This window comes from Pseudorasbora parva, chromosome 14 (assembly GCF_024679245.1).
Source record: "Pseudorasbora parva isolate DD20220531a chromosome 14, ASM2467924v1, whole genome shotgun sequence".
Lineage (NCBI taxonomy): Eukaryota > Metazoa > Chordata > Actinopteri > Cypriniformes > Gobionidae > Pseudorasbora > Pseudorasbora parva.
The window spans coordinates 15,174,327-15,246,415 of record NC_090185.1 but is presented as its reverse complement, the minus strand read 5'-3'; the positions used below and the strand labels follow the sequence as shown (position 1 = coordinate 15,246,415).

The 72,089-nt window shown below is 38.6% G+C and overlaps 2 protein-coding genes and 2 long non-coding RNA genes across 5 annotated transcripts in view; 1 reads left to right on the top strand and 3 right to left on the bottom strand.

Moving 5' to 3' along the window:
* Nucleotides 1-25,116: 25,116 nt before the first annotated feature.
* On the bottom strand, nt 25,117-37,549 carry LOC137040161 (CD48 antigen-like). Of its 2 annotated transcripts, XM_067415596.1 has the most exons (6): nt 37,112-37,549; nt 34,448-34,780; nt 33,572-33,874; nt 33,273-33,389; nt 33,083-33,150; nt 25,117-26,046 (listed from the first exon to the last, which is right to left on the bottom strand). In XM_067415596.1, exons 1-6 carry the CDS (start codon nt 37,158-37,160, stop codon nt 25,996-25,998), a joined length of 921 nt encoding a protein of 306 aa, XP_067271697.1. In that variant the 5' UTR covers nt 37,161-37,549; the 3' UTR covers nt 25,117-25,995. The 2 variants fall into 2 exon arrangements, with proteins under 2 accessions (XP_067271697.1, XP_067271696.1); XM_067415595.1 differs by lacking the exon at nt 25,117-26,046 and having other exon boundaries at nt 31,713-33,150.
* Nucleotides 37,550-37,574: 25 nt separating this feature from the next.
* LOC137040171 (uncharacterized) lies at nt 37,575-40,722 on the top strand. Its single transcript, XR_010897867.1, has 3 exons — nt 37,575-37,682; nt 38,651-38,797; nt 40,470-40,722. It is a non-coding gene; the product is annotated as an uncharacterized lncRNA (long non-coding RNA).
* A 115-nt stretch (nt 40,723-40,837) lies between these two features.
* LOC137040170 (uncharacterized) lies at nt 40,838-42,160 on the bottom strand. The gene is made up of 2 exons (XR_010897866.1): nt 41,352-42,160; nt 40,838-41,089 (listed from the first exon to the last, which is right to left on the bottom strand). It is a non-coding gene; the product is annotated as an uncharacterized lncRNA (long non-coding RNA).
* Nucleotides 42,161-58,485: 16,325 nt separating this feature from the next.
* The window catches only part of LOC137039746 (CD48 antigen-like), a 14,650-nt gene continuing 1,046 nt past the window's right edge, over nt 58,486-72,089 (bottom strand). Inside the window, exons 2-6 of the mRNA XM_067415022.1 lie at nt 71,747-72,079; nt 70,861-71,166; nt 70,562-70,678; nt 70,373-70,440; nt 58,486-58,684 (exon numbers count right to left, since the gene is read on the bottom strand). Of these exons, the coding sequence (XP_067271123.1) occupies nt 58,634-58,684; nt 70,373-70,440; nt 70,562-70,678; nt 70,861-71,166; nt 71,747-72,079 (875 nt within the window). The 3' untranslated portion in view covers nt 58,486-58,633. The remainder of the gene's footprint in view (nt 58,685-70,372; nt 70,441-70,561; nt 70,679-70,860; nt 71,167-71,746; nt 72,080-72,089) is intronic.

The window sequence follows — 72,089 nt, the reverse complement described above, 5'->3', positions numbered from 1 at the left end:
AAAGATTAACAAAATGATTGCACTAAATAATTAACACTATGGAAATGGTCTTCAAATAGCATATAGTGTTTGGAATTGTCCCATCACAAATAAACAAATAAAATAGAAACATGACAGTTTTTTATTTTAAAGGATGACGTACCACTGGATAGCAGTAAACACAGACAGAAGAAAGATGTCCGGTGATTCATTTTTATGAACTTCTTAACAACTCGACGATATACAGCCAAACATGACGAGAAACATCGAGTGTGCCAAAAACCATTTCAACGATCCGGTACTCCGCTTAGAAAAACAATATCCGTTCACAGGTGTAGTTCACGTCACATCTTCAATAACAAAATATATCCATACGAGAATTAAACACTTTGTCGTTTACATGCAAAAAATAACCAGGTTTACATATTTGAGTCCGTTCTGAAAAAGTAGACTCGCGCCTCTCTCTCTCTCTCTCTCTCTCTCTCTCTCTCTCTCTCTCTCTCTCTCTCTCTCTCTCTCTCGTTTTTATAGTGATCGTATATATCTAACAGTGTTTAGTTCTGATGAACTTTTTTCCCCTCAAGTTTATTGTGAATTCCTGTTCTTTCAGAGTAAAATATATATTTTTTATTTATTTATGATTAGATGTAATTTTGTAAAACAATTTTGCCAAGAGGTGAATTTATTTTAATAATTCACCGGTAAAGGCTTACTTGCTTTTGTATTAAATCAACATGGGTTTTCTCAATATGTCAAATGAAACTTTTTTTTTTTTTTTTTGCTTCACATTTGTAAATAAAATAACTGTTATCAAATAATTTCTATAGTGCTCTAATTCTTGACAGTATGCATTGGTCAAAGGTAGGTTTCCAAGAAGTGTTTTCATAATTTTGGTGCCAGTGAATGATGACATGTTTATGTAAAAAGGAGGAGACCATGAGAGGATCCAGGGTTTGTCTGGGAAGCTCTCCTCATGACACATCTTTAAACACATTTATACAAAGCATGCACACATAAAAGTTGTCTAATATTATATTGTTTTTTTTTAATAAAGAGCCCACAGCAGGATGAAACTTGAAGCAGCATGCAAATGTGGATAAAGATTGCCTTGTCTGTGCTCACATTTTCAGCAACACAGCCTTAGTGATGTTCCTTGCCATAATTCACTGAGAGATTCAAACAAACTGAAACGGTCATTTAAAGACAAATTCACACTGCACCAACGGACGCTGACCCTGTCTCTGACACAGACAGTCACCAGATTACAGTACATCACTTCTCAGACATCACAACACCCTATATTCAAAATATTCAATTGACAAAAACAAGTGCCGACCAACGGCAACAAAACCCAATGAATGTGACTCTCTCACCAACAGAACCACTGAGCCAGAGTTTACATCAGGATTATATCATTATAACATCAGGATGCTTCCAGCTATGGATACAGAAATGTACATTATGTCCACAGATAAATAGAGTAGAATGGCTGTAAGCTATTCAAAACAGTACCGATGTACGACCCCTAGACCACTGAGAAACCGAAACAACTTTGTTCTCATTGAACATCGAGAGGGTTTTTTTCATTTAAAACCTTTGGTTTCTGGTAGGCCACCATTTCCTTCACAGCTAAGACAACGTCTGTGTCAACTTTCTCACGATTGGACATGTCTGCAAAAAACAAGCGCCAACCCAACAGTGTGTCTATTTCTGTTGATCAGCACATGAGAAATGTGCATAAGACCTCTGTTCATTTTATAACATAAAACAAAACTGTAGTAGACTTATAATTCTGCTTACATTTACATATTTATACGTGGAAATGCAATTAGTGACCAAACTCTTAAATTCAGACTAGCACCACCATCAGGACAAAAATTTATGTCAAGCTACATTCAACATTTAAATCTTCACCAGTTATGGTTCACATGACCGTCCTGATCAAATTAGTGTATACAAAAACTAGCAATGGCTAGAATGATGATGCTGAAGGTTTATAAATACACCCTGAGCAGCTTTACGTGCATTTAATGTCTAAAACCTAAAGCAGATCTTTGTATCTCTGTTCACACCTGGTTCATAAACATAAAGGACCAAAAATGCGATCATTCAGCTGAGACTTTCAGTCCTTTTGTTCTGAAATAAAACTCGGTGTAAATAGAATCTAGATTCTATTTACACTCAGTGAATAATAATGAATAAATTATTAAATTACTAATAATTAAATAAAAATTATATATATATATATATATCTTTTTTTTTCTTCCACTGAGTGTAAATAGCCGCTATATATATATATATATATATATATATATATATATATATATATATATATATATATATATATATATATATATATATATATATATCATTTACACCATATAAAAGTAGCAGTTCTTTGCCAGATAAACAGTAATTACATTCTATTTGGACCTCAGTATTGTTGTACATTGACAGGATGCAATAATAACAGAGTAAATTATTATTTTTATTTAAATTATTAAATGGAATGCCTCCTTAAAGGGACAATAAAATCCTTCCTTACACCTATCCCTAACCCTACCCAATAAATGCTTTTATTATTAAACATTTTGTTTGGCACTTTATTTCCAAATTTAGAAAAATGTCTTAATTTTTATTGAAAATAAATGCCTTTCCGATGTGATTTTTGATGAGAAAATCGAGAAGAGCAAGATATGCAAAAGGCGGATTCGAACCCATGTTGATCTCAACAAAACATTGCTCTATTAGCCATGCATACTGATTGCGCCATGAGAATGTTGAGTGAAGGTTTTTTTTAAAAAAAAAACTTGTTTGGCACAACCAGGCATTGTCAGGCGGAGCTAGTGTGAATAGCACTTGATAACAAAGTATTTGGCAGGATTTGCGTTATCAAAACAAGCATAACTAAGAAATGTTCCATAATACTGTAAATGTCACTAAAATCTAACCTATTTTTAAAATAATTTTGTATATCTGTACTAAAGCATGCATTCTAGTTCCCACAGTGTTCTGACAACAGTTTCCAGTGAAGCTCAGAGGTCTGGTAAGGTGGTTTCATAAGCACTTTTGTGTAGAAGCAGCTCTTCACCCACTCGTACACCTTATACACACTAACACTCAAGTGCACTCTTGTGTGCCCAATAAAAGGTACACCAAAAATACCACCTGCTGCATTAAACCAACAACAAAAAACTCTTGATACCTTACACTGACCTAAATAGTTCTGACTTCTGACCACAGGTATCATTCTGACTCTTAAACTGAGCTGCTACTAAAGTCACACAGTAGCTCAAGTTCATTCTCCATTTAAAAAAGAGGCCTTCTGCACTATTGCTTCAATGCAAAAGCATCAATACAAAATATTTTTTTTGTGATAAGTATGACAAGTTTAATATTTTATACTAAATATTGTAATTAATAAACTGACAATGCTGCAATAACTATGCTCGGCACATGAGATGTGCACTTTTTAATGACTTGTTTGATTTTGTATAGGTGTGTGAATCCAGTGGTCCTAGAGATTTATGGACCATAGAAAAAGGCTGGTGGCAGCATCACGCTGTGGGGATGTTTTTCAGTGGCAGGAACAGGGATACTAGTCAGGATAGAGGGAAAGATAAATGCTGCTATGTACAGAGACATCATTGATGAAAACCTGCTCCAGAATGCTCTGGACCTCAGACTGGGGCGAAGGGTTATCTTCCAAAAGGGCAACGACCATAAGCATTACATTGTTACATATATGCGGTATTGTTTGTCGATTTTTTTAGGAGAATAATTAATTTAATCTATTTTGAAATAAGGCTCACAAAATAACAACAAAATGTGGAAAAAGTGAAGAACTGTGAATACATTATGGATGCACTGTAGCAATGTTTTCCATGGTTGTGGATTTATCTTGTGGGGTAAATATAGCAAACTGTGTGTTCAGCTCATGTCAATCTTGAGTACCTATAGAGTAGTATTGCATCCTTCATATCTCCGAAAAGTCTTTAGTTTTATCATATTTATAAAAGAAATATAGGCTGTACCGAGTCTTTCCGGAAAAAAACGAGCGCCTGGAGGCGTATCGTGTGGGCGGAGCTAAAGAATGACGAGCGCACAAAGCGGTGACGTCCTCAAGCGTGGAGAAACCCATGGCTATCTAAGCTAATACAGATAATGATCCACAATCAAATCTGAGGCAGAAATAAATTGAACAGGAGAAACAGCAACAGCAGGACGTCCGTCTCTGTGGTATGTACTGTATTTAGTGGCCTGTGTGTCAACATTTGTGTGTCTTCACTCGCAGTTTATGAGGACATGATTCGGTTTATGGACTATTGTATGCGACTAACGTTAGACCTTAGCAGTAGCAAGCAAAACGGTTTTGCACGTTACACGCTATTGTGTCGTTTACTGATGTTTACTCATGCGACGGTAGCCGTTTTACTCACCAGCTACTTCCAAAGCAGGACCGAACCTTTATCGCTGGGACCGCTCCGTCAAAAACACACTTCTTTGGCATGATTTGGTGAAGTCCTGTGACAGCAGTGGCGTGGAAATCCACTTTGAGATGCGACTGAAGCGATGTTGTGAAGCTTTCCGTCATTTCTGCGTTCAAATCGGTTCAAATGCAGCGCTGCCTTCCCAGAATGCTGTGCTGAAGCGTTGAAGTCGCTCGATGTCACCCATAGGACTAAAGTGAAGCGCGGCACGGACTATAACCGACATAAGTGTTCACGGACGACTGGATCAGCACCTAAGAGAGTGTTTACTCTCTCGCTCTAGTCACGCGCGCGCACCCTACCGGGAGAAGAGCCCGTACGGCCCATACAAGGACCTTCCGTTCTATTAACATCAAGTAGACCCATACTCAAAAAAAACTCTCCGAAACTTGTGAGAAACCGGAAGGAGTATTTTTGACACAGAAATACTCTATCAAACGTTCTGCATTAGTTTTTGAAACTTTGTCTATGTTTAGGATGGGAATCCAAGTCTTTAACAGTGTAAAAAGACACAGAAATACTCAATCAAACGTCCAACATTAGTTTTTGAAACTTTGTCTATGTTTAGGATGGGAATCCAAGTCTTTAACAGTGTAAAAAGCTCAGTATGCATGGAACAGCACCCCCCCCCCCCCCAATGCTTCTTGGGGAGTTAGTGCCAGAAAATCTGTGAGCCAATCACATGAGCCATAAATGACACCTGACCTGACTAATTCTGGAGCCGCATTTTACCAGACTGTACTCTTAAAAAGTCTTTTACATTTTTCTTTCTAAAAAAACCCAACTCCTGAAGTTCTGCAGGCTTGTGGAAACGCAGACACTAGTCTGATCACTGAAAACTGAGAAAAACATAGCATTGGATCACTGGATTTAGATTTTTTCCCCTCAGTATCACACACTCATCCTTCTCTGATCAGCAGTTATGAGTAAATAAAGCAATGTTTCCTTTGACATCAGAATGGGTTGTACTGCCATGTAGTGCCACATGATGGCAGACAATGTACAACTTTTGACGTTTAAATGACTTGGTATACTTTTTGTTTTCATATACAGTTTTAAAAATTAACAATTTAACTTGTACATAAACATGAATGTAAAATTAAAATTGCATTTAAAGGGATAGTTAACTTTAGCTGAACACAAGGGAAGATATTTTGAAGAATGTCAGTAACCAAACAGTTAACTGGAGCCATTGACTTCCATAATATTTTTTTCCTACTATGGAAGTCAATGGCTCCAGTTAACTGTTTGGTTACTGACATTCTTCAAAATATCTTCCCTTGTGTTCAGATGAAGAAAGTAATTAATACAGGTTTGAAACAACTTGACGGTGAGTAAAGGCGGGCGTACACGGTGCGATTTTTGCTGTCGTACGAACTCGCAGACGATTTTTTTTTCTCGGGAGAAATCGCGTGGACATCGTGGATGCTCGTATGGTCGCGGCTCGCACCGTGTGAGAGGAAATACGAGACGAGCCGAGCACGTTAAGAGCACCTCCCGACCTTACGATTACGATAATTTTTAAACATGTTTAAAAAGTTCGGGGAGTCGGCCCGATTTTTACCAGCTGTCCCCTATTGCCAAATCATGCACAAGCACGTCACATACGCTCAATCTATGACTACGTTTACATGGACAACAATACTCCGATATTAATCTGATTAAGACAATACTCTGATTAAGAGGCTATATGTAGACAGCGATTTCAAATTACCTTAATCTGATTAAAGTCATAATCTAACTAAACATAAATCGGATTAAGACATGTGGAGTATGCCTATTTTAGTCGCATTATCAGAGACACGTACACACCTTAATCTAACTATTAATGTCATGTCGGAGATTTCACCGCATTTTGTGACAGGACACATACCGTTACGCACAACAGGGGAGTGCAGAGGGGAGGCTTTGTGGGTTGGAGCCTCTGCCCTTTTTGAAAATTAATCAAAAGTGCCCCTTTCAACAATCATCGATAATATTGTGGCCAATAAAACATAATTGGAATTATACTTAATATAACAACGTGTACAAAACAGTAACAAATAGTGGAAAAGTCGCGTTTATCTTTTACGGATCTGTCAGTCTGAAAAGTCGTTGCCATAAACGTCGTTGCTATGGGCGGTGTGTGTTTTACTTGACTGTTCATTGTGAACACTGCGTCCTCTCTCTCTATTTTTATTTTTGTTGTAATTATTATGCTCATTGTAAAAGTAAAATACAATAAGTTTGTATCTGTAATCGCAAACCAGATGGGTCATTCAGTGAACGCCTGTGGCTCGACGGCAGGAAAAACAATCCAAAGAGTCATGATTTTTAAACCTTTTTCATAATTAATCAAAGCTATTATTCTAAATGTAGGCTGTCAATAAGGAGGAAAGAGGGGCAGTGTCTCTTCAAAAAAAAAGAAAAAAAAAGAGGCAATACATATTACAAAAATAAATCAACGTAAATGTAGATATAAAACATTATAAAAGCGCATGTTTTGTTATACTTCTTAATGTAAAGTAACACTGTCCAACAGCGACACCCGCAGGTGAAGTTAGCGGGTTTACTGAGCCCATAAAATTAACACACCTGCCAAAGTCACGCTATGATTGGATGTTGCAGAACATAGCGTGGCATGGGGACGTAATGACGTGCCATAATCGATCTATGTTCTAGCACATGTAAAACGGGAACATGAACGGAGTACTCTAAAAGCAACTCATGTAAACACCTTAATCAGAATATTGTCTTATTTAGAATAAGGTCAATAATTAGATTACTGCTGTCCATGTAAACGTAGTCTATATGACTAGCTCAGTGGCTGCCACATACTGCGTTCACACACACACACACACACACACACTTTCTCTCTCTCACGTGCACTCTTCTCTCTCCCTCTGGTTGTTTCGGTTAAAAGGAATGGCTGTTCTCTGCTTTTCAACAAATCATTTTCACACCTTTTTTCTTTATTTTTTGTATCTAAAGCTATAGCAGCAACATTGAAAGCTCCGGTGTCTGTGTTACATGAAAACTCGTGTGATCGCGGCCGGCTCGCGGTGCAAACAGTCGTGCCGTGTACCAGCTGATTTGATGCGATGATCAAATTAAATGACTCGTAGCGTCTGCAATATCTCACGACCCGAGTGTCCGAATTCGCACAGTGTACGCCCGCCTTAAAGGATGACAGAATTTTCATTTTAAAGTGAACTATCAGTTTAAAATTGACTACTTAATCATTGGTTTTAACATAAATCGGTGCACATCTATTGAAGACGTTATTTTGACACCAAAAAGTATCATTAAATGAATTAAGTACTTGCACTTACATATTTCACCAACACAACAGCTACAGCTATGAGCGGTATCAATACCCAGATAGCACACATACGTCTGGCCGACGTCGGCCCCAGAGCGGACGTCGGCCTCCAAATCATAACATCGAATAAGTATCGGCCAGGCATACGCGAATATCGCTTTATTTCCAGCTCGTCGGCTTTGGGTCGGCCCAATATACTGGAGGCCGATGCTGTGTTTATCTGTTGTTTGCTCATGATGCCCATTCATCTCTTTGCCACCAACCCGAGAGAAAGACGAAGCGACGCGACGCCATCTGTGGCTTTTAGGTAAATTTTCACTTGAGGAAATCAGAAAAAAAACAGGCAGTTTGTAATCGCAGTTTTCACTCCAAGAATATTCCTCACAGTTTTTAGTCAGAAATGGTGCATACTCTTGTGCCAAAGTTTTTTGAGTTGCCAAACTGTCTGAACATTTGTCATCATCTGATAAATAAACTGACTGTTCATTAAATTGGTAATGTACGTGTTTATTTACGTAATGCTGCTGCGTGACTTTGACGGGCGTGCGTTGAACAGTCAAACACTGGAAGTTACCATGGAAACGGGCCGGAGTAGTTTGCAGCAAGCCAGCAACAGCACAGTAACGGACACGCTCCTGTTATTTTCGCTGCTTTCAGGTAAGTTTAGTCCATAAACATTACACAAATAATATAAAACTGTTCCGTACACGTTTCTTACTGTAATTGACACGCTTCTGTCGAATATTTACTTTATTAAAATTGTTCAGTGTCTTTGAAAAAGTCCGTTAGCATCTCAACCGTTTTTTATTAGCAGTTTGCTAATATACTTTAGCTCTAATGAAAGTGAGTTTTTAATCACGTCTTTATGTGCAGAAGAGAGGCTTTGATAGTTTTTTTTAGGTTTGCTGGTAGTCTGTCAATGGGTTATTGGAAGTGAGCTAATTTATTTAACCTAACTTCACTATAAGTTAATGTTATTACAGGAAACGCCAAAATCAAATGAAATGATCTGTCACGGTAAAAAAACAACAACAACCTAAATTACATTTAATGTTTAATTATTTAATACCAATTACGTTCATTTTTTTCCCCCTGTGATTTCAGTAAAAAAAATAATAATACAACAACGGAGGCAAAGGATGGTCCCCATGGGCTGCTGACAGAAGGGTAAAATCTCATTAGATCTTTAGTATTTTTTCTACAAAAGGTAACACTTTAGTAAGGTGAACAATTCTTAGCTTGCACATTTGCTGTTTATTAGTATTATTAAGCACATATTAATGCATGACCTTATACTACAACATCCCTAAATTCTTCCTGGTATCTAACTAAACTTGCTACAACAACTACCTTACTATCTATTAAGCAGTAAATTATGAATTTGAGGCAAAAGTTAAGTGAATGTTTCCCTTATCAAAGTGTTACCATAATAAATATTTTACCTACATCACCATGCATGTTATTTTCTTTTGCAAAATTATTTTTTATTACAGTTTGCAAGGTTCTGACAACCACACGTAAGTAACACTGAGCAATGTAAAATGAAGTAAGCCTAAAACAAATTATGTTAAGAAATTATTGTATGTATACTCTGCATATTCTACTTTCTCTTATCTGCATTTCACCTCTGCTCTAGCTTGTTTCCTTCTAATAAGCCTGACATTATATAGGCTCTGTGATAAATTGTTTATGTTCCTAGATTCTTCCATGCTGATGGCCTGCACTCCTGTTGAAGAAAATCTCAGGCTAAAAACTAGATGACTGTTAAGCAAAACCTCAAAAATTATACTACTGTTCAAAAGTTGGGGGTCTGTACATTTTAAAAACATTAACTTAATGTTGTTACAGTAAGACCGCCTGAAAAGCCTTTAGGGTAAAATAATCAGCAAAATTAGACAAGGTGACAAATGTAATGTGTTATAGTTTGTATTTATGATTAACTATTATGATAACAGGATGTTATGGTCTTAAATACTTTTACTAAATACTTAAATACTTTAAATGCTGACTGTGGTTCAGGCGGTCAACAACTTTAGGCATAAGTTATTTTTCAGCGTACTCACTGCTCATACTATTAGCCTCTAAAATGTTTGAATTATATAACAATACAGTGTCAGAGGGTAAAGATATATCATTAGAGTTCTTACAGTTATTGCTGTGCTCTTTTTACCAGATCAGATATAAAGCCCAGCGTTTGGTGCTGAGATTCTTCAGGACAAGGCCTTGATGACATCTACCATTAGTACATGAAGATGGTGAGTTTCCCAATAGCTGCCACTATCCCACATCAAAAGACTGAAAACAACAGGCTTCAATCTGTATTAAAGGTATAGTTCACTCAAAAAATTAGACTGTGCTGTTTATCTGCTGGGCTTCCGAGATGTAGGTGTGTTTATTTCTTCAGTAGAACACAAATGAAGATTTTTAACTTAGCTGTTGCTCATATAATGCATGTCAATGGGGTGTATTTCTATGAGAGTAAAACACACACAGACATACGAATCCATATTAAACACAGCGGCTCGTGGCGACACATTGATGTCTTAAAACACAAAACGATCACTTTCTGTGAGAAGCACACCAGTATTTGTGTTATTTTTTACCTCATATCAGACGAATCTCATCTAGTGTTCCCAACGCCATTAGTTCCATCTAAGAAGGTCAAAACCCGGTGCGATCATAGATATATGCCTTATTAGTGCCTCGATGGATCGGTCGAATGAGGCATCTACGTTCGCGCCGGGATTTTGACCTACTCATCCTAAATGAGATTCGTCTTATATGAGGTAAAAAAATAACAAATACAGTTGTGTTTTTATCACAGAAACCGATCGTTTCGATGTGTAGCCACAAACCACAGGGTTTAATATGGATTAATATCGCTCATATAATGCATGTCAATACACCCTATTGACATGCATTATACGAGCAATGGTTGAGTTAAAAATCTTCATTTAAGTTCTACTGAAAAAACAAACACACCTACATCTCAGATGCCCTGCGGGTCAGTAGATTAACATCACATTTTCATTTTTGGGTGAACTATCCCTTTAATTTATTTTGATAGATTTAATGTTACATTGTTAGTCTGGAAAATACACTCAAAAACAAAGTTATTGAACGAACTTAAATTAAGGAAAACTTTTCCACAAAATTGAATTACATTTTTCAAAATCTAATGGAATTATCTGTTATAATCTTGTTATATGAATTTAATGGGTTAGTTCACCCAAAAATGAAAAATCTCACTACAGTGGTTCTACACTAATTTTATGAAGCGATGAGAATAGTTTTTGTCCGCCAAAAAAAGCAAAATAACGACTTATATAGTGATGGCTGATTTCAAAACACCGCTTCCTTAAGCTTCGAACCGTTATGAATCAGTATCGAATCATGATTCGGATCGTCAAAGTCACGTGATTTCAGCAGTTTGGCGGTTTGACACGCAATCCGAATCATGAATCGATATGCTCGGATGCTTCAGGAAGAAGTGTTTTAAAATCACCCATCACTATAGAAGTCATTATTTAGTAGGGATGCACCAAATTTTCGGCTTTCTGCCAAAAGACTTTCATCACCGAAATAATATGGCCGAACTATATAATATGGGTTATAACTTGAAAATTATGCTTTGTTTATTAAATTATCCTGTCGATGGATACACGTACTGGCTCCTCAGTTATACACTACAACAACAGTGATAATAAAAGAAAAACCAGTCATTTTCAAATTTAATTTGCCCGCAAGAGTCGTCTAGGAACTCTCAATACCATTCTGAGCTGTGCCGGGCCAATCACATCATGTATAGAGTCGGCGGGCGGGGCCATAATGACGACAGCCGAGTTGCGTTTGCTGCTTCTGGTAAACATAGAAACTGGCGGCGGTCTTTCAAATCAGCTTTGACCGCGACTCTTGAAGACTTGGAGTTAAGCTTTTCTCTGAGAAAATGACAAAGAACGGCACTGAAGTCATTCTTAAAAAGGGAAGAGTTTAGCCGACCGGATACGGCGAATGTTTAATCTGTCAACGATCTCTGCTTCACCTTCGTTGCTCTGGTTGGTGTAGCGCTATCCTATCGCGTGCAGAGGGAGTTTGAAAGACAACCGTTTATCCCGCCCCTCAGATTGAGCCCTGTCTATGGTGAGTTTCCAGACCAAACATCTTGATGTGGGTCTGGCTTGTCAGGCTAGATAAAGACAGGACTGGAGAGAGAAGCTGGAAAACATCTTATGTAGGCCTACATTGAGCAGTTTCTGATTAACAACATTAGTATTTACAATGTAGCAATTTATTGACATTCCTTATAACTACATTTTTTTGTCTTCTCCAAGTAGTTCAGCAAGAACTGCTCAACATACAGACTCTGTCTTTGTTTTACAATCACTTTTTGCTGTTAAACCATCATTGCTAAAACTTAAACGCTTTTGTTTTGCTTGTAAGCACTGGTATTTCCTCCAGGAAGTGCAAAAATATCACTAACAATTGATGTATAAACTGAGAGTAGAAAATAGATTTCGCTCTCACATTTTTCAGTTATTAAATAAATACTAATAAAAAACAGATTAATTAGGATACGTTTTATTTTTGAGTGTCGTCACAGTCATCATTTGACTCAATTACTCACAGTAACACTGAATCTGGTTTGAGTTTCCTCTGTTTCTGATGATCTCTAGTTTATAAAGACCAGCCTGTTCTGATGTTTCTGATGGTCAGAGATCCAGTTTGACCGTCCATCTGGAGCCTATCTCTGAATATCTCACTATTAAAATATTTGATCATCTGGTCATATGCAATTCCAGCTGTATGAGCCTCTTGAGGTCCAAACATCCACAGTATCTGAACATTTCTCTGTACTTTAGCATGATCAGAGTTTAAAGTGACAGAATCTCCCTCAGAAACAAACAAACAATCAAACTCATTTTACATGAATAAAAAAAACTGTTCAATATCTCTCTCTCTCTCTCTCTCTCTCTCTCTCTCTCTCTCTCTCTCTCTCTCTCTCTCTCACCATTTATAGTGATCAGATATTATGAACTTCCTCTCCATTATTCTGATCATTGCTGAATTGAATAATTTATAAAGGGCCCATCAATTCGATTCATTTTTATAGCACTCACTCTTGACATTATTGGTCCAACTTTTTCAAGAAGCGTGTTTTCATAAATTTGGTGCCAGTAAATGATGATATGTTTATGTAATGTAGATAAGGAGGAAACCTTGGGAGGATCCAGGGTTTGTCTGGAAAGCTCTCCTCATGACACATCTTTAAACACATTTATATGAAGCATACACACATAAAAATTGCCTATGATTATTTTGGATTATTTGTTGCGTATTCTATACTCTACCCTTAGGGTCAGACACAGCAGACACTGTGGGACGACACTCGATCAAACTCGGCTCTCTCTGAGTGACCGCTGCATAAATAGAGTAGAATGGTAGTGCTATTCAAAACTGTGCCAATGTACGACCCCTGCCTAGACCACCGAGAAACCATAACAGCCTTGTTCCTCTCAGTTCACATCTAGAGGTTTTTTATTTTGACACTTTGGGTTTTGGTTGGCCACCATTTCCCTTACAGCTAAGACACAACATCTGTGTTAACTTTCTCACAAATGAACCAATTCAATCTGCAAAAACAAGCTCCGATTCATGCCAACAGATGCAAAAAAAAATGGCGTTTGGGGGGTAAAATGTGTGTTATTTTGGCAAGGTTGCCTGCTAAAATTCGTATTCCTGGATCTATATATCACATAATTGAGGTCGCTTCAACTCGCGGACATAAAAAACAGAAACACATAAAACCACAAAGCCAAAACAAAATGATAGATGCTTTCCTTTTATAGGTCCTGTTCTTCGCGATTCCATCTTTCAAACTTTAGCTAGTGTGAAATGTTGCAATTGGAGCATAAATAATACCTGTAAACTGATAAAGCTCAAAGTTCAATGCCAAGCGAAATATTTTATTTAACAGAAGTTCCCTTTCAAAGCCTACAGCGGGCCGGTTTGGACTACACCCCTGCACTTCCTACAGGATTGACGTCACTAGAACCGTTTGTTGACGAACACTCCGCCCACAAGAACACGCAAAATAGGGGGCGTGGTCTTGTTGCTCTCCCACGTGGAAAAGAGTGCGCATTCAGCTTGCCGTTATGGTAAGAGGCGGGACCTGTCCAGGCAAAGTGCTAAGCTGCTGTCCAATCACAACACGGGAAGCTCTGGCCCAATCAGAACTCGTTACGTGTTTCTGAAGGAGGGACTTCATAGAACAGAAACATGAACTCATGTTATATTGCACACTGTAAACATAATCAAAGTTTCTAAAACACGCGAAGAACGGGACCTTTAATCATTTACATATTTATATGTGAAAACGCAATTAAAATAAATAATGCAAAACGTTTTTTGTTCATGATCTGCAAAGAGTCTCATAGTGACTCTCAAACTCCAACTAGTGCCACCAACAGTTTTTTTCCGGCAAGCACTCTAACGTGATTTTTTTTTGTTGGCTCCTACAGTGAGAACCATATTAATTGTTTAAAAATCGGAGACAGATTTTGATTTTTGTATCTGAGGGTATGTTTACACAAAAACGTTTTCTTTTGCTTTTCTGAGTACGTGTAATGTACATGTGCTCCTACTCGACCCACTCCGAGTGGGATTTGAACCAGGGTCTCCGGCATTGGAGGCATGCAGGCTCACTAACAATGATGCTAAAGAACAGTTTACAGTGTTTACTTTCTACTCAAGTACATTCATCAGTTTTTCTTTGGAAAACTTTTACTTTACTACATTCCAAAGCATAATTATATTATGTCATAATTTTTACCACACTACATTTCATAAATAAAAGTTATTGTTTTCTTACCTTTTAAAAATGTAGTACTTTCTTACTTGTACTCAAGTAAAACTTGAATTACTTTTACTTGAGTAAAAGTATAGTGTACTACATTTTTAAGAAGTATTAAATTATATTCAATATGAAATGTATTGCAATAAAAATGTTATATGTTGCAATACTATGTTATACATGAAAAATAAAATTACTAGAAAGTAAAAATGATTCAGTACTGTCCGCCTCTGCTACAGAACATAGCCTAGAATCAGTCAGGTTTACACCGTTACACAGGCAACAACAGCATTGTCAAAACGATCCCGGTTCACACGGATCCCTGAAAAAAAATAAAAAAGGAGGCTGCCAGGCCAATAGTTGACGACATAACGTTGTAAAGAAGCATAGATGCGCGTGACATAGCAGTTTATACAATTTTTATTTTTAAAGTTTACATGAAAATTACAAAATCGTTTTCAAAAACTGAAAAATTAACAGACAATGATTTTAATTTTTTGTTGAAAACAGTGTTGTCTAAATAGCCCCCGAGTTCACACCTGTTTACTGGGACTTATGTTATAGGGTCTCGATTCAGTCACTTAAGCACAAATCACAACAATCTATCTTCAAACTAATCTTTTACCTTTACTCAAGAATGCATTCTAGTTTCCAGTGAAGCGCAGAGGTCTGGTTAGGGAGTTTCACAAGCACTTTTGTGCAGAGGCAGCTCTTCACCCACTCGTACACCTTATACACACTAACACTCAAGTGCACTCATAATAGGTACATCAAAAATACAACCTGTTGCATTCAACCAACAACAACGAAATGCTCAACAGTGGCTTACATAGTTCTGACCACAGGTATCATTCTGACTTCGAAACTGAGCTGCTGATAAAGACACAATGCAGCTCTTGATCATTCTACATTTTAAAAAGAGGCCTTCTGCACAATTCTGCACATCAGACAGGCAACGTTTTTCCAGTCTTCTATGGCCTAATTTGAGTGAGGCCTGGTCTGATGAGTCTCCATTTCTGTTGAGACATTCAGATGGTAGAGTCAGAATTTGGCATAAACAGAATGAGAACATGGATCCATCACTGTGCAGGCCGGTGGTGGTGGTGTAATGGTGTGGGGGATGTTTTCTTGGCACACTTTAGGCCCCTTAGTGCCAATTGGGCATCGTTTAAATGCCACAGCCTACCTGATTCCAGATTTGTCAGCTAGATAGTGTGGTGAATATTTAGAACGCTATTATCATTTTGGCTTTAGCAATATTTTCCCAAAAAAATACTTTTTTGTTTTATTAACAAAGATCAGGAGGAGCATTTTCAGATAATTAACCTAATTAATACGAGAGGAGCATATTCAGTTAATCAAACCAATTAACAAGATAAGAGGTATATATACACAGCAGACTTACCTCTGTTTGTTGACAGATTACCTGCATCCCTCCATCTCCTCACTTCTAGTTCTATCCCTATCACAACTGGGGGAGTACTCTGGGTTCAGGCCAAATTGCGAGCTAGGAGCCCTCCCCCTGGACAGCACACCAAATACGCAAAATAAATTGTCAAAATAAATATGAAAATTCATACATTAGATAGGTGGATAGCACAAGTGCACAGTGAATGTTAATTGGTTTGCCCATACTTTCAAAATCTAATTTCAAACCAGACTTTTGAGTTATGTATTAATAAAATAATTATTGCATATAAGTCCATCATCTTCCGTTAGAATATGACGAGCTTTAGCCTACCTGTTTGAGCATAAGTCAGTAAAAGATTCAGTAATAATGTTGTGTTAATTTTTTATTGAAATCCATGTTCTGTGCAGCCTTAGATAACACAAAATTATATATATAAAAAATGCAAATGGGTTTGTTAAGAGTGACGTGTTACAGTCTTACAATCAGTTGGCATTATCATTCATCTTAATGGCAGTTTCTCAGGAACAGGATTGAGAAGAGTTGAAACCGGATGGTGTCTTGGCAGTGATTGGCTGATTGTGTTGATAAATTCAAACTGTTCACACAAATTTTGAGAAAAACAACCTTTTCAGCCGGTGTTTAGAAATGCTAGTCTTAATATAAAAGGCAGTGTAAATGGATATAAAAATGTTTAAAAAATCTGGTCCCATATAGATATATATTGCGTGTCTAGTAAATGTTTCTTAATGTAAGAATTGTTAGATCGCCTGGAAACAATTAAAAATACTAAGTATTTTTTTTGCAGAGTAATATGTTTAAAAAAAATACAGCAATACAGCATGTATTCTGCTCACAGTTAAAATCTCAAATAAGAGTGGAATGATTCCAGTAATGGAGCTGAGCTTGCATGAACATGTCTTTTCTAACAGGTAAACATCTAACCGCAGAACAAGTTAGAGCAGGAAGGAAGGTAATTGTAGGATTAAAATGAGTGACAAACACTGAACTGTGATTATTCAGAAACATCTTAATGACAATCCTCCAATCTGACTCAAGTATTCATGGAATGTTAGCGTAGTCTAGAGAAAATCCTGATACTGAAATAGTGCTAAAATACTGATTACACTGAAGCTGAAGTAACTATTCATCACTCTCTGCATAATATCTGCATTTGAGTCCACTAGTGACACCCTCACATTTTTGTTGAATTTTTTGAGCATGATACACTGAGTACGTCATGTTACATTAACAGCCGCGTATATGACGTAGTCTTCTCCGGGAGCTTTCTGAAAGAAACAAAACATGAATAACATGAATTAAAACTAAAACAGTGTGTGTGTGTGTGTGTGTTTGTGTGTGTGTGTGTGTGTATGTATATTTATATATACAGGTCCTTCTCCAAAAATTAGCATATTGTGATAGTCCATTATTTTCCATAATGTAATGATAAAAATTAAACTTTCATATATTTTAGATTCATTGCACACCAACTGAAATATTTCAGGTCTTTTATTATTTTAATACTGATGATTTTGGCATACAGCTCATGAAAACCCAAAATTCCTATCTCAAAAAATTAGCATATCATGAAAAGGTTCTCTAAACGAGCTATTAACCTAATCATCGGAATCAACGAATTAACTCTAAACACCAGCAAAAGATTCCTGAGGCTTTTAAAAGCTCCCAGCCTGGTTCATTACTCAAAACCGCAATCATGGGTAAGACTGATGACCTGACTGCTGTCCAGAAGGCCATCATTGACACCCTCAAGCGAGAGGGTAAGACACAGAAAGAAATTTCTGAACGAATAGGCTGTTCCCAGAGTGCTGTATCAAGGCACCTCAGTGGGAAGTCTGTGAGAAGGAAAAAGGGTGGCCAAAAAACGCTGCACACCAAGAAGAGGTGACCGGACCCTGAGGAAGATTGAGGAGAAGGACCGATTCCAGACCTTGGGGGACCTGCAGAAGCAGTGGACTGAGTCTGGAGTAGAAACAAGCAGAGCCACCGTGCACAGGCGTGTGCAGGAAATGGGCTACAGGTGCCGCATTCCCCAGGTCAAGCCACTTTTGGGCTACAGAGAAGCAGCACTGGACTGTTGCTCAGTGGTCCAAAGTAATTTTTTCGGATGAAAGCAAATTTTGCATGTCATTCAGAAATCAAGGTGCCAGAGTCTGGAGGAAGACTGGGGAGAAGGAAATGCCAAAATGCCTGAAGTCCAGTGTCAAGTACCCACAGTCAGTGATGGTCTGGGGTGCCATGTCAGCTGCTGGTGTTGGTCCACTGTGTTTTATCAAGGGCAGGGTCAATGCAGCTAGCTATCAGGAGATTTTGGCGCACTTCATGCTTCCATCTGCTGAAAAGCTTTATGGAGATGAAGATTTAGTTTATCAGCACGACCTGGCACCTGCTCACTTGGTTTACTGACCATGGTATTACTGTGCTCAATTGGCCTGCCAACTCTCCTGACCTGAACCCCATAGAGAATCTGTGGGATATTGTGAAGAGAAAGTTGAGAGACACAAGACCCAACCAGGGATGGAAATTAGCACCCGCCACCAGCCAAATGCGGGTGATTTTGCATTGTGGCGGGTAAACTCGCTTCACCTACCGGCCACCGTGGCGGGTAAATAAAAATAGCATACTGTTTCCCCTCTTTATAAACTGTGTTCAGTGAATGCGAGTGCGGCCGTATGTCCGAATATGACCAGTCGTTTTCGCCGTCATTACCCGGATGTAGTGCCAGAAGACGCGAATAATAACCATAATAACTCGCGCGCACTGAGAGAAGATCCGTCACTGTCATCCGGAAGCGCGCACCCGTCTCACAGCGCCCAAATATTGAGTTCTCTTTCAAGTCTTGTGCTTAAACGGACAAACTCACACAAAAAGTATGGCAACATGTTCATCTTGATGAGAATTCTAGCAGACATAGTCTGAATATGCCTTAAGTGAACTTTATACAGTCGTGAAAGATGACGCATATCCCTCTATTAGGTCTTAAAGGGGCAGTAGCTTTTACTGCTATGTTTAATGTCAAACAAACGATAAGGACATCACTCACTGCTCTTGATTGAATAGCTTTTGTAAGTTTAATAAGGAATAATCTTTCATTTAAACAGTTAAATATGCAGTTATTTTACATTTGATTACTTTATTACATTTCTGTAGGCTAGTAGACCTGTACATTATTATTTAATGTACACATGAGTGAGATCAAGTTAAACATTTTACTTTGAATTTTATTTTATACTGTGGGTTGTTGCAATGTGCTAAATAAATATTTGCATAATTTGTAATTGATTTATTATTTGAAACTTTAATATTAATTAATGCAATTGCAATGCCTTGATTTTTAGTAAAGTTACAGTCATAGCATTAGCCATAAATGCAATGGATAATTGGCATAATTTCTTTTAGTGCTTCGGTTTCAGCCAATAATTTTTATTTCGGTGCATCCCTACTGACAATGTTCTGCTCGGTATGTCGTCAACACGCTTCAGGAGATGCCAAAACTAGTAGTTTCATTGTTGGTACTAAAAACCTAAAACTGGAAGCCATAAAAGAATCATCCAAATGCCACATCCAGGTAAAAAAAAAAAAAAAAGAGAGAACATAGAGCCCTACTCATTTAATGAAATGTATATCAGTTCATGGTTTGTGTGTGTATAAGAGTGAAAAAATGTCAGTATTTCATTGAGATTTGAGATTAAATAAACAGCTTAAGTATTGTAGAGCTTGTAGTATTAATTTTCACGTGCAGTTACACATTGTCGGTTAAAAACAAGAAAGTGGCTGGTAAAAACATTGAGTGGCTGGTAGATTTTTTTTTTTTAAATTTTCATTTTAAAGTGAACTATCAGTTTAAAATTGACTACTTAATCATTGGTTTTAACATAAATGGGTGCACATCTATTGAAGACGTTATTTTGACACCAAAAAGTATCATATCATTAAATGAATTAAGTACTTGCACTTACATATTTCACCAACACAACAGCTACAGCTATGAGCGGTATCAATAAACGTGATGATAAACATTGTAAAGACTTGGTGATAAAGACTAGCCTAGAAATCTAGACGCACCCTAGCGGCAGCAAATTTAATTTGCCCGCAAGAGTCGTCTAGGAACTCTCAATACCATTCTGAGCTGTGCCGGGCCAATCACATCATGTATAGAGTCGGCGGGCGGGGCCATAATGACGACAGCCGAGTTGCGTTTGCTGCTTCTGGTAAACATAGAAACTGGCGGCGGTCTTTCAAATCAGCTTTGACCGCGACTCTGGAAGACTTGGAGTTAAGCTTTTCTCTGAGAAAATGACAAAGAACGGCACTGAAGTCATTCTTAAAAAGGGAAGAGTTTAGCCGACCGGATACGGCGAATGTTTAATCTGGCAGCGATCTCTGCTTCACCTTCGTTGCTCTGGTTGGTGTAGCGCTATCCTATCGCGTGCAGAGGGAGTTTGAAAGACAGCCGTTTATCCCGCCCCTCAGATTGAGCCCTGTCTATGGTGAGTTTCCAGACCAAACATCTTGATGTGGGTCTGGCTTGTCAGGCTAGATAAAGACAGGACTGGAGAGAGAAGCTGGAAAACATCTTATGTAGGCCTACATTGAGCAGTTTCTGATTAACAACATTAGTATTTACAATGTAGCAATTTATTGACATTCCTTATAACTACATTTTTTTTGTCTTCTCCAAGTAGTTCAGCAAGAACTGCTCAACATACAGACTCTGTCTTTGTTTTACAATCACTTTTTGCTGTTAAACCATCATTGCTAAAACTTCAACGCTTTTGTTTTGCTTGTAAGCACTGGTATTTCCTCCAGGAAGTGCAAAAATATCACTAACAATTGATGTATAAACTGAGAGTAGAAAATAGATTTCGCTCTCACATTTTTCAGTTATTAAATAAATACTAATAAAAAACAGATTAATTAGGATACGTTTTATTTTTGAGTGTCATCACAGTCATCATTTGACTCAATTACTCACAGTAACACTGAATCTGGTTTGAGTTTCCTCTGTTTCTGATGATCTCTAGTTTATAAAGACCAGCCTGTTCTGATGTTTCTGATGGTCAGAGATCCAGTTTGACCGTCCATTTGGAGCCTATCTCTGAATATCTCACTATTAAAATATTTGATCATCTGGTCATATGCAATTCCAGCTGTATGAGCCTCTTGAGGTCCAAACATCCACAGTATCTGAACATTCCTCTGTACTTTAACATGATCAGAGTTTAAAGTGACAGAATCTCCCTCAGAAACAAACAAACAATCAAGCTCATTTTACATGAATAAAAAAAAACTGTTCAATCTCTCTCTCTCTCTCTCTCTCTCTCTCTCTCTCTCTCTCTCTCTCTCTCTCTCTCTCTCTCTCTCTCTCTCTCTCTCACCATTTATAGTGATCAGATATTATGAACTTCCTCTCCATTATTCTGATCATTGCTGAGTTGAATCATTTATAAAGGGCCCATCAATTCCATTCTTTTTCTTAGCACTCACTCTTGACATTATTGGTCCAACTTTTTCAAGAAGCGTGTTTTCATAAATTTGGTGCCAGTAAATGATGATATGTTTATGTAATGTAGATAAGGAGGAAACCTTGGGAGGATCCAGGGTTTGTCTGGAAAGCTCTCCTCATGACACATCTTTAAACACATTTATATGACGCATGCACATAAAAATTGCCTTTGATTATATTGGATAATTTTTTGTGTATTCTAAACTCTACCCTTGTTAAAGAACCCTTAGGGTCAGACACAGCAGACACTGTGGGACGACACTCGATCAAACTCGGGTCTCTCTGAGTGACAGCTGCATAAATAGAGTAGAATGGTAGTGCTATTCAAAACTGTGCCAATGTACGACCCCTGCCTAGACCACCGAGAAACCATAACAGCCTTGTTCTTCTCAGTTCACATCTAGAGGTTTTTTTATTTTGACACTTTGGGTTTTGGTTGGCCACCATTTCCCTTACAGCTAAGACACAACATCTGTGTTAACTTTCTCACAAATGAACCAATTCAATCTGCAAAAACAAGCTCCGATTCATGCCAACAGATGCAAAAAAAAAAAGGCGTTTGGGGGGTAAAATGTGTGTTATTTTGGCAAGGTTGCCTGCTAAAATTCGTATTCCTGGATCTATATATCACATAATTGAGGTCGCTTCAACTCGCGGACATGGAAAACAGAAACACATAAAACCACATAAAGCAAAAACAAAATGATAGAAGCTTTACAATGCTTTCCTTTTAAAGGTCCTGTTCTTCGTGATTCCATCTTTCAAACTTTAGTTAGTGTGTAATGTTGCTGTTAGAGCATAAATAATACCTGTAAAATTATAAAGCTCAAAGTTCAATGCCAAGCGAGATATTTTATTTAACAAAAGTTCCCTTTCAAAGTCTACAGCGAACGGCCGGTTTGGACTAAACCCCTGCACTTCCTGCTGTAATGACGTCACTAGAACCGTTTGTTGACTAACCCTCCGCCCACAAGAACACGCAAAATAGGGGGCGTGGTCTTGTTGCTCTCTCACGTGGAGAAGAGTGTGCATTCAGCCCCCGCTGTCCAATCACAACACGGGAAGCTCTGGCCCAATCAGAACTCGTGTTTCTGAAGGAGGGACTTCATAGAACAAGGAAATCATCAGGCCGTTTTTAGGACAGAGGAAACAGCGCTGTACAGCTAAGTAAATTGTGTGAAAAAATACTGTTTTTTTTACACGCGAAACATGAACTCTGATGTTATATTGCACACTGTAAACATAATCAAAGCTTCGAAAACACGCGAAGAACGGGACCTTTAATCATTTACATATTTATATGTGAAAACGCAATTAAAATAAATAATGCAAAAAGTTTTCTGTTCATGATCTGCAAAGAGTCTCATAATGACTCTCAAACTCCAACTAGTGCCACCAAAAGTTTTTTCCCGGCAAGCACTCTCTAACGAATTTTTTTTTTTGGCTCCTACAGTGAGAACCATATTAATTGTTTAAAAATCGGAGACAGATTTTGATCTTTGTATCTGAGGGTATGTTTACACAAAAACGTTTTCTTTTGCTTTTCTGAGTACGTGTAACGTACATGTGCTCCTACTCGACCCACTCCGAGTGGGATTTGAACCAGGGTCTCCGGCATTGGAGGCATGCAGGCTCACTAAAAAGGATGCTAAAGAACAGTTTGCAGTATGTTTACTTTCTACTCAAGTACATTTATCAGTTTTTCTTTGGTAAACTTTTACTTTACTACATTCCAAAGCATAATTATATTATGTCATAATTTTTACCGCACTACATTTCATAAATAAAAGTTATTGTTTTCTTACCTTTTAAAAATGTAGTACTTTCTTACTTGTACTCAAGTAAAACTTGAATTACTTTTACTTGAGTAAAAGTATAGTGTACTACATTTTTAAGAAGTATTAAATTATATTCAATATGAAATGTATTGCAATAAAAATGTTATATGTTGCAATACTATGTTATACATGAAAAATAAAATTACTAGAAAGTAAAAATTATTCAGTACTGTCCGCCTCTGCTACAGAACATAGCCTAGAATCAGTCAGGTTTACACCGTTACACAGGCAACAACAGCATTGTCAAAACGATCCCGGTTCACACGGATCCCTGAAAAAAAATAAAAAAGGATGCTGCCAGGCCAATAGTTGACGACATAACGTTGTAAAGAAGCATAGATGCGCATGACATAGCAGTTTATACAATTTTTATTTTTAAAGTTTACATGAAAATTACAAAATCGTTTTCAAAAACTGAAAAATTAACAGACAATGATTTTAATTTTTTGTTGAAAACAGTGTTGTCTGAATAGCCCCCGAGTTCACACCTGTTTACTGGGATTTATGTTATAGGGTCTCGATTCAGTCACTTAAGCACAAATCACAACAATCTATCTTCAAACTAATCTTTTACCTTTACTCAAGAATGCATTCTAGTTTCCAGTGAAGCGCAGAGGTCTGGTTAGGGAGTTTCACAAGCACTTTTGTGCAGAGGCAGCTCTTCACCCACTCGTACACCTTATACACACTAACACTCAAGTGCACTCATAATAGGTACATCAAAAATACAACCTGTTGCATTCAACCAACAACAACGAAATGCTCAACAGTGGCTTACATAGTTCTGACCACAGGTATCATTCTGACTTCGAAACTGAGCTGCTGGTAAAGACACAATGCAGCTCTTGATCATTCTACATTTTAAAAAGAGGCCTTCTGCACAATTCTGCACATCAGACAGGCAACGTTTTTCCAGTCTTCTATGGCCTAATTTGAGTGAGGCCTGGTCTGATGAGTCTCGATTTCTGTTGAGACATTCAGATGGTAAAGTCAGAATTTGGCTTAAACAGAATGAGAACATGGATCCATCACTGTGCAGGCTGGTGGTGGTGGTGTAATGGTGTGGGGGATGTTTTCTTGGCACACTTTAGGCCCCTTAGTGCCAATTGGGCATCATTTAAATGCCACAGCCTACCTGATTCCAGATTTGTCAGCTAGATAGTGTGGTGAATATTCAGAACGCTATTATCATTTTGGCTTTAGCAATATTTTCCCAAAAAATACTTTTTTGTTTTCTTAAAGATCAGGAGGAGCATTTTCAGATAATTAACCTAATTAATGCGAGAGGAGCATATTCAGTTGATCAAACCAATTAACAAGATAAGAGGTATATATACACAGCAGACTTACCTCTGTTCGTTGACAGATTACCTGCATCCCTCCATCTCCTCACTTCTAGTTCTATCCCTATCACAACTGGGGGAGTACTCTGGGTTCGGGCCAAATTGCGAGCTAGGAGCCCTCCCCCTGGACAGCACACCAAATACGCAAAATAAATTGTCAAAATAAATATGAAAATTCATACATTAGATAGGTGGATAGCACAAGTGCACAGTGAATGTTAATTGGTTTGCCCATACTTTCAAAATCTATTTTCAAACCAGACTTTTGAGTTATGTATTAATAAAATAATTATTGCATATTAGTCCATCATCTTCCGTTAGAATATGACGAGCTTTAGCCTACCTGTTTGAGCATAAGTCAGTAAAAGATTCAGTAATAATGTTGTGTTAATTTTTTATTGAAATCCATGTTCTGTGCAGCCTTAGATAACACAAAATTATATATATAAAAAATGCAAATGGGTTTGTTAAGAGTGACGTGTTACAGTCTTACAATCAGTTGGCATTATCATTCATCTTAATGGCAGTTTCTCAGGAACAGGATTGAGAAGAGTTGAAACCGGATGGTGTCTTGGCAGTGATTGGCTGATTGTGTTGATAAATTCAAACTGTTCACACAAATTTTGAGGAAAAACAACATTTTCAGCCGGTGTTTAGAAATGCTAGTCTTAATATAAAAGGCAGTGTAAATGGATATAACATTTTTAAAAATATCTGGTCCCATATGAATATATATCGTGTGTCTAGTTTATGTTTCTTAATGTAAGAATTGTTTGATATATTGCCTGGAAACAATTAAAAATACTAAGTAATAAAAAAAAAATGCAGAGTAATATGTTTATAAAATACAGCAATACAGCATGTATTCTGCTCACAGTTTAAATCTCAAATAAGGGTGGAATGATTCCAGTAACGGAGCTGAGCTTGCATGAACATGTCTTTTCTAACAGGTAAACATCTAACCGCAGAACAAGTTAGAGCAGGAAGGAAGGTAATTGTAGGATTAAAATGAGTGACAAACACTGAACTGTGATTATTCAGAAACATCTTAATGACAATCCTCCAATCAGACTCAAGTATTCATGGAATGTTAGCGTAGTCTAGAGAAAATCCTGATACTGAAATAGTGCTGAAATACTGATTACACTGAAGCTAAAGTAACTATTCATCACTATCTGTATAATATCTGCATTTGAGTCCACTAGTGACACCCTCACATTTTTGTTGAATTTTTTGAGCATGGACATACACTGAGTACGTCATGTTACATTAACAGCCGCGTATATGACGTAGTCTTCTCCGGTAGCTTTCTGAAAGAAACAAAACATGAATAACATGAATTAAAACTAAAACTGTGTGTGTGTGTGTGTGTGTGTGTGTGTATGTATGTGTATGTGTATATGTATATTTATATATACAGGTCCTTCTCCAAAAATGAGCATATTGTGATAAAGTCCATTATTTTCCATAATGTAATGATAAAAAATAAACTTTCATATATTTTAGATTCATTGCACACCAACTGAAATATTTCAGGTCTTTTATTATTTTAATACTGATGATTTTGGCATATAGCTCATGAAAACCCAAAATTCCCAATCTCAAAAAATTAGCATATCATGAAAAGGTTCTCTAAACGAGCTATTAACCTAATCATCGGAATCAACGAATTAACTCTAAACACCTGCAAAAGATTCCTGAGGCTTTTAAAAGCTCCCAGCCTGGTTCATTACTCAAAACCACAATCATGGGTAAGACTGATGACCTGACTGCTGTCCAGAAGGCCATCATTGACACCCTCAAGCGAGAGGGTAAGACACAGAAAGAAATTTCTGAACGAATAGGCTGTTCCCAGAGTGCTGTATCAAGGCACCTCAGTGGGAAGTCAGTGGGAAGGAAAAAGGGTGGCCAAAAAACGCTGCACACCAAGAAGAGGTGACCGGACCCTGAGGAAGATTGAAGAGAAGGACCGATTCCAGACCTTGGGGGACCTGCAGAAGCAGTGGACTGAGTCTGGAGTAGAAACAAGCAGAGCCACCGTGCACAGGCGTGTGCAGGAAATGGGCTACAGGTGCCGCATTCCCCAGGTCAAGACACTTTTGGGCTACAGAGAAGCAGCACTAGACTGTTGCTCAGTGGTCCAAAGTAATTTTTTCGGGATGAAAGCAAATTTTGCATGTCATTCAGAAATCAAGGTGCCAGAGTCTGGAGGAAGACTGGGGAGAAGGAAATGCCAAAATGCCTGAAATCCAGTGTCAAGTACCCACAGTCAGTCATGGTCTGGGGTGCCATGTCAGCTGCTGGTGTTGGCCCACTGTGTTTTATCAAGGGCAGAGTCAATGCAGCTAGCTATCAGGAGATTTTGGAGCACTTCATGCTTCCATCTGCTGAAAAGCTTTATGGAGATGAAGATTTAGTTTTTCAGCACGACCTGGCACCTGGCTCACATGGTTTACTGACCATGGTATTACTGTGCTCAATTGGCCTGCCAACTCTCCTGACCTGAACCCCATAGAGAATCTGTGGGATATTGTGAAGAGAAAGTTGAGAGACACAAGACCCAACACTCTGGATGAGCTTAAGGCCGCTATCGAAGCATCCTGGGCCTCCATAACACCTCAGCAGTGCCACAGGCTGATCGCCTCCATGCCACACCGCACTGAAGCAGTCATTTCTGCAAAAGGATTCTCGACCAAGTATTGAGTGCATAACTGAACATAATTATTTGAAGGTTGACTTGTTTTGTATTAAAAACACTTTTCTTTTATTGGTCGGATGAAATATGCTAATTCTTTGAGATAGGAATTTTGGGTTTTCATGAGCTGTATGCCAAAATCATCAGTATTAAAACAATAAAAGACCTGAAATATTTCACTTGGTGTGCAATGAATTTAAAATATATGAAAGTTTAATTTGTATCATTACATTATGGAAAATAATGAACTTTATCACAATATGCTAATTTTTTGAGAAGGACTATATATATATATATATATAATTAAAAGGATTGCAAGAAAACTAACAGACTGCTGGTATATAGGGTACACTGGGGCTAAACAAACCTTAAAGGGGTACTTCACCACTGGAAAGATCAATGTGTAGGGTTTAAATTTAAATTGGGTCATTTATGTTGTAGAAATGTGAAATTATTTTAGAAATTGGTGCTGACTGAGAAAAGCTCCTACTTCAGACTCTAGTCTCGTCTATCCTCTGGCCAAAAAAATCCTCAGATGATGCTTTTTTTGTGTGTGTCATCTGATGTTTTTTCCCCAGATAAAAAAATATATATATATATATATATATATATATATATATATATATATATATATATATATATATATATATATATATATATATATATATATATCTCATCTCAGGGGGATATGAGGGAGGAAAGCACGATCATTCGAATATATTGCCGGGTTTCTACTGATGCGCTTATGCTAATCGGTAAAGTAACCCTTTAAGAAAAATGTGCTTTTCACTACACCCCTAGTGTATGATTGTAGTTTTTTTTATTTATTTATTATTGAATATTTATGGAGCAACAGATTTTGTGTGAACATAAATCAAAGGGGTTTATTTTGATTAAAATCTTATAAATGTGAGGTGGCAGGGTGGGCTTTTTGCCCCATACATGGTGTACACATTAATTATACAAAATAATGAAGCACTTTCAAAATCACTTGACCAAAGTTTGCACTATTTTCTGTTTATTTTGATAAATAAAAGGATTAAATATGTTAAATATGTGGCTTATTTAAGGAGACACCCCTCTGCAGCCTGTAGCATGATGACGTAGCTGGATCAGATCCAATACATACTGGATGGTGGATCGTTATGGCGACGTCATTCATACCGATCTCTGGGTTAACTTAATGCATGCGCTGGTCTTAAGTGACATGTATGATCAATATTGTAGATGATGTTCTAACCTGTGTAGTAGTACTGATAAATAGTAGGCTAACAAGTTATTATTGATGAATAAGTCATCTTTTCATAAATGTGATCCTAGTTTCTCTCTACATGCATGCAAAATATTTAAAATATTAATATATTCTGGTCATATTTGCTGTTAAGTGGAAGCAAAAATGAGTGAAGTAATTGTCTCTGTAATTTTCATCCTCAAGGTACAATGCAACACGATCTGTAAAGAACTTTAAAATACCAGTAGCCTATACATTCAAGGGAAAATGCAAAACGTGTGTCCCGGTGGCGTGAGCATGTTATTAATCGTTATTTTTGCGCGAGCGGTTTGAGCATTTATTTATCCAGTTCACCAAAACTCTCATCTGCGCATGTCCTCAGAACTCTACTGCGCATGCGAATATGACGTCATCAAATTGTGAATGAAACCACCGCGCATGCGCGTCCAGTACGTGTTGGATCTGATCCAGTACGTCATCGTGCTACAGGCTGCAGCGAGGACTTCTTGTATTTAAGGGCGAAAATTGTCCAGATACAGTTTTACAGGTCCATTTACAACCCTAGAAAATATCCCTAGGATGTAATGCTCTGTTTTTGCCTTATTTGGAAGAGTCATGAATATTAATATTGAGCTCTGCTTAGATCGGCTTATTTCAGCAGCTCACAGCTCACAGCAGTTCAGATGTGTAGCTAAGCGGCTCGTGAGTCCGGACCATAGACGAAGAAAAAAAAAATGGACTTAGTGTCCGTGACGTCGTCACCCATAGGATTCCAAATAAATCGTAGAGGCAAGCGGGTCCGTTGCCACGTCGTTATCGCGAGTCACATCCGGATAACAGAAAATGGGCAAAGAGGCGGGATGTGGGCGGAGCTTATGAGACGCAATGACGATAAATGGCTAACCACCTGTCACTCAAAGTAACCACGCCCTTAATTATGCAGAAATGTAAGGCTTCATATAATGTAAACGAATGAGTTCTAAATGAAAAATCCAACCCCTCACAGTTGTCTTCTGGAGCCTGTCCCTAGTGGCCAGTTTAGGAATTGCAGTTTACATTACTTCCGCATTGGCTTCAAGATAGATCTCGGGAGGTTGCCATTTGGTCCTGACCAAGCCTGCAGCACCCCTCTCAGAAACTGAAGCCTCCGCACCTCGATCGCCCCCAGGGGGCCGGTCCCAGTATAGTCGCCCCTCCGTGTTTTGTAATGCACACGAGGCAAACTAAACAATAAAATTACACTTCAAAAATGTTTTCCCCAAAGTTAGTTTATGTCATTGTAGGCAGTTATCGTCACGATGATTTCAATTCAAGTGTTCGTTTTTTAAATAAGTTCAGTTTTAGTTAGTTATTTGATGCTATAAATCGGGGATGGGGGGGTGTGACGTCATGATTGACAGCGGAGATCGACGTCTTCTCTGAGTGAAGTTGTCACTGAGGCACTAACAGACTTTTTTGGGGGATTTTTGAGAGCAGATTGGAGCTTTAGCTTTAATTTCTACATTTCCATAACTGTTTTTTTTCACACCAACATAATTAATTGTTCAGCATCTGTGAGAGTGTGGGCGGGCTTTTGATATCGCGGCTGTACTTCCCGCTCTACTTCCTGCTCTTTACTGCGCAACTCCTGTCTCGAAATCGCTACTGCGCAGTAGAGATGCAACTAACGATTATTTTTTCTGTCGACTAATCTAATGATTATTTTCCCGATTAGTCAACTAATCTAGCGATTATTTTTATTATAATAAATAATTAATCTAATGTTCTTTTTTTGTAATTAGCTCATGAATCCTTTGGATAGCTTTACAATATATATATATATATATATATATATATATATATACATATAAGTACAACTTCTAATATAATATATATTATTCATTTTCAACCAATGTGGTTGAAGTTTTTACAGTATAAAATAATAAAGAGGCAAAGAAAATTATTTTACTATGGTAAATATGAGTTAATGATAACGTTTATAATTAAACCACAGTAGCCATACATTTACAGTTGTCTGAGACGTCATTAAATTTTCTTTAGCATCACAAATCATAAAGTGTAGTCAGGGTTCTGCTATGGTTTAGCATGGTTTCCAGAGATCTGGAGCTGATTCGAGGTAGCTCGGTGGTTTTTTGACTGTTGTCTCGCGGCGCGCTGTCTTTTAAGGGGCCGTTCACATATTACGCATTTTGTGCGCTCAAGTTCATTATTCCAATGTAGGCGCGCGATAAGCGCGCTCATAATGGAAGCGACGCGCTTGTTTTTTCCAGGGGCGTCCGCACCACATCGAGTTAAAAACATCTCAACTTTTTAGAATGCCGCAAGCGCAAGAATATCAGACCTGAATCTGGAAGTTGGTCACCAGATCACACGGAAACCAGTTAAACCGTAACACCGGAGAGCGCAGAGATGTTTTCCTCTGAGGTGCTCGCGCATCGCAGTTGTGCTGCCGTGGTACACCATATCGGTTTTGCAAAGGGAACAAAGGGCCATTTTATTTGTCCTCTGTTTAAAGTCTTCCCATACTTTTGATAACAGTGGTCTCTGTTTTTGTGATAGAATGCAACTTTCTCCATTCCCTGTTTGCCATTACGTGAGATGTAAACAAACAGTGTGACGCGTCGACGCATTTCACGCACGTCAATTTATTTTTGTAGTCGACGTAATCGATGACGTCGACGCGCCGTTGCAGCACTACTGCGCAGACTCCGGTCCCAAGATATCAGCGCCATGCAGAGTGTCTGAAAGCTTCAAATCTAGTCAACGGAAACATATGAAGTCGCGTAATCCATATTTTTTTTACAGTCTATGGTCCTGAAAGAACAACTTAGTAGTTTTAGCTGTGGTATCAAATGGAATCAAGATTTGTTAAATCTCACTGGCATCTATACACTGTAAAAAAATATTTAAAAAATAAGTTACCTGGTTGCCTTAATTTTGAGTTCATTGAAATTAAAAAATTGAGTTAATACAATGAACATTTTTGAGAATCGACAAGATTTATTCAAATATTATAAAAAGATTTTGTACGCATATTGAATAATTGTGTGTTTTATTTGTGATGATGCAGTGAAACATGCCAAATAGTGTTATTTTCATGATTTATCAAATGTTTTATGTGATTCAGATACAATAATATTTTAGTCCCTATTTATTAAACTAATTTCCTTCATTGTATCAACTCAATTTTTTTATTTCAATAAACTCAAAATTTTAAGGCAACCAGGTTACTTTTTTAAGTTAAACTAACAATATTTTTTACAGTGTAGGGTGTCATAACCTTATTTATAAAAATGTAAGGATAGATGGGTCAAAAACAACAACTATTCTTTTTATTACTTTTTTGTGATGGGGCCAGTAGTTACCGAAATGTAATCATTGAATTCATCGAATCGGAAGAACTGAATTGATTCCCAGCCTTATGTAATATTAGATCAAATTAGCACAAACAATTTTGCGTTGCTGTTCATAATTATGTCAAGGGTCAGACAAATTTCCATGAGTATCTTGAAAAATGAATGTTTTGCCATGTGCTACTGCTATGGAAAGTTTTTGTTTTTGCCATCTAGTGTTTCAGAGGGAATAAAATAAGCAAAAATGATTTTATACACACACACACACCTCAGTCTGTTATATTTCTTATAATCCTTTTTTACTATAAACACACTGTAAATCAAAATATGGCTCAAAACAACAGTTTGAATAAAGAGACAGTTACAAGCACAGAGGACAAAGATAGCGGGAAAACATGACCTATTTGGTCAGATTGTTTAGAAAGACTTTCTAAAGTTACTTATAACTTCTACCAAAAGGGAGTGCCTTCAAGCACAGAATCATTTTTGCCTTTTGAAATAGTGTTTTGGGAATTTTGGGGAATTTTCAGCACTTTCATTTTTGTTTGTTCATTGTTAATGCCGATGGTGGTCCCAGCACTGATTTTCTTGCATTTGATTCAGCTGCCATTGAATCAGAGTTGATAACACATGCTTTGGTGACTTGATGACTTACACAATGCGTCACTGTCTGAGTCTCTGTTACGGTTGTCTGTTGCTTTGCTAATACTCAATCTTGGTAGACTGAAAACCTCAACCCTCCCTAAACCCTGCTTGGCCTAAGAAGTGAGAGCACATGTTTGTATGCTGAAGTTTCTAAAGTTGTCTGATATATACTGAGCCTTGGGGCTTACCATGTAATTTTGAAACCTAAGCATGAAAAGTGCAAGCAAAAACAGACATTAAGCAAAATAGAGCGCTTTAAAATGTTTAAAAATATCTTGCTTGTCTAAGGCCACATCATGCGCAAAGTACGAATGCTAACATCAGCACAGGATGACAGATGCTGCTTCATCACGTGTAAGCGAAAACAGCTCTTTTGCAAGAATGTGTGGTAAAAGCTGAGGTTTCCCGATACAGTATCTTACCGTACTGTGAACACTGCGTGCACGAAATGTTGTTTTGGAATACAGTACATCTTCCTCACAAGTCTGGACTGTTTTAATAATAATAATCACATTTTCACACTGATATTGTGGCACATCTTTTGAACACTTAATTTCACTTAATTTGAACCAAGAATGTTTATATAACTGGATGAAAAAATGATATACTTGCCCTGTTGTGTTGCTTGTTTAAGCTTCCTTCTGAAAAAGATTTTCACCACCACAGCTGATAGAACCAGTAGAATCACCAAACCAACCAATATTCCCACCCAATGTAATGGGCGCAGTTCTGTATTGAACAAGCATAAAATAATAATGAATAATTATCAATGAGTCCTGCAATGTTTGATTTTAACAAATACATTAACCAACTTATCACACTTAATGTTTTAAAAAAAAAAACCTACAGTAACTTTTTTTAAACGAAATTCACAATCTGTAATATTACCAATAATATCACTGCTGCCATACCTTCACATGTGTGACAGAGATCCGTGATGTTCAGGTGTGTGGTCTGGTTTCTGATGGGATTGTTGAGCACACAGCTGTAGGTGTTTTTATCCTGATATTCCACCTCCAGAGGTAGAGAGAGACTGATGCTGAGATCAGACACACTGATGCTGGACAATAAACTGTTTCCTTTGAACCAGGAGAGAGTCACATGACTCACATTCACAGCTGAACACACCAGTGAACATCTGGACTCTGATGATGATGATGATGATGGCGAACAGTCTAAAGAGTCTCTAGCGATGACAGGAGCAGGTAGAGGAGCTGGAAATATTAGATTAAAATAGTGAAATGATACTTAGAAAAGCAAGTTACAAAACAAGATATAGAAATATATTCTAATAATAAAAGACGTCAAGTTGTTGCGTTGTTCTCATTTTGTTCGTGTTTGTGTGTGTACACATGTTTTCTAGCCTTGTGGGGACTTCAACCTGCATACTCATGGGGACTCGTGTCACTTTGGGGACCTAAATTGAGGTCCCAATGGATACAAAAGCTTATAAATCATACAAAATTAGTTTTTTTGAAAATGTAAAAAATGCAGAATGTTTTGTGTGATGTGTAGGGTTAGTGTAGGGGGATAGAACATACGGTCTGTACAGTATAAAAACCATTACGTCTATGGTGAGTCCCCAGAAAGATAGCACACCAGACATGTGTGTGTGTGTGTGAGCGTGAGTGAGGGCACACCGTGTTTGGTCTTAATATTTCACTATTTAAAAAATATTAATGGAGTTAATTAACAAAAGTTCACTATGTTTATTTAATCCCACTAGCAAAAAAGCTGCTTACAGTTACTTTAATGACAGTGGTTCTGATTTCATTTGATTTACTCACCATATACAGTCACATTAAAACTCTTGTATGAGATCCGAGTGTTGCTGATGAACTGTAGTTTATAAAGTCCAGTGTGTTCAGATCTGATGTTTCTGATGGTCAGAGATCCAGTTTGACTGTCCATTTGGAGTCTGTCTCTGAATGTCTCATTACTGTTATACATATCAATGATCTGCTTATGGATTTCAGCGATACGAGTCTCTGAATTGCTAACTTTAAACACCCACAGTATTTGATAATCTCTCTGTACTTCAGTAACATCAGAGTTTAGAGTGACAGAATCTCCCTCAGTCACTGACACTGATTTCACTGCATCTGTATCTGCAAACACACCTGAAACAGAGAAGGAATATTGTTTGTCCCTTGTGGTGTTTTTTATTTATTTTATTTTTTTACAATTTTACATGGCAAACCCCAACAATTCCACATGAGTTAACGCTGTTAAAAATACTTATTACACGGCTCTGTGAAATACTTGATTCCGATTGGTCAATCGCGCATTCCAGCGGTATGTTATGTCCAGATAACACCCGCTCATACGGGCACTACGAGTTATCTTGACCGGTACTACTTCTATGCTTAACGCTGGCGCCATCTTGTGGCTGTTAAATACTTAAACGGCCATGGCTACAATGGAAGACTTCAAGGCAGGTTCCTTTATAAAGTTTTAAATATGGGTATTTTTCTTACACAAACGCATCAATTCGAATCAGAAGGCTCTGTTAACCCATCGGAGCCGTGTGGAGCACGTTATTTCGCGGACAGCTGCATTTTTTATGGACTTCAAAAACAGCTACAACAACTGCTTGGATTAACGTTAGCCTGGACTTTTTAAATATAACTCCGATTGTATTCGTCTGAAAGAAGAATGACATATACACCTATGATAACTTGAGGGTGAGTAAATCATAGGCTTGGTTTCATTTTTGGGTGAACTAACCCTTTCAGCATTCATTTTCAACATTTAGCAGCAATAGATAAAGGCTTAAAGCAGGTTGGAACTGTTTTTCTTCGCGGAAGCTTTGTGTAAGAGCTAATAAAATATTTAATCTCAAGACAATATTTTGTGTCTAATTTATTTGAGAGTATTAGCTGTGTAATAAGCGGGATAATGTACACCCAGGCGGTAGTTATCACATAATAAACCCCGACAGAGTGATCAGGACCCCGAAGCGAAGCAGAGAATTAAGTCTAATAAGTCGAAGCGGACAAGTCTAATAAAAACGTACTTGTTTGTTTGTCAATTTTTTCATGAACTGATCTGCAATCATTTCTTTCCTTTCACACATTCTCCAGATTCTGATCTCCAAGGCTAAATAACATATCGAACATGTCATTACCACACTGCCCTTCTGCCCTCACCGACTGAGGTGCCAGCTCTCTGTAACGCATTACAAACTACAATCCACATTACAGACAGTGGTTGATCCGCAGAGTTAGTCATTTGGTAGTTTGTTTTTGTATTTTTGTCAGTAATGTTTGTCTTCTGTAGTGCTAAAAACTTCGTAAAATTCACGTTCTTGAAGATAATTAATTGGCTAATCAAATTATTGTATGATCTGATCTAATATAAATAACACCACATTTTCTGTTGTTGGCACACTTTGTAGACAAAAAACAATACACAAAAAATACGGAGTGGGAAAGAGAAAAGGGAGCCTAATGACCGTTCAACATTGCAAATATGGATTTAAAGCTCCAGCATACCAGTGGGTAAATTATCATAATATTTTGCAGACAGTTTGTCACACTTTAACTCCTGTAAAGTATATTTCCCATTATAACCAAAAAGTAAACACTTGTTAAAAAAAAATCTCTTCAGCAAACTTTGTAGCTTATATTCTTTATTTGCTTTGATAAATAAAATAATTATTGTTCAATAAATATGCAAATAGATTCTGAAAGGATTAAATGAGATCCTATATTAATTTAATTAAGCTTTACAGTGGTAACAAATAAAAATATTAAATGATAATTTAATTCTACATCTTTTCCTCCCTTTGTCTCTCTATTAATTGGACACAGAGCCAGTCAACAGCCAGATTATTTTTCCCTCCTTGTGCAAGGTGTCAATGGTCATCTTTTGGACAACTGTCAAGTCAGCAGTCTTCCCCAGTATTGTGTAGCCTACAGAACAGACTGAGAGACCATTTAAAGATCTTTGCAGGTGTTTTGAGTAAATAAGCTGATAAGAGTGTGGCACCAGGTGTCTTCAGGATTGAACCTTTTCACAATATTCGAATTTTCCTTAGTTGTCAGTTATAATCATCAAAATTTAAATAAACAAACATTTGAAATATATCAGTCAGTGTGTGATGAATGCATATAATATACATGTTTTACTTTTTGAATGGAATTAGTGAGATAAATACATTTTTTGATGATATTCTAATTGTATGCCCAGCACTGTAATTACACCAAAAACTGAATAAGCACTAAACAATTGTATTTTCAATATGACTTTAAAAGGTTTGTTATTCAATCTTTACTGTCTACTCAATCACCATTTTTTTTGTTTGCCACGGCCCTGAACACATGCTTTTTTTCCCTTAAGACTAAGCAGACATTTCCTCCACCCATAGTCTACTAATGGCGAAATACAGAATGCATTGTGTGAAAATATAAAAATGGCTACATTTAATTAAAAAAAAAAAAAATACTTACCATGTGAGACCCAAATCCACAGGCAGAAGAAGAAATACTTATGAAACATATTCAGAATTTTCCAAATATCCGGAAAAAAACCTCCTCATGATTTAGTAGAGCGCGTTTTGCTTGATAAAATCCACTAAGACGAATTCCACGTAGTTATTAAAGTAAAACGTCTAAAACAAAAAAAAAACTAGATTTTGAAGAATTAAGTTAATAGAAGTAGCCTAGTACTTAAAGCTGTGAATTGTAACTATCGTTTCGCCAGATGGGATAAACAAAAGCCCGTTACAACGTGGTTAAGCTTCGGCTGGTAAATAAGATATAGCCTATGCCTATTCACGATTCATCCATCCATTAAAAAACGCACATAGTTTCGCGAAAATTTTGAAAAATATTTGAAGTTGAGCCCAAACCCCAGTTACAGACTTCCAGATTTCCAGATTTCAGTTAGGCTACTGCGCAGCTCCTCCCTCCAGCTTGAGTGAATGTTTTGTTCAGTTCCGTTCTGTTCTTGAGGCATCTTTACAGTAACGTGTATTAGAGGAAAATCAGCTCTTTCATCGACACAAACAGGATGAAAAAGGTGAGTTTTAACTGTTACAGTGCAGATTTTTGCATGATTATTTTGTCTTTGCTCTACTTGTGGTTTGTAGCTCTAAGCTTCCACTGCTTCCTGTCATTTTCCTCTCAGAAAAAAAACCTACATTTTTTCATAACACTCTATACCTATCAACTGAATGTATGTATGTTTTCCCCGCACGCGAGTTCCTAGACCTGAGTTATAATTCATTACAGGTTTTTGCTGAGCTAATAAATCACAGAATCGGTTGTTTTACAAGAACATGTTTGTATATTATTACAAAGAAATGGTGATTAACAGCCCAGTCAAACCAGTGCAAAAAAAATACATAAACTTATATATTGAACAGTTGATATCATTTCACTTCTATAGCCACAGGTTCACTCTGTTGACACTTTGGTTTTGGTTGCCCACTATTTCCTGTGCAGAAATCTTCAAGATAGGTGTGTATGGTAAATGTATGTGCATGAAGACGGACATAAATATTCCTGTGGCTAACAACTTTTTAGAAGATTTTTATTTAATACAATCAATAATATTCACAGACCTATTACCAGTCATTTCAAAAAGCATCTTCACAAATACACGGGGTATTGTGGGGATAATAATACAGCTGTTTTTCTTCAGTGTTTGTTCATTGTTTGGTCTCATCTCAGTCGACTCATTGTATTCTCACTGTAGGTAGTAACACAAGGTCATGGTCATCCACCATCATAAATGCAAGTTCATGTAAGAGTTTCATTCAGCTATAGGCTCAGTTTTCTCACTTCTAGATTCTTCTGCTTCTTTCAAGTCTCAACTTAGTTCTTTGCATCTTCCATATGTTTCTGTTCAAGTCTATATGCCAGTTATTTGTACAGCATCTATATACACTGTTTTCTGGTAAAAGTTAATCTTAACATCGTGTTCTGTTCTAATTTAAATACATATGATGTTGTTTTAAGATAATGCAACAGATGTATTTCTTTAAGTTGCAGGCCGTGGGTTCATCTGCAGCCTTTCACCCACATGCAAGCGTTTCCTCCGCATGTTCTGCACACCTCTGCATCTCCTATTTCCAATAATAGACATCCGTACCGCATCTGACCAAAGACCACAGCACATTTTGAGCGGAGCAGGTATATGTGTCAGTGCATGAAGCATCTTGCATTTAAACTGTTGCATCCGAAAGAAATATATATATATATATATATAAAATAAAAAAATAAAAATAAATCGTGCAACAAAATCCTTTAGATATTTATAGGAATACTTTTATTTTATTTTTATTGTTTTATACCGTTTCGTTTGCTTATTTTCTGCAAAACAAAAGACAAATCAACCTTGAACCAGCACACTGTATATCACTTAAAACTTTCTTCTAAGCCTAAAAAGTATGTTTATTTAATTTTACCAACCAAAATGGCTCAATTTCACGTCAAATCTGAATAAATCAATTCATGAAATGAACATATTTTTTACAGTAACTTACATTTAGTTTTAGTCTCTAAATGTGATTGATTTGTAGATTGTTTATATATATTATTCTAAAAAAAAACTAATGAAAGATTTTACCTAATTCATTATTTTTGGCTGATTCGGCGACTCACTGATGTTCTTCATCTCAACTAATGATGCTTTAAAGGGATAGTTCACCCAAAAAAACTCATCATTTAGTCACAGAGTTGTTTCAAACCTGTATGAATTTCTTCTGCTGAAGATATCAGGAAGATTTTTAGAAGAATGTTTGTAACCAAGCAGATCTCAGCAGCCATTGGGGGAACAAACACTATGGTAGTCAATGACTGTCGAGATCTACATCTTGAGTTCTGAAGTTCTTGAGTTCTCAAACATTCTTCCAAATATCTTTCTTTGTGTTCGGCAGAACAGAGACATTTATACATAACAGGTTCGGAACAATTTGAGGGCGAGTAAATGATGAGAGAATTTTCATTTCAGAGTGGACAATCCCTTTAAGCCTCTGGTGCTCTTCGTGTGTCGGTCAAAAATTACCAGATTTTTATTTTTATTTCAATAAAAAGTACTATATTTAAGTTTGATAGATCTTTTAATGTAAGATTTTGTGTTTTTAGGGGATTTGATGGTACTTAATTATATTTATGCTGTAGTTATTATGTGTTTATTCACTTTTTGAGCATAGACCTGAAAATGTAATTTCTAGCATAAACTCTCATAAATCTCGAATGCTTTAGAACATACTTTCATTTTTTTTTTTTTCAAATAAGACACCTGGCAGATTATATCTGAAGTGAAGACAATTTTTTATCAGGCTCTTATAACCTTATTGAGTAATCACATTCATTATGTTTTACGTGTTCACAAAGCAAGTGCCAAACCTTTTATAAAAGTTTTGCGGTATTGCAATAAAGTAAAAAATGATTTAAAACAAACCCAAAATGTAATATTTTAAGATTATGGGGTTACTGATTAATGGCACAATGAAATGCTTTGCTTCCTGTAAATAAACATTTAAAACAAGCTTTTTACATCGATGATTTTTGTCTTGAGTGTTAGTCTTGAATGTGAGCCGAGGTCATATGATTTATTCCTAGTGTTCAGATTTAACTGAAATGATAACTTTTTGATTTTTGTGTTTTATATGGGTACATATGACTAGTGAAAGACTAACTGGAATAAGCCACATCCTGTAAACACTCTCGAAGTGCATGTGACCAGAAGGGGTGTGTGACCAATATAAATCCACAAATCCTGTACTTCTGCTTCAGAGGTTTATGACTGCATGCATTAGATAGTCAGTCTGGGACACTGAATCCAAGTCTTTGTTTGCAGAACAAACAGCAGCCGAGTGGAAACTGACATCTGGTGTTTTGTTCAGTCTCTTAACGCCAAGCTGCAGTTTTAATACAGGTACAATGGTGACCCTGAATGACACCTGCATTAAATTATCTTACACAAAGAGATGTAGTGATGTGAAGAGTGTTATTCCCTGACAATTACACAAAACATCTGCTATATATAAAGTGAAACCATAATAAAGCAATGAAGGACAATATAACTTTTTTTGTGTTATCACTCATGACTATTAGGGGGTGTTCAGTTCACAGAAACTCTGTCCCTATGTGGGTAATACATTTTTTTAAAATCTTTTAGTAGCTCCCTCTGGTCGTGCTTGTTTAATAAAAAACTGTGAAAAAAGAGAATTTCATTTGTTTTAATTAGACATTAAAAAAAACAATAGATGGTGCAAATCTCTTCAGGCAACTGATACAAAATACACATAGTCATTTAATTAATACACACATTGGCAATATTAAATCTATAATACAAAAGAATATAATTCAGTGACAACTATGGATTGAAGTGACATTCTCTTGATATCTGCCTGTTGAGTTCTACTGTGTGTGATAGTTCACAGCCGTCTCTGTTCGGCCCACATCCAGCAATGCTTTCTGTTAGAGACGGAGAGAAACATTCATGTCACAAATCAATCACTTCTATAAATATGATCTATAACTACAATTCTGTTGAATAGGCTGTAAGTAGAACCAGATTCAGAAATGTTTCATGATGAACAAAATACCCAGGGGCCGAATGATGAGTGGTTTGATTCGTGGTTCCACGTTCATTTTTCCACCAATGCAGGCGAAAAACTGTATAAAAGTAGCCAACTCTGACAGAGACAATAAGCAAACAGATGAAGTGTTTACTGACCTGTAGCAGATCTCCCGTCTGAAGACAGTAGATGACCTGTGTGTATTCTGACTCTGTGATTATCAGATCTGCAAACATATACATATGTGGATCAGTGTGAGGAGAGTTTATGTATTTAAAGCAGCACTTGGCAACTTTTGCTCTCGAGGTCCCCCTACAGTTGGGAAAAAATAATGTCCTCAACTACTGTTGTAAGCTCTGTCATCCTACAACAGGGGATGCCATCGTGCGTGCATTTGTTGACATTACAACCCTGATAGCCCTGAACTAGTAATGCGTGGGTCGTCTCATAACCCACGGACCCCGTATGTCTATTTAACGGTCTCGGGTGCGGGGCGGGTTGTAAAAATATATACAGTGGTGTGGTGCGGGCCAAATAACTTCATAAAAGTGGCGCCGCAGGTTGGTGCAGCACTAATAGTTCCCCTGAACACTGCAGGAGGAGTTCACATGCAGGTATTCTTCTGGCGGCGCGTGTGAATTGTCTTTATCCCAGGTAGAGTCAGTGGCATATGTTTCAGCATGTCATGTGAATATAATTTCATGGGTTTTATTTTTTTCAAACGCCAAATAATCACGATGCTCATGTTTACAAGCCAGCGTCATTATAGTAGTCTATTGGTTACCGTTTTACAGAATCTATATGATACTTCAGTTCAATGTTTGAGTGGTAGGTAATCACCGTAACAAGCAGGACAGCATCGGTCGGGCACGCCTCCTTCAGCTCACGCCAAAGAGCAAACGCTGGTCCAATGTTGATCCTCGTCCTACTGATTTATAGGGATACTCCACCGCTTTTTGATCTTAAACTTAAATGTTATTCCCTTAACTAAGATGAATTGATACATACCTCTCTCATCTCAGTGCGTGCACTTAATTTCTCTGACGCGCGGTGACGATCTGATAGCATTTAGCTTAGCCCACTAAGCCCAGTTCATTCACTATGGAACCAAACAGAGATCAAGTTAGAAGCGACCAAACACCTCCACGTTTTCCCTATTTAAATACAGTTACACGAATAGTTAAATGACCTAGTATGGTGTCACAAAATATAAAACGTGGCGCTTTTCTAAGTGGATTAAAAAGGAGAACTATAATGTATGGTGGAATAGCACTTCTGAGAGTACTTCGACTCGGTGCAGTAAAAAGTCCCGTCAATAGGGGGGAGATGTGAGGGAGTATTTTTCACGCTTTTTATGCTTTATTTTGTGTCACCATACTTGATAGTTCAACTATTCGTGTAACTGTATTTAAATAGGGTAAACGTGGAGGTGTTTGGTCGCTTCTAACTTGATCTTTGTTTGGGACTATAGTGAATGAACTAAGCTTAGTGGGCTAAGCTAAATGCTATCAGATCGTCATCGCGTGTCAGACCGATTAAGAGCACGCACTCAGACGAGAGGTATGTATCAACTCGTCTTAGTTAAGGGAATAACATAGTTTAATAAGATAAAGCGGTAGAGTATTCCTTTAACAGTATAACACACTCATCCTGCTCTGATCAGCAGTTATGGGTTAGTAGAATAGAATGGGTTGTACTGCCATCTACTAAATATTTTTTCAGACAGGCAGTAATTTTCAGCCACAAATGCAGCCGAAATGGTCGCTATGTAGAGCCCTTTCACTGCACACATAATACAGTGTCTTACCGTACTGTGACCACTAAATGCACAAAATGTTGTTTCGGCATAAAGTACTTCTTCCTTACAAGTCTGGACTAGCCTGACAAGCCAGACCCACATCAAGATGTTTGGTCTGGAAACTCACCATTGGCAGGGCTCAATCCGAGGGGCGGGATAAACGGTTGTCTTTCAAACTCCCTCTGCACGGCGTGCACGCAATTGGATATCGCTACAACCAACCAGAGCAACGAAGGTGAAGCAGAGCTAGTTGATAGATTAAACTTTCACCGTATCGGGTCCTCAAAACTCTGAACAATTCTCCCGTTCTTAAGAATGACTTCAGTGCCGTTCTTTGTTCTTTTCTCTAATACCCCTTTTCCACCAAGGCAGTGCTGGTGCTAAATTGGAGCCAGAGCCTATCGTTCTTTGTGTTTCCACACCCAAAGCACCAGCTCTGAGACAGGAAAAGTGGTTCTTAAGTGGTTCTTGAGGAGTGCAACCATTCTACGTCATCAACCTAGAACGCAAACAAGATGGCGCCGCCCCTGGTCCAAATATAAAATCGATTTTTTAAAATAACGTAGATCTTTCATGGGTTTTCTTCTACATATTTCAGTAAGAGACATCGTTTATGTTATATTAAGCCATACAAGTCTCAACACCAGGTGATCCCTTTAAAGGCTCTCAAGTCGACCAACTTAGAACTGACACAAGCACTGGCTCTGAACTAGTACCTGGTTCATTCTGGTGGAAAAGGGGTAAGAGAAAATCTTAACTCCAAGTCTTCCAGATTCACAGTTAAAGCTGATTCGGAAGACCGCCGTTCGCCAGTTTCTGTGTTTACTAGAAGAAGCACGCAAGCGCAACTCGGCCGTCATTTTGTTAAGCCCCGCCCACCGACTCTATACACGATGTGATTGGCTCGACCAGAGTTAGGCGTTTACAGCTCAGAAGTGTATTGAGAGTTGCTAGACGACACTCGGGGCAGATTAGATTTGCTGCCACTGGGGTATGTCTAGATTTCTAGGCAAAGTCTGGACTGCTTTTATAATAATAATAATCATATTTTCAAACTATAAAACGCTTTATTTCTGTAAAGTTTGTTTAAACATATTGCAGCACATGTATTTAACACCTTATTTTGTCCCAGAAAGTTTCATATCATTGAACAAATAAAGTAATACTTGCCCTCTTCTGTTGCTTGTTTGCAGTTCCTGTGGCAAAAGAATATCATCCACACAGCTACAGCTATGAGCAGTATCAATAGACCAGCTGATATCAGTGCAATAAGATGTAATGGCTGAATGACATCTGTAATGAAGAGAAAACAAATGTAAAAGTAATTGAGACCTGCAGTGTCCAACTTTAATCAAGACATTATAGAGTGTTTTAGATCTCAATATAAATGATCAACATAAACTTAAGACATTTAATGTGATGGTAACAGAAAAGACAAAATACAAAACAAGCATACATCTGTTAATGAACAATGTGAACTACTTGAAGACACTTGAGACTAGATAAAATAAAAGCTTATGAGAGGGGTCATAACATGTATTTTTTATTATTATTTAATTATATTCCTTAAGGTTTACTTATGATGTTTGTTTTTTTCACACATACACAAAAGACTAAATACATATACAGAAAAAAATATTACATTTATTACATTTTAATTTATTTTATTATTAATATTATATTCAACATTCACTCTGACCCGCTGTCTGAAATATACATTTTTAAGAGGCAGCTCCTTTAAGGCTAGTCAGTAAATTATGTTTTATTAACAAAGTTTGGATTTGATATATCCAATAAGCACAAGAGGAGGCCTATAAATACATAGCCAACAAACATATGTTCCCTCCATCTGCCACCCTGACTCCTCATTATTGGCTGGTTACTATCTCAGCTAGGGATATGGGGGGAGTACTCTGGGTTCAGTCCAAGTCCAAGTTCAGAGCCCTCCTCATGGATAGCACGCCAAATATGCCAAATATTTTACCTTATCTGATTATTTGTGTTTGTATCAGGCACAACCCCAATTCTCTTGTATAACCCTCGCCTTACCGCCCTACCTCTTGAAACAGAATGGCAATCGATGGGGGTGAAAATATTCCCCTAAAAATGGGACCGCACTACTACTCAGTTCCAAGTCATAATACAACACCATCTAAATAAACCATCCAATTGTTTCCAACACAGGTTTCCTCTGAAGTCTGTACAGAGTTAGCCTGCAGCACTCCTCTCCGAAACTGAAGCCTCCGCACCTAGATCCAGAGAGCTTTGGCGAGTACTAAACACATATTTAATTACTACATAGTCATTTCTCGCTGTAAAATATTGGTTAAAAACATACATTTACACACAAACTGACCACAAAACGCAACTTTCGGACGCCATCTTATTTTTCAAGCTCAACTGTCACTGAATGGAAAGCACAGATACCAAAGGCAGCGAAGGATGCATGTATGCTGACTTCCAAAAACGATCAGATTACAGTATCTCAGGAGACAGGAAGTAAAGCAAATATTAGATTCGGACATTGCTTGATGCCTTCCTGCCTTGAAATGTGTCCTCCGAAGGCAGCATTTTCCAATGTTTCAGACGCAGCCGAAGTCGCGTCGTCGATATTTTTTTACGGTGTATGGTACAGAGACACAAACAAGCTGTTTAAATTGGACGCGTCAAAGTTAACGTTCTTTCAGGATTCCAGTTGTCCCGTTGTAGGTAGACTCAAGTGAAATATGTTAGAAACGTAACACTTTCATAACTAAATGAAAAAGCGCCTATGTAAACGAGTTTGTCATTGTGTTTTTCATTAAGAATAATAGGATAAAGAACCCACCATTCAATCAGTTCATCCCTGAATTGGCACTAATTTGAAAGTGAAAGTAAAATGAACACGCCTGCACAGGCATTCATAACGGTGTGTGTCCACTGGTGTGGAGCGAGCAGAGGGAGCCTCTTCAGTTCATTCTGATGGAAGCTCAACTTTCATTGGAATTGACTGAACATGCTCGTTCTGCTCCACACAGCCCTGAGTGCCCATGCGGACATGTGCATTTTACTTTCACTTTCAAATTAGCGATTTAAAAGCCCCTGCCTGTGATACCGGTAATATCTGTGTTGTCACACGTTGTTTAACCAGTGGGAAAATATCCTCACTTTTACGTGTGATGATCCATTTCAGGGACGCTCAAAATAACAACTTAAATTCAATCAGAGCTATATACATTTATCTTAATATGTAAGTCAAGAAGAACGATGCTTTCAATTACCTTTATATCCTGTGGTCATGCTGAAATAAGGTAAACATATTCCTCCAATCTTTTGTCAAAAAAGTATCGAAAAAAGAATGGCAACAAGTGAAGAATCGATTCTCGGAATGGTGTAAAATTTCGGAATTGAACAGGCCTACCATTAAAGGGGGGGTGAAATGCTGTTTCATGCATACTGATCTTTTTACACTGTTAAAGACTTGGAATCCCATACTAAACATGGACAAAGTTTCAAAAGTTAAGGTGGACGTTTGATGGGAGTATTTCTTTGTCAAAAATACTACTTCCGGTTAGTCATAAGTTTCGGCAAGTTTTTTGAGATCATGCGTCCCCTTTGACGTTAATGGGGGCGGAATTTCCTTGTATGGGCCGTACGGACAATTCTACCGGAAGCGCGTGAGAGAGAGAGAGGGAGAGAGCGAAAGTAACAGGCTACGCCCATCAAAGCGCTGGCTTGTAGGATGCTGGACAGGTGATGTGCACATAACAATGTCACCAAAAAAGTGCGTTTTTGGTTGCCAGACCAAGACAGTCCTGCACAGATTCACCAAAAACCCCGCGTTAAGGCAACAGTGGATGTAATTTGCTTTTCCGGATCAGCAACTGAGTTGCGCGAATGTTTATATCTGTTCGCTGCATTTCGGTGCCGACTGTTTCATAAACAAGGCCCAGCTCGACGCCAGATTTTCCCGATCGCCTAATGCTGAATGATGGAGCAGTCCCAACGTTAGAACCGCAGGCGGTGAGTTAGACTGCTTCAAATGTCTGTGTCTTTGTCTATGCTCATCGAGTAGCCCAAACATGATCACGTATAGTTAATTGATCAATGGAGCATGCGATGTGTAGTGCGTGTACATTTGTTTAGCTGGCCACTATATGTGTAACTTTATGTTTGTGTATTGTAAAAGCACTCCAAACAACAATACACAAAGAGTGGGGAAATATGTTGAACTAAATAAGCGCGCTTCTTCATTCAAATGCGCTACTATTCCGTGTCTTTCTATGTAAACACTAACTTAACCTGCCGTGCAAAACCAGTCCGCTTACTGTCTACACAAACCACGCGTAAACACACAAACACACGTGCACAACTGCACTTCCCACATGTTCACCTTCAAAGACAAAAATACGACGATATAATTCAAGTATAAATATGTAAATAACACAAGCCGCTAAGCATATTATATAGTTAGTGTATAACTTGTACCACATAGAGACGTCCTGCTCTAGTCGTTTTTGCTGCTGCTCCTGTTCAACTGCAGCCTCTGGGTCTGATTCCGGATCATAGATGTATGGCTGTATCTGATTAAAAGCCATATTTTTATTTTGAATAAAGTTTTTTTCCCGCTGTTAGGGATGACACAGCTTTACGACGCACTCGACTCAACACAATAGCAGCAGCGCGCACACGTCATTATTTAGCTCCGCTCACACGATACGCCCCCACCCGCTCGGCTTTTTTCGGAAAGACTCGGAACAGCGCATCTTACTTATATAATTATAAAAAAAATAAAGACTTTTCGGAGATATGCAGGATGCAATGCTACTCTATAGGTACTCAAGATTGACATGACACTGACTGAAACTGAGTGTTTCACCCCCCCTTTAAGAAACTGAATGACAGCGGGCGGGCCTATGGTACAATGATGTATAACTATTCATTGATGCCTTGCTCTGGAGGCAGTCATATGCAACAATTTTTGCCTGTATGATGTCACAGGTCACCCAATATTTAAACAAAAGGTTTTGATGTTAAGATATTTGAATGGTACAAACACCTCTTATGTGTCCAAAGATCAAGGCCAATTTGATTTCTTGTGTCAAGACCGTTTTAAGATAAACTAGCACAACAGTTGTGTTATCCTGCAGACAGTATTTACAATCATTAACATTTGGGGTGTAACGGTACACAAAATCTTCCTTTTCTCTTTGACTAGGAAGAGATGATTGTGTTCACTCAGTCTCTCAATGCTGCTTCAACTGACGTGCCTATACAGTGATCAGTCACATCACATTAAAGAGCATCGAAAATCCATTTATTGTTTGAATTTCGTGATTAAATGGACAGAATACATAATATATTTGTGTGGAAACTCGGATTCCGTGCATAAAACAATCCCACTGTTAACTCTTTAAGATTGCATTCAGTACCGTTTGGTACACACATGCACCGCACCGGGAGTCCTGTACCGAAACGGCTCGGTACTAATATGTGTACCATTACACCCCTAATTAAAATAAAACAAAACTTAAACAACTCTGACGTACCTTCACATGTGTGACAGAGTTCAGTGATGTTCTCCAGATGTGTGGTGTGGTTTCTGATGGGATTGTTGAGCACACAGCTGTAGGTGTTGTTATCCTGATATTCCACCTCCAGAGGTAGAGAGAGACTGATACTGAGATCAGACACACTGATGCTGGACAATAAACTGTTTCCTTTGAACCAGGAGAGAGTCACATGACTCACATTCACAGCTGAACACACCAGTGAACATCTGGACTCTGATGATGATGATGATGAACAGCTTGAAGAGTTACTAGTGATGACAGGATTGGGAAGAGGAACTGGAAATATATAAAACAATAAATGGAAATATAAATGTTCCTTAATTTATATCAAAATTAAGCAGTAGAATTTTGTGTAAAAAAAAAAAAAAAAAAGACATGAAAGGACCAGTGGAGTCAGTTTGTTTTGTCAGGACCTTCAAGCTAAAGGATCTCATTGAATCATTTGCTTAATACAATGTGTAAGACTGAAAAAACTAGTAGATGCCGAATTGTCTGAATGAGGAACAAGGACTCTCTGAGAAAATAACAGAGATTAACATCTGAACTGTCCTTCACGCACAACTGGAGACGCAAGTCTCACCTCACTATCAGCTAATCTACATCTTTCTCTTTTGACCCACTCTCCCCCAATTCCTTCCCTCTCTCATGCTGAGATCACTGAAAATACACACAGAATCTCTCTCTTACAATGTCAATCCACACGATACAGTATTATATGTGTTTGATATCATTTAAAATGTCTCATTGCGACTGGTACAAAGATCACATCCTCACAGAAGTTAACCAAAAGATAATCAATGTTTTAAGGTTTTAGAGATATCTTGTCTTAGTTTGGTGGGTGTGGCTTTCAGCCATTTGGCCTTTACATCAACACAAGTCTTGATCAATGCAAATTCCCATTGTGAACTCGTGTTTACACTTCAAAGAGTTTGTGCATTTGTTTCTGGGTATTTAAGGAAATGTTACAAAGAGCTCAGGGCTCGATACTGTACTCAGGTCAGCCCGTAATGCTGGACGTTTTAACCCATGCAGCATTATGTAACCTTGTCAGGTATACATCTCATTCTTTACTTTAGAGTATTTGATGTTATATATGGATTACCTTTGAATTGACTATGTAATTGGCTTTATACATTTACCTGACTGTAAATAAATTGTTGCACTTTGATTGATTCTGACTTGCTCTGGAATTATTCAGGTTGGGTATAATTTCAACAAAGGGTTAAACGGAATAATTAAATGTGTACTTAAACTATTAAATATAAATGACCAAATAACCAATTGGCATTCTAACCTAAATTCTAAATTATGATTAAATGGAGTCAGATTAACGAGGAATTGGAATAAAATTCCCATTTTCCCCGCTGAAAAGACGAACGCGCAGCGACCTTCACCCGCCGATCGTCAGCCTCCATTGTGACGATTTGGGCGGCCTTACAAATGTTTTAATGAACATTTGTCCTTAATAATTTTTAATACAGAGTACTGGTTTTAAAAAAGAACAATATGGCACTAGAGGCGTTGCTGTAGTGCAAATATAGCTGGGCATTTTTCCGTTTTGCCGCCATTTTATTCACTTTGATAATATGCACAATACGGCACAATGTCTCATACCTTACAAGAGCCATATAACAATTTGAAAATAATAATTCATATAAAACAAATGTTCAGGTGGAGCATGCTCTTTAATTCCACCAATTACAAAGCATAAACTTTTTTTCCCCATCACACTTATTTCTTGACATTAAACATGTAATAATATTACTCACCATATACAGTCACATTGAAACTCTTGTATGAGATCCGAGTGTTGCTGATGATCTGTAGTTTATAAAGTCCAGTGTGTTCAGATCTGATGTTTCTGATGGTCAGAGATCCAGTTTGACTGTCCATCTGGAGTCTGTCTCTGAATGTCTCATTACTGTTATACATATCAATGATCTGCATATAGATTTCAGCGATACGAGTCTCTGAATTGTCAACTTTAAACACCCACAGTATATGATAATCTCTCTTTACTTCAGTAACATCAGAGTTTAGAGTGACAGAATCTCCCTCAGTTACTGACACTGAGTTCACTGCATCTGTATCTGCAGGGGCGTGGGACTGGGGGGATAAAGGGTACTGAGTAACCAGGGCCCGAGGCAGGGGAGGGGCCTTAGAAGTCAGTTTTCTATACATACAGATACATGGTACGGGGGCCCAGCAAGATGGTTTGTACCCAGGGCCCAAAATTTGGTGCTACGCCCCTGTGTATCTGCAAACACACCTGAAACAGAGAAACAATATAGCATTTTTTTTCATTATTAATATTCGCCCATTTTCGAAATGTTAGAGAAAATTACATCACAAAAAACTGTTCAAACACCATAATAAAAAAAGTCCGTAATAGAAAAGTGTTTTTTAAATAGGCCACCCTTCATTAATTCAACAAGTGTCGGTGGTTTACTCTGCCGGACAGGATGTTTTCCAGATGTTGAGATCCGAGGCCCAACATATTCAGATATCAAAATCCGCATTTTCTTAAGCGGGCTTGATTAAAGTTACAACTATTCCACATGTATCACCCTGACTAATATTAGTCACCCTGACTTATAATGCTGAAAACAGAATGCATTTGTCTAAAAAGACAATATTGGCTGCTTTTTGGAGTTAATCCGCATTTAATAAAAAGGAAAAATAGCTAGACCTACTTACCACGGGAGAACCAAATCCAGAGACAGAAGGAAAAAAAACTATGATTCATATTCCCAATTCTATATGTCCGAAGACTCTTGATTTAGTAGAGCGCGTTCGTTTGATGAAATCCAAAAATACAAGACGTATTCGTTTAACTTTTCTCAAAATAACAAGTCTAAAACAACAATTTATCGTTTTAGCCTTTCAATGAGGGATGAGTAATGCGCATGAGCTTTGTCTGATAAGGCCTATATTCTTGATTCAGCCATCTATTTAAAAAAGCACGTTTTAATGATAAAAATAAATAAATAATAAAGAAAGGCTTCAGAACCCAAAACGCTAGATTGTTTGCTCAGTTTTTACACTTCTCAGAGTTCATGGAAAACATCGCCCAGGGTCCGTTGAGGCGTCTTCTCCTTCTTTTTGTTTAATGGAGATTAACCCCTAAGGAGCGTTTGTTGAGGCGTACGTCTTTACCGTCCGTATAGCTTCAGACACAAACGATGAAGACAGTGAGTCGGGGCTTTTATAGTGCAGATTTTTGCATGATTTTTTTTACTTTGTTCTACTTGTGGTTTGTAGCTCTAAGCTCTCCGAGTCCTTCCTGTCATTTTCCTCTCAGAAAAAAACCCCAATCCTTTCAGAGCAGATCGAGCTCTATAACGATCAACTAAATGCATGTTTCCCCCTCACGTGAGTTCCTAGATCTCTAATGTATCTCTAATCTCTAACCAAATAGGCTATGAAAATTATAACTTATTACAGCTTTATCAGATTTATTGCTAATAAATCTGAGTCTGTTATTTTCCAAGAACATGCTATTATTACAAAAAATATGGTGAATAACAGCTCAGTCAAATCAAGTTACATAAACTTATATATTGAACAATTTATGTCATATCACTTCTATAGCCACAAGTTCACTTTGTTTCGTAATTTGATGACACTTTGGGTTTTGGTTTGCCACTATTTCCTGTGCATAGACAGGTGTGTATAGTAAATGTATGTGCATGAATAACCGACAGCACTATTTACGTACATATGTCTAACATCTTTTTAAGGGAAAAACATACACATTACATTTTTTTATACAAACAATAATATATACAAACCTACTAACCATTACGATTTTAAAAAGCATGACACATACATGGTGTTTTGTGGGAATTAAAATACTATAATATAAATTATTATAATATATAATAATATAACATAAAACTGTTCTCTTCAGTGTTTGTTCATTGTATTTGGTCTCAGTCGTCTTATTGTTCTCACTGAAGGTAACACAGGGTCAAGTTCAGCCAACATCTTAAATGTAGACTTTGTTGGAAACTCAGAAGTGAAGACCAGGAGAGCTTGGGTATATCTTTCGGGCAGGCGTTCCTCTTTATTGAGAAACACACTGTTGCTGCAGTCATCCAAGTCTAATTCTAACAGTATACATTGTAATTTATCCACATTTCAGGGGGAGGGATTTACACAGTAGAGGAGGAGACAATCTAAACAAAGGAATGCACATGTTGTTCAGATTAAAAGGGACACACCTCATACATTTCCATGTCACCAGTCTTAATCCTATCAGCATAACAGTGCCAATCAGACCATCAATCCAAATCCTATCAGCATAACAGTACCAATCAGACGAATAGTTGCAAATGTGATCACTCTGACAATGTTGCTTATAGATCAGGAAGTGCATAAAGACAAAAGACTGATTAGCTTGATCTCCCTAGAATGTAGTCAGACTGTAACTCCAAACTGTAAAGAATTATGTACATATAAACTATTAGTATACTATTACATTGGAACCTTGATATAACAATTTATAAATTTGTAATCCCACAACTTTTATGATTTACAAGTTCATGTAAGAGTTTCCTTCAACTATAGGCTAAATATTCTCACTTTTACATTCTTCCGCTTCTTTCAATTCTCAACTTAGTTTGAGTTGAGACTTAGAGACTCAACGTAGAAGATTCTTTTGCATCTTCTATAATGTTGTATGTATCTGTTCAAGTCTATAGCCAGTAATTTTTACAGCATCTATACACATACAGTATATTCTACACATTCTAGTAAAAGTTAACCTTAGCATCATGTTCTGTTTAAATTTATACATATGATGTTGATTTAATGTAATGCAATGTATTACTTTAAGTTGCAGGCCATGGTTTATCTGAAGCATTGCACCCACATGCACCCACCGTTTCCTCAGCACGTTCTGCACACCTTCTGCATATCATATCTCCAATAATAGACACCCGTACCGCATCTGACCAAAGACCACAGCACATCTCATTCTGAGCGGAGCAGGTAAATGTGTCAGTGAAGCATCTCGCATTCGACTTGTTCAGGACTGCGAAACAGGAAAAACAAACAAAAATTATGCATTTTGTGGTAACAAAACTTGTAACGTTTCTCTATAAAGTGGCAGTGCTGAGAACATTTGAAATATTGATAAGAATACTTTTTTAATTTATTACTTTTTTAATACCATTTTGTTTGCTTATTTTCTGCAAAAAAAGTCAAATCAACCTTGAACAAGCCCACTGTATATCAATCAAAACTTCCCCTAAGCCTAAAGTCATTTTATTGAACCTAGCCTGCATAAATGGCTCAATTTGTGACGTCAGAAACCTAAATACATTAATACATGAAATAGACATTTGTCAGCAACTTTTTTTTATTTATTTTTAATCAATTTATTCACTTTTTGAGCACAATGTCTAGCTTTAAAGGGATAGTTCACTTTGAAATAAAATGTTGATATGTTTTAGCTTACCTCATGGGCATCCGAATTGTAGGAGTATTTGTTTCCCCAGCAGTTTCAATTTTAGGTCAAACCGTTCTTGTCTGTGCCTCACATAATGCAGGTCTATGGTCACCACCTCAGAGAGCATACACAGAGAAGTCCAAATTAAACAATCCCCCATCGTAAGTACACACTGATGGCCTAAGACACGAAACGAGCGGTTTGTGTGAGAAAAAGAACAGTATTTAAATCGTTTTTACCTCTTGTACATCACTACGTCCGACTGATCCGAGTGCGCGCGTGCGTGTTTCCTGATGTGACATTCGTGCGTTCTGGCTTTAGTCTGCGCAAGCGCGGAAAGCGCCGGAAGTGGATCTCTCGCGCGTGTCCGTCTCTCATTGTTTACACAGAAATTAAGGAAGTGTTACCTTTCACTGTGCAGATCTAAACATAGTTAGACGTACAGGACATCGCAATGGAAGAAGATTTCGATATATTAACAGACAACGTTGAATTTTTTTCACAACCATATTTATTTGAACCAGAATACACTGATCAAGAACTCAGAGCGATGGAGGAAGCATCCGCTGCATCAGCACGTCTTCAAGCCTCAGAGAGAGATCTCTTCAAAATGGGTGGTGTTCTTGTAGCAAGTGTTGTGAGATGCCAACAGAAGTGGAGAGCATATGTTGTCATGAATGGAACATAGCAATGCCACAACTACAAGACAAAAATATATTTTAAACTTTACCAGTATCGGTATTCTAGCTTGATAGTGAGTACTAAAAGACATTTTATTTGTTTATATTCATACTGATAAAGGTAGATGTTTTATTACATGTGATTCTGACATGATGTCACTACATGCACACTGCGCCTCTGAGGTAAATGTCTTCCAGCTGAGCGGTTGGTGAGGCGAGTTCATGTATTTTGGGGGCGTGGCTTTGGAAAGAGCCCAGAAGGGAGAAGGTGGAGTGAATGGAAATAATGAGCTGTCTTTAAAACAGTCGGGAGAGGTCTACAGACACTCAAATTTTATACTTTCTTTTTTAGAGTACTTACATTTTAATTATGTATTGATATATAAAGAAAGTTTAAACAAATTTGGAAAAAAAAGTTTTTTAACCAATTCCTATCTACCCTACCTTTAAAGGGGGGGGGGGGGGGGGGTGAAATGCTGTTTCATGCATACTGAGCTTTTTACACTGTTAAAGACTTGGATTCCCATCCTAAACATGGACAAAGTTTCAAAAACTAATGTTGGACGTTTGATGGAGTATTTCTGTGTCAAAAATACTCCTTCCGGTTTTCGGAGTTTCGGAGAGTTTTTTTCGAGTATGGCTCGGCTTGACGTCGATAGAGCGGAAGGTCCTTGTATGAGCCGTACGGGCTCTTCTCCCGGAAGGGTGCGCGCGTTCGTGACTAGAGCGAGAGAGGAAATGCACTGCGCCCATAAAGCATCGCTCAGCTGCAGATCCACTCGTCCGTGAACACTTCTGTCACGCCGCGTTCCACTTTATTCCAATGGGTGACGTCAGCGAGTAAACACACACAAATGTTGACTAAATACAGAACATACCACGGAGACGGACGTCCTGCTGTTGTTGCTTCTCCTGTTCAATTTATTTCAGCCTCCAGATCTGATTCTGGATCATATCTGTATTAGATGAATCTGATTGATAGCCACCATGGTTTATTTAGGGTTGTTTTTTTGACAAGCCAGACCCACATCAAGATGTTTGGTCTGGAAACTCACCATAGACAGGGCTCAATCTGAGGGGAGGGATAAACTTCAGTGCCGTTCTTTGTTCTTTTCTCAGAGAAAAGCTTAACTCCAAGTCTTCCAGAGTCGCGGTCAAAGCTGATTCGAAAGACCGCCGTTTGCCAGCTTCTGTGTTTACTAGAAGCAGCAAACGCAACTCGGCCGTCGTCATTATGGCCCCGCCCACCGACTCTATACACGATGTGATTGGCCCGGCAAGAGTTAGGGGAATACAGCTCAGAAGGGTATTGAGAGTTGCTAGATGACACTTGCGGGCAGATTAAATTTGCTGCCGCTAGAGTGCGTCTAGATTTCTAGGCTAGTTTTCTTCTCCGAGCTTGAGGACGTCACCGCTTTGTGCGCACTCGTCCTTCTTTAGCTCCGCCCACACGATACGCCTCCAGGCGCTCGTTTTTTTCCGGAAAGACTCTGTACAGCCTATATTTCTTTTATAAATATAATAAAACTAAAGACTTTTCAGAGATATGAAGGATGCAATACTACTCTATAGGTACTCAAGATTGACGAGATTGACTGAAACTGAGTGTTTCACCCCCCCCTTTAAAATATGTTTCTTCTAATATTTTTATTATTTAGGCCTATATTTCAATTTGTGTAGTAATTAAGGTTAAAATAGAGAATTCCAATTCAAAGAGGTAAATTAGAGTCATTTTGTTGCTTAAAAAAATAATAATTTTATTTTGTAATGCCATTATCCTTTGCCTTATGGTTCTTTAATAAATATACATGTATCTAATGTAGTTGCTCAAAAACAGTCTTCCATTTGAATAAATAGGCTATTTAGATAGGAACTGGCACTGAGAACGCCTCTGCGTGTCATGAAGCACTCGTGAAATCAGTCCAATGGCGTGACGGGACGTCAGGTGGGTGACGTCATTGACCAGGAAGCTATAAAGCACCCCTGACCCAAACGATGTTAGCTTCTGATGTCTTCACAAGCGCTCTGTGTGAAATTGTCTGTCTATTTATTGTTGTTTGTCCAAAAAAAAAAAAAAAAAAAAAAAAAAAGCATATATAATGGCGAGCAGACATGTATTTTTGATCGTGTTCCTCTCAGCTTCATTACGAGTGGTGATACACCCGATCCGATTAATGTGTTGTTTGTTTGGAGTGGCGAATGCTGCACGGTCAGCTCTAGTAAAAAGGAGCTGACAGTGTTCATTCATAAAATTCCCTACGTGCAACATGCACTATCGAGAGTATCTGCACCTGTTGGCTTCTTCTCGAGGGGAGAAAGAGGCAGCGTGTAGATCACGGGGTTGAGTCTATCTTGGGTTTGCCGAGGCAGTAGATCACGGGTCTGTGCAATATAGATTATATGACTCGATTTACGGATTACGGGGTTGAGTCTAGTGGCTCATCGCGTAGATTATGGGTCTCTACAATAAGAATCTGATTGCTACAGATCGCGGCTCAGATCTCGCATTTGCTGAGGCAATATAGATTATGGGTCCGCAGCATGCGTGGGGAATTGAGCAGACGGGAATTTCCCTTTCTCTCTCTCTTATGATCGTGTGCAAACTAATTAAGTAGCCTATGTGTTTGTGTGGTATACAGAATAATATGTGATCTAATAAGTGCATTATTATCACTATCCGTTTTTATGTATTTAGATGTATGTGTTCACATGAGGTTTAATGAAGTAATCAGTTTAAATAATTATTAAATATTAATGTATTATAATTATAAAATATAAATATTAATTAATATTAAAAGGACATTGAAATATTATGGTTTGCATTAACTTAGACATTTAGTAAATTAGTATGAGGATAAAAATGAACTGTTAATACGTTTGGCATGGGTGCATCTGATTGGTCGCGTGCGTGCGTTTGCTCATAGCTGGGGAGTTCTCGCGAGACGCTTATTTCTTTCTCAGTAAAAACAGGAATGAACAGCATCGTGCCTGATTTGTGTATTCGCAAATGTACTCCCTGCAGGTATATAAAGCGTACATTTGCGTAGTGATGGGCAGACCGAGGCTTCGTGAAGCACTGAAACAGTTGAAGCAAATGTGCCGAAGCTTCGAAACAACACCCGACACCTGTTTCCATGACGCCATCTAGTGGACACTTGTTGATCTGAAACCTTGATAGTGATCTACTGTTTGTAAAGAAAAAAAAAACAAACAAAACCGTTTTTAACATCCGTCTGACATCTACTTGGTTTTATAACCTTTACCTATTTTTTTCATGAAAAATTAAGATTAAAATTAAATATTAAAAGAAAAAGCCACAATGTATCATTTGTATACATTATACATACATACAAAATATGAATTGCTCTGCTGTTGGAGGATTTTTTTATTTATTTTTTTACATAGACCTATAATTCCGTTAGAATATGACGAGCTTTAGCCTACCTCATTGAGCATAAGTCAGTAAAAAATTCAGTAATAATGTTGTGTTAATTTTTTATTGAAATCAGTGTTCTGTGCAGCCTTAGATAATACACAATTTATATATAAAAAATGCAAACAGGTTTGTTAAGAGTGACGTGTTACAGTCTTACAATCAGTTGGCATTGTCATTCATCTTAATGGCAGTTTCTCAGGAACAGGATTGAGAAGAGTTGAAACCGGATGGTGTCTTGGCAGTGATTGGCTGATGGCAAATTGTGTTGATAAATTCAAACTGTTCATACAAATTTTGAGAAAAACAACCTTTTTCTCTGATACTGATACTTTTCTGATAGATTCTGATAAAATTCTGATACTGAAAAAAAAATCCTGATACTGAAATAGTGCTAAAATACTGATTACACTGAAGCTAAAGTAACAATTCATCACTCTCTGTATAATATCTGCATTTGAGTCCACAGTGATTAACCCTCACATTTTTGTTGAATTTTTTGAGCATGGACATACACTGAGTACGTCATGTTACATTAACAGCCGCATATATGACATAGTTTTCTCCGGTAGCTTTCTGAAAGAAACAAAACATGAATAACATGAATTAAAACTAAAACTGTATATATATATATATATATATATATATATATATATATATATATATATATATATATATATATATATATATATATATATATATATATATATATATATATATATATATATATATATAATTATAATTAAAAGGATTGCAAGAAAACTAACAGACTGTTGGTATATGGGGTACACTGGGGCTAAACAAACCTTAAAGGGGTACTTCACCACTGGAAAGATCAATGTGTAGGGTTTAAATTTAAATTATTTTATGTAGTAGAAATGTGAAATTATTTTAGAAATTGGTGCTGACTGAGAAAAGCTCCTACTTCAGACTCTAGTCTCGTCTATCCTCTGGCCAAAAAAATCCTCAGATGACACTTTTTTTTGTGTCATCTTATGTTTTTTAGATAAAAAAAATATATATATATATCTCATCTCAGGGGGACATGAGGGAGGAAAGCACAATCATTCAAATATATTGCCGGGTTCACTACACCCCTAGTGTATGATTGTAGAATTTTTTTTTTTATTGAATATTTATGGAGCAACAGATTTTGTGTGAACATAAATCAAAGTGGTTTATTTTGATAAAAAATCTTATAAATGTGAGGTGGCAGGGTGTACACATGGTATACACATTAATTATACAAAATAATGAAGCACTTTCAAAATCACTTTACCAAAGTTTGCACTATTTTCTGTTTATTTTGATAAATAAAAGGATTAAATATGTTAAATATGTGGCTTATTTAAGGAGACACCCCTCTGCAGCCTGTAGCATGATGACGTAGCTGGATCAGATCCAATACATACTGGATGGTGGATCGTTATGGCGACGTCATTCATACCGATCTCTGGGTTAACTTAATGCATGCGCTGGTCTTAAGTGACATGTATGATCAATATTGTAGATGATGTTCTAACCTGTGTAGTAGTACTGATAAATAGTAGGATAACAAGTAATTATTGATGAATAAGTCATCTTTTCATAAATGTGATCCTATTTTATTTTTTATTTTTTTTTATTTTTTGCGCATGTCCCCAGAACTCTACTGCGCAAGCGAATATGACGTCATCAAATTGTGAATGAAACCACCGCGCATGCGCGTCCAGTACGTGTTGGATCTGATCCAGTACGTCATCGTGCTACAGGCTGCAGCGAGGACTTCTTGTATTTAAGGGCGAAAATTGTCCAGATACAGTTTTACAGGTCCATTTACAACCCTAGAAAATATCCCTAGGATGTAATGCTCTGTTTTTGCCTTATTTGGAAGAGTCATGAATATTAATATTGAGCTCTGCTTTGATTGGCTTATTTCAGTAGCTCACAGCTCACAGCAGTTCAGTTGTGTAGCTAAGCGGCTCGTGAGTCCGGACCATAGACGAAAAAAAAAAATGGAATTAGTGTCCGTGACGCCGTCACCCATAGGGTTCCAAATAAATCGTAGAGGCGAGCAGGTCCGTTGCCATCTTGGAGTCACACCCAGATAACAGAAAATGGGCAAAGAGGCGGGATGTGGGCGGAGCTTATGAGACGCAATGACTATAGATGGCGGATAAATGGCTATCCACCTGTCACTCAAAGTAACACTGCCCTTAATTATGCAGAAATGTAAGGCTTCATATAATGTAAACGAATGAGTTCAAAATGAAAAATTCACCCTCACAGTTGTCTTCTGGAGCCTGTCCCTAGTGGCCAGTTTAGGAATTGCAGTTTACATTACTTCCGCATTGGCTTTAAAGGGATCCCCTGGTGTTGAGACTTGTATGGCTTAATATAACATAAATGATGTCTCTTACTGAATTATGTGGTAGAAAACCCATGAAAGATCTACGTTATTTAAAAAATCGATTTTATATTTGGACCATGGGCGGCGCCATTTTGTTTGCGTTCTAGGTTGATGACGTAGAATGGTTGAACTCCTCAATCAGCTGGCGTTACCCGTAGCTATTTTTACCACAACGCAACTCGAAAATTGTTTCAGAGTTAAACAAAACCAATGAATTGCTTTGTAATTGTACTTAAAACACACTCAAACATACATGTGCACACAAACTCACCTACACAAGTCACAAACAGATCGGCGGCCGGGCACACACACTTGAGAGACTGCGCTGTCTCAATCGAGATGTTGGGCTGCTCAGTCTCCACGACAGGGGCTGAATCCGAAATCGACCCCCTATACCCTGAAATAGGGCATTATTTGAAGGGACGGCCATTTGTAGTGTTGTCCGACATCATAGTGGACATGTTCGAGTGCAGTCATTCAGTCTCACGTTGCACCGCAATAACGAGTGTACAGCCGATTTACACACAACAGCTGTCCGACTTCACGCACTCGATCGTCTTCATTCACTCCTTCAAGTTGTATTCACGAGTTCACACTTACAAATAATTCAGATAGAATAAATGGTATGCGTATTTGGCGTGCTGTCCGAGGAGAGGGCTCCGAGCTCGGTATTTGGCCCGAACCCAGAGTACTCCCCCCGTATTTCTGGTTAGGAAAGTTAACCAGGTGCGTGTGAGGTAGAAGGGGTGGTGGAGGGATGCTGCAAACTTTGTCAAGGAACGTTGGTGAGTTGACTGGGTATTTATGTGATCCTCCACTTGAGCTGATTGGTAGACATGTTGATTACTGATTGTTGTCAGCTGGTTGGAATGACATCATGATTAGGTAGATCATTTGAACGTGCTTCTCCCGAACTTAGTTTTTTAAGAAACATCATTTCACGAGTTCACACTTACAAATAATTCAGATAGAATAAATGGTATGCGTATTTGGCGTGCTGTCCGAGGAGAGGGCTCCGAGCTCGGTATTTGGCCCGAACCCAGAGTACTCCCCCAAAAAATTGCTACTAGCATAGGACAGCAGCCAGTAAATGATGTTGAAGCCCCCCAAAAGTTGCAGAGCATGAACTGGTGCCAATCGAAGGGGGGGATAGTCACTGGATCGGGAGATCTTGTTCATTATTGTCTGAGGTTTGTATGGTCGTGATATCAGAAAGGTGAACCTCGTTGGTAGTCAGCTGGGGTGGTTGCGTGTAGGCGAGAGGAGATAGCAGTGCTGTGGCAGTGGAGACGAGCTGTTTCAGCATACTTTCAAACGTATCCAATGAGCTGGCTGTACAAAGAATTAGGCTCCTGTAGGAGTTGAGAAGATGACACTGCTGTGGGGGTGGGACAAGTTTGGATGGAGGAACAGAACTCCTGCGGGAGTGAGGTTTGTGATACTGCTGTGGCAGTGGAGATGAGCCCTTTTAAATCTGCTTTCCAAACTATCCGAAGACCCAGTTGTACAGAGAATTGGGCTCCTGTGGGGTGGAGAATGTGAGACTGCTGAGACAGTGAAACAGGTTTTGAAAAGACGTATCAGAGCTCCTGCGGGAGCGAAATTGACTATAACTGCTGCGGCAGAGGATACGAGACGTTTCAACTTGCTTTCCAACTATCCAAACGAACAATTTGCACGGATGATTGGGCTCCTGTGGGAATGGAGATGACGACATTGCTGTGGTATTGAAACGAGTTTCAATAGAGTATGGGGCTTTGCGAGAGCCGAGTTGTCGATACTGCTGCAGCCGTGGAGACGAGCCATTTTAACTTGTTTTTCGAAACCAGTGAGCCGGGTTGGACGTAGAACTGACACTCCTGCGGAAATATGGAGAAATCACTGCTGCGGCAGTACAAGCAAGTTGAATGGAAAAAAACGGAACTCTTGCGGGAGCTGAGGCGGTATCACTGCTGTAGCAGTGGAGGCCTTTGGGTGGAGGAACTGGCTTCTGTTGGAGCGGAGGAGATGACACTGTTTTGCAGTAAAGTCGGTTGGAGAAACTGGGCTTATGCTGGAGCAAATGAGATAACACTACTGCGGCAGTGAGAACTAGCTGGATGGAAAAGCTTAGCTTCTGTTAGAACGGAGGAGATACTGCTGCGGCAGTGAGAGCCAGCTGGATGGGGAATGCTGAGCTTCTATTGGAGTGGAGGAGATAACACTGCTACGGCAGTGAAAACCAGCTGGATGGAAAAGCTTAGCTTCTGTAAGAACGGAGGAGATACTGCTGCGGCAGTGAGAGCCAGCTGGATGGGGAATGCTGAGCTTCTATTGGAGCGAAGGAGATAACACTGCTGCGGCAGTGAGATCCAGCTGGATGGGGAATACTGAGCTTCTATTGGAGCGAAGGAGATAACACTGCTGCGGCAGTGAGAGCCAGCTGGATGGGGAATAATGAGCTTCTATTGGAGCGGAGGAGATAACACTGCTGCGGCAGTGAGATCCAGCTGGATGGGGAATACTGAGCTTCTATTGGAGCGAAGGAGATAACACTGCTGCGGCAGTGAGATCCAGCTGGATGGGGAATACTGAGCTTCTATTGGAGCGAAGGAGATAACACTGCTGCGGCAGTGAGAGCCAGCAGGATGGAGAATCCTGAGCTTCTGTTAGAGCGGAGGAGATAACAGTGCTGCGGCAGTGAGAGCCAGCTGGATGGAGAATCCTGAACTTTTGTTAGAGCGGAGGAGATAACACTGCTGCGTCAGTGAGAGCCAGCTGGATGGAGAATCCTGAACTTCTGTTAGAGCAGAGGAGATATTGCTGCGGCAGTGAGAGCCAGCTGGATGGAGAATCCTGAGCTTTTGTTAGAGCGGAGGAGATAACACTGCTGCGGCAGTGAGAGCCGGCTGGATGGAGAATCCTGAACTTTTGTTAGAGCGGAGGAGATAACACTGCTGCGGCAGTGAAAGCCAGCTGGATGGGGAATACTGAGCTTCTGTTAGAACAGAGGAGATAACTGCTGCGGCAGTGACAGCCAGCTGGATGGAGAATCCTGAGCTTTTGTTAGAGCGGAGGAGATAACACTGCTGCGGCAGTGAGAGCCAGCTGGATGGAGAATCCTGAGCTTCTGTTAGAGCGGAGGAGATAACTGCTACGGCAGTGACAGCCAGCTGGATGGAGAATCCTGAACTTTTGTTAGAGCGGAGGAGATAACACTTCTGCGGCAGTGAGAGCCAGCTGGATGGAGAATCCTGAGCTTCTGTTAGAGCGGGGGAGATACTGCTGCGGCAGTGACAGCCAGCTGGATGGAGAATCCTGAACTTTTGTTAGAGCGGAGGAGATAACACTGCTGCGGCAGTGAGAGCCAGCTGGATGGAGAATCCTGAGCTTCTGTTAGAGCGGAGGAGATAACTGCTGCGGCAGTGACAGCCAGCTGGATGGAGAATCCTGAACTTTTGTTAGAGCGGAGGAGATAACACTTCTGCGGCAGTGAGAGCCAGCTGGATGGAGAATCCTGAGCTTCTGTTAGAGCGGGGGAGATACTGCTGCGGCAGTGACAGCCAGCTGGATGGAGAATCCTGAACTTTTGTTAGAGCGGAGGAGATAACACTGCTGCGGCAGTGAGAGCCAGCTGGATGGAGAATCCTGAGCTTCTGTTAGAGTGGGGGAGATACTGCTGCGGCAGTGACAGCCAGCTGGATGGAGGATCTTGAGCTTCTGTTAGAGCGGAGGAGATAACACTGCTGCGGCAGTGAGAGCCAGCTGGATGGGGAATACTGAGCTTCTGTTAGAGCGGGGGAGATACTGCTGCGGCAGTGAGAGCCGGCTGGATGGAGAATCCTGAGCTTCTGTTAGAGCGGAGGAGAAAACACTGCTGCGGCAGTGACAGCCAGCTGGATGGAGAATCCTGAGCTTCTGTTAGAGCGGAGGAGATAACACTGCTGTGGCAGTGAGAGCCAGCTGGATGGAGAATCTTGAGCTTCTGTTAGAGCGGAGGAGATAACACTGCTGCGGCAGTGAGAGCCAGCTGGATGGAGAATCCTGAGCTTCTATTAGAGCGGAGGAGATAACACTGCTGCAGTGAAAAATTTGAGGTGGGTTCCTGCGGGAGTGACTGGAGAGATGCTGCTACGGCAGTGAATATTATTGATTCATTTAGTGAATTTGGTGATGTTGAATTGGAGTGGATGTGGTGATCCTGTAGGATTGAGTGTATGGAAACAAGCTGAAGCTGAAACAATTTTAGCTGATGAGGGTCTGTTGGGCTTCTTTGATGTGGGAGCGATTGGAGCGGATGTAGCTCTTGAAAGCCTCTGACGACCAGCGACCAAGTTTTTGGATCTGGCGCTGGGAGAGACCTTTTTGAGCAGTTGTGGTTGCTGCACCTATGCGTAATGAATGGCTAGAATAGTTGTCTGCCGAGATGCCGGATAGAATCAGTATAGACTTGAGGTGTTTTTGGAACCAGAAACGTGTGACAGGGCGGTTAGCATCGTCTGTGAAGAGTGGTTCAGATAAAAGTTTAGTCTGCAAACTTCTGAAATGTAGGTTGGCTAAAATGGATTGATACGGCTGGATTGGTGATGGAAGGTTGAAAATGTAAATGGATTGCCCTTTTTTCATTTGATCCGTCTTGCTTTGTTTGATGAAGTAAGAGATTGTTTCGTCATCTAGCACTGCTAGGTCTGAAATTATAGGATGAAGCTTTGGGTTGAAGGTGGACGTGATGGTAATTTCTGAGCTTCTGAGAAAACCGGAGCAAGCCAATATAAACATTGCATCCAGAGTGCGGGCAGTATTGGTGGAGTGGTAGCCTTGGCGGAGGGTAGAGATACATTTGGTAAGTATGTCTAGAGTTATTGGTTGTCTGCGTGGGTGGGTTGAGTTTTTTGGATGCCTTTGATGAGCATGGATGTTTGTGAATTGGTTATTTCTGGAGAGGGCAGACCAAACACAAGTTTGTTGAATTCAGCTTAGATGACCCTTGATGGAGCTGACTTGGAGGTTCTTGATGCTGTTGAAATAAGATATGAATGAAGTGATGGTAAGCAAAGAATAATCTGGAAAATTCAGCTTGGATATGGAGTGAAAAGACTTGAAACACTTCCATGCAGTTAGGTAGGATTGGAGGGTTCTGGGGGAAACAGCTTGAAGGATGGAATTGAGAGAAGCGTCAATGAGGGGTCTCAATGGGTGGTTTATGGGAATATTAGCTCTCAATACTTTGGTACTGGGGTTGGGAATGGGAATGGGTCCGCCTCTGGCGCCAACAGCCTGAATTTCTGTGAGGATCTGTGCTCTAATGTTGCTGGCGACAGGGGGCAGTTCCAAGGCTGTAGCATTCGGCGGGAAGGGCATCTGTGTTGCAGAAAACGGGGGGCAGAAAACCGCTTGCGGAGGCAACCTCTCGTTTCGGTCGGTCCCCGACAACGGAGGAATGGGAAAAAAGGGGAAAGAGGAAAGCTAAGGAGGACAAAAAGCAGCTGGGCCTGCACCGCTAGCGGAGGCAGCCTCGCGCTAGAGTTTGATGGTGGGGCTGCAGGCCAAGGGAAGGGGTGAAGATGGAACATCACTGCTTCTGTGGTGGAGAAAAAGTTAGATGGAACAAAATGGAAAAGCTTGTTTGTAAAACCATAATGGGACTCTTATTTTGAAAGAGACCCATTTGGGTCCAACTCTTATTAAATTTAGCATACAACATTACAATATAATCACATTAAAGAAAACAGTCCTGGTTCATAAGAACTTGGCGCCATACATTGATTGTAAATATTCTGAAACTGTAATAATCTGAACGCAACACGGCGCCACATTCAAAAGTTTAATCACAATTAGGAAGATGTGATGTATGTTTCTGTCTCCAAAAAATAAGATGGCTTAAATAATCATTATGCTGTATTGTCAACATTTAAGTTACTTAGCCTCACGATACATTCATTCGCTTTGCGAGCGAGTAAATTTATTGTTCATCACCACGGCAAATGCACTTTGTGTGTGACAAGTTTCTGTCTGTTGTACACAGAGGCAGCAAGATCACAACAAAGCTTGATGCGTGCCGGAACTATGTTATTTAAGATACATTTCTATTTCTTGGGACAGGAGCTGTTGTAGCTGTCCTGCTGCAAGTCTGTGCAGTGTGCACTCTTTACAGTGTCTGAGCGCTGCTCAAACAATTGACTCCTCATTGATTGAATTGTGGCAAAGACCACATTACACTTTGGAAAAAACAGGAATTCTTTTACCGTGATGTTGAGGAGCCATTGGTTTGAAATAATGCTGATGAAAAGCGGCCAAAAGGGGCTTTAGGTAGCTTAGGAATTTGTAAGGAAAGTTTTGTAGCATTGTAGCATAGCTTCAAGCAGCGTGTGGAGCCATGTTGACAGCGTGGGTAGAAAAAGTGACCTGCCAGAATGCTGCAAACTTTGTCAAGGAACGTTGGTGAGTTGACTGGGTATTTATGTGATCCTCCACTTGAGCTGATTGGTAGACATGTTGATTACTGATTGTTGTCAGCTGGTTGGAATGACATCATGATTAGGTAGATCATTTGAACGTGCTTCTCCCGAACTTAGTTTTTTAAGAAACATCATTTAGTGAACAAAAGTAGCGAAAGTAATTTGTGTCTTAAAAGTGAAAGTTTAAAGACTGAGGTTAATTCACTGAGCTTGTGCTCAAACTTTAATGCACAAACCAATCCCATGCATCATCACCAAAACATCCTGCCTCTCTTCCTCACGTTACCCTATCCCATGGTCCTATACCTAGATAGTTCCCTCTGCTGGTCACATTAGGCATTACAGTTAATCTACTGCATATCAACAGTCTATCTATGATATCAACACAGGGAATAGTGATTGAGGGTTATGTATGCGCGCACGCAGTGCGTGTGTGTGTGTGTGTTCGCGCCGATCTGTTGGGGTGTGTGTGTGTGTGTGTGTGTGTGTGTTTGCGCCGATCTGTTGGGGTGTGTGTGAGTCTGTATGAGTCTGTGTGAGCGAGAGAGTTTGTGTGCACATGTATGTTTGGGTGCGTGAAGTCGGACAGCTGTTGTGTGTAAATCGGCTGTACACTCGTTATTGTGGTGAACGTGAGACTGAATGACTGCACTCGAACATGTCCACTATGATGTCGGACAACTCTACAAATGGCCGTCCCTTCAAATAATGCCCTATTTCAGGGTATAGGGGGTCTATTTCGGATTCAGCCCCTGTCGTGGAGACTGAGCAGCCCAACATCTCGATTGAGACAGCGCAGTCTGTCAGGTGTGTGCGCGCCCGCCGATCTGTTTGTGACTTGTGTAGGTGAGTTTGTGTGCACATGTATGTTTGAGTGTGTTTTAAGTACAATTACAAAGCAATTCATTGGTTTTGTTTAACACTGAAACAATTTTCGAGTTGCGTTGTGGTAAAAATAGCTACGGGTAACGCCAGCTGATTGAGGAGTTCAACCAATCTACGTCATCAACCTAGAACACAAACAAAATGGCGCCGCCCATGGTCCAAATATAAAATCGATTTTTTAAATAACGTAGATCTTTCATGGGTTTTCTACTACATAATTCAGTAAGAGACATCATTTATGTTATATTAAGCCATACAAGTCTCAACACCAGGGGATCCCTTTAAGAGAGATCTCGAGAGGTTGCCGTTTGGTCCCAAGGCTGCAGCACCCCTCTCAGAAACTGAAGCCTCCGCACCTCGATCGCCCCCAGGTGGCCGGTCCCAGTATAGTCGCCCCTCCGTGTTTTCTAATGGACGCGAGGCAAACTAAACAATAAAATTACACTTCAAATATTTTTTCCCCAAAGATAGTTTATGTCATTGTAGGCAGTTATCATCACGGTGATTTCAATTCAAGTGTTCGTTTTTTAAAATACGTTTAGTTTTAGTTAGTTAATTGATGCTATAAAATGGGGGTGGGGGGTGTGACGTCATGATTGACAGCTGAGATCGACGTCTTCTCTGAGTGAAGTTGTCACTGAGGCACTAACAGACTTTTTTGGGGGATTTTTGAGAGCAGATTGGAGCTTTAGCTTTAATTTCTATATTTCCATAACTGTTTATTTCACACCAACATAATTAATTGTTCAGAATCTGTGAGAGTGTGGGCGGGCTTTTGATATCGCGGCTGTACTTCCTGCTCTACTTCCTGCGCTCTACTGCGCAACTCCTGTCTCGAAATCGCTACTGCGCAGACTCCGGTCCCAAGATGTCAGCGCCGTGCAGAGTGTCTGAAAGCTTCAAATCTGGTCAGCGGAAACAGATGAAGTCGCGTCGTCCATATTTTTTTTATGGTCTATGGTCCTGACAGAACAACTTAGTAGTTTTAGCTGTGGTACCAAAGGGAATCAAGATTTGGAAAATCTCACTGGTATCTATACACTGTAAAAAAAAAATAATTAAAAAATAAGTTACCTGGTTGCCTTAATTTTGAGTTCATTGAAATTAAAAAATTGAGTTAATACAATGAATATTTTTGAGAATCGACAAGCTTTATTCAAATATTATTCAAAGATTTTGTAAGCATATTGGGTTATTGTGTGTTTTATTTGTGATGATGCAGTGAAACATGCCAAATTGTGTTATTTTCATGATTTATCAAATGTTTTATGTGATTCAGATACAATAATATTTTAGTCTCTATTTATTAAACTATTTTCCTTCATTGTATCAACTCAATTTTTTTATTTCAATAAACTCAAAATTTTAAGGCAACCAGGTTACTTTTTTAAGTTAAACTAACAATTTTTTTTCCAGTGTAGGGTGTCATAACCTTATTTATTAAAATGTAAGGATAGATGGGTCAAAAACAACAACTATTCTATTTATTACTTTTTTGTGATGGGGCTAGTAGTTACCGAAATGTAATCATTGAATTCATCGAATCGGAAGAACTGAATTGATTCCCAGCCCTATGAAATATTAGATCAAATTAGCACAAACAATTTTGCGTTGCTGTTCATAATTATGTCAAGGGTCAGACAAATTTCCAAATGTTTTGCCATGTGCTACTGCTATGGAAAGTTTTTGTTTTTGCCATCTAGTGTTTCAGAGGGAATAAAATAAGCAAAAAGGATTTTATACACACACACACCTCAGTCTGTTATATTTCTTATAATCCTTTTTTACTATAAACACACTGTAAATCAAAATATGGCTCAAAACAACAGTTTGAATAAAGAGACAGTTACAAGCACAGAGGACAAAGATAGCGGGAAAACATGACCTATTTGGTCAGATTGTTTAGAAAGACTTTCTAAAGTTACTTATAACTTCTACCAAAAGGGAGTGCCTTCAAGCACAGAATCATTTTTGCCTTTTGAAATAGTTTTTTGGGAATTTTGGGGAATTTTCAGCACTTTCATTTTTGTTTGTTCATTGTTAATGTAGGTGGTGGTCCCGGCACTGATTTTCTTGCATTTGATTCAGCTGCCATTGAATCAGAGTTGATAACACATGCTTTTGTGACTTGATGACTTACACAATGCGTCACTGTCTGAGTCTCTGTTACAGTTGTCTGTTGCTTTGCTAATACTCAATCTTGGTAGACTGAAAACCTCAACCCTCCCTAAACCCTGCTTGGCCTAAGAAGTGAGAGCACATGTTTGTATGCTGAAGTTTCTAAAGTTGTCTGATATATACTGAGCCTTGGGGCTTACCATGTAATTTTGAAACCTAAGCATGAAAAGTGCAAGCAAAAACAGACATTAAGCAAAATGGAGCGCTTTAAAATGTTTAAAAATATCTTGCTTGTCTAAAGGCCACATCATGCGCAAAGTACGAATGCTAACATCAGCACAGGATGACAGATGCTGCTTCATCACGTGTAAGCGAAAACAGCTCTTTTGCAAGAATGTGTGGTAAAAGCTGAGGTTTCCCGATACAGTATCTTACCGTACTGTGAACACTGCGTGCACGAAATGTTGTTTTGGAATACAGTACATCTTCCTCACAAGTCTGGACTGTTTTAATAATAATAATCACATTTTCACACTGATATTGTGGCACATCCTTTGAACACTTAATTTCACTTAATTTGAACCAAGAATGTTTATATAACTGGATGAAATATGATATACTTGCCCTGTTGTGTTGCTTGTTTAAGCTTCCTTCTGAAAAAGATTTTCACCACCACAGCTGATAGAACCAGTAGAATCACCAAACCAACCAATATTCCCACCCAATGTAATGGGCGCAGTTCTGTATTGAACAAGCATAAAATAATAATGAATAATTATCAATGAGTCCTGCAATGTTTGATTTTAACAAATACATTAACCAACTTATCACACTTAATGTTTAAAAAAAAAAAACCTACAGTAACTTTTTTTAAACGAAATTCACAATCTGTAATATTACCAATAAAATCACTGCTGCCGTACCTTCACATGTGTGACAGAGATCCGTGATGTCCAGATGTGTGGTGTGGTTTCTGATGGGATTGTTGAGCACACAGCTGTAGGTGTTTTTATCCTGATATTCCACCTCCAGAGGTAGAGAGAGACTGATGCTGAGATCAGACACACTGATGCTGGACAATAAACTGTTTCCTTTGAACCAGGAGAGAGTCACATGACTCACATTCACAGCTGAACACACCAGTGAACATCTGGACTCTGATGATGATGATGATGATGATGGCGAACAGTCTAAAGAGTCTCTAGCGATGACAGGAGCAGGTAGAGGAGCTGGAAATATTAGATAGATTAAAATAGTGAAATGATACTTAGAAAAGCAACTACAAAACAAGATATAGAAATATATTCTAATAATAAAAGACGTCAAGTTGTTGAGTTGTTCTCATTTTGTTCGTGTTTGTGTGTGTACACATGTTTTCTAGCCTTGTGGGGACTTCAACCTGCATACTCATGGGGACTCGTGTCACTGTGGGGACCTAAATTGAGGTCCCAATGGGTACAAAAGCTTATAAATCATACAGAATGAGATTTTTTGAAAATGTAAAAAATGCAGAATGTTTTGTGATGTGTAGGGTTAGTGTAGGGGGATAGAACATACGGTCTGTACAGTTTAAAAACCATTACGTCTATGGTGAGTCCCCAGAAAGATAGCACACCAGACATGTGTGTGTGCGTGTGTGTGTGAGTGTGAGTGAGGGCACACCGTGTTTGGTCTTAATATTTCACTATTCAAAAAATATTAATGGAGTTAATTAACAAAAGTTCACTATGTTTATTTAATCCCACTAGCAAAAAAGTTGCTTACAGTTACTTTAATGACAGCCGTTCTGATTTCATTTGATTTACTCACCATATACAGTCACATTAAAACTCTTGTATGAGATCCGAGTGTTGCTGATGACGGTTAGTTTATAAAGTCCAGTGTGTTCAGATCTGATGTTTCTGATAGTCAGAGATCCAGTTTGACTGTCCATCTGGAGTCTGTATCTGAATGTCTCATTACTGTTATACGTATTAATGATCTGCTTATGGATTTCAGCGATACGAGTCTCTGAATTGTCAACTTTAAACACCCACAGTATATGATAATCTCTCTTTACTTCAGTAACATCAGAGTTTAGAGTGACAGAATCTCCCTCAGTCACTGACACTGATTTCACTGCATCTGTATCTGCAAACACACCTGAAACAAA

Coding starts and splice junctions, on each gene's coding strand:
- LOC137040161 (XM_067415595.1), bottom strand. CDS start 37,160: ATGTTTCATAAGTATTTCTTCTTCTGCCTGTGGATTTGGGTCTCACAT. Junction 34,781..37,111: donor GTGGATTTGGGTCTCACATG/GTAAGTATTTTT, acceptor TCTCTGTTTCAG/GTGTGTTTGCAGATACAGAT. Junction 33,390..33,571: donor TCTCTGTCACACATGTGAAG/GTATGGCAGCAG, acceptor TGTTCAATACAG/AACTGCGCCCATTACATTGG.